At 38.9% G+C, this 72,089-nt stretch overlaps 1 protein-coding gene across 3 annotated transcripts; it reads right to left on the minus strand.

Moving 5' to 3' along the window:
* Nucleotides 1-23,927: 23,927 nt before the first annotated feature.
* Nucleotides 23,928-38,635, minus strand: LOC141643032 (arginyl-tRNA--protein transferase 2-like). Of its 3 annotated transcripts, XM_074452052.1 has the most exons (6): nucleotides 38,224-38,635; nucleotides 34,780-34,818; nucleotides 31,735-31,885; nucleotides 25,777-26,910; nucleotides 24,292-24,562; nucleotides 23,928-24,165 (listed from the first exon to the last, which is right to left on the minus strand). In XM_074452052.1, the coding sequence occupies exons 1-6, from the start codon at nucleotides 38,348-38,350 to the stop codon at nucleotides 24,049-24,051; spliced, it is 1,839 nt and encodes a 612-aa protein (XP_074308153.1). In that variant the 5' UTR covers nucleotides 38,351-38,635; the 3' UTR covers nucleotides 23,928-24,048. The 3 variants fall into 3 exon arrangements, with proteins under 3 accessions (XP_074308153.1, XP_074308154.1, XP_074308155.1); XM_074452053.1 differs by lacking the exon at nucleotides 38,224-38,635 and having other exon boundaries at nucleotides 34,706-34,786; XM_074452054.1 differs by lacking the exons at nucleotides 31,735-31,885; nucleotides 34,780-34,818; nucleotides 38,224-38,635 and adding an exon at nucleotides 27,041-27,119.
* Between the last annotated feature and the right edge of the window lie 33,454 nt (nucleotides 38,636-72,089).

Consider the following 72,089-nt stretch of genomic DNA (forward strand, 5'->3'; position numbering starts at 1 on the left):
TGGTCCATCGCACAAAAACGCATCGTAAACTCAACTAATGTTCCCGACTTACTCTCAAATCTCTTAAAAAAACTATTTTCGCTCTCTGATCTTTGGGTTGTCCTCATAACACCTCCCATATCTAGGTCCCTACAATGAGCCATAACCCACTGCCTCCTTTTAGCGTACATTTCTTGGAACCAGTCAATGTTATTAACATTGTGTTCCCCGCCAATTTCTTCCCATTTTGTATCGAACTCGCGGCTTCAATGTCTTCATCCCATATTATGGCATTCAATTTCTTTAGAAACACTGAATAATCATCTCTCGCCATTCCATACTTGCTTGGAACCTTGTTCATGATATGCCACATACAATAGCGGTGGCGCGCTGTCTTGAACACCAATGGCACCGCTTTAAGAATACCAAAGATCCCGATCGGTGATAATGTACTTAGGCTCTTTGCCACCCATCGCACCCAGAAACGGGTGAACACCCATTTAAACGAGTCTCGCATCTTCATGAGCAACAAGCGCTCCACAGTAAAGTGACCGACCGTTTATGATTATCAACCCCCGTGAAAGGTGTGAATGACATGTCATACTTATTGGTGGAATACGTCGGATCGAATGACACTGCATCCCCAAAAACTGAGTAGTTCCTTCTAACGATCCCGTCCGCCCATATAGCTTTACTAAGGCTACCGTCAGAATCAACATCATAGTCAAAGAAGAACCCTGGTCTAGTAATGTGACCAACTCCTTAAAGTGGTCCACGAACATCTGACCGTCCCGTTCATGAATGTAGCATTTCACATCCCTGTGAAAGTTCTTAAAAGAATTCAAACTAGCACCGATGTTTTCAAACCCATTAACATGTTCCTTCGAATTTTGTACGTCTTCGTAGCTCCTATCTTCAATTTGTTGATTAATGACAATCTTTTAGATGTACAGATTTTATTCATCAAAAACATAATTAAAACAGATACAAATATATCGGTTCAAAAAAGAAAAGTGTTGTTTTAACAATAGAAAATGTAATAGCAGACTCAAAAAGTGTAATTTTAGATCACAAAAGTGTAATTCTAACAAAATAAAGTGTAATTTTAATCAAGAAAAGTGTAATTCCAATTAACTCACCCTTGAATTATAAAGGATTATCATTTTGTGATAGTCTGTTATGTTGCATGCCAACTTTTGGAACTCTCTATCTCTCGGGCGATACGAGTTCATGGTTGTGCCCACTGTGGAATCTGTCAATTCGTAATTCCCCCTTCATCAAGAACAGCCTAATCCTCGCTTTGCAACCAACACGCCTGACTTTGTGTCTCCTACCTGAGTCCTGGCCGCCACTACACTCCAATTGTCCCTTCTGTTTGAACCCCTCCCGGTTGCAAACCAACAATTTAGATTTGATCTCCCCTCCACGCCATCTCTTAGTTGTGTACTTACGCACATCAAAACCACAAGCAACAAAGATAAATTCTATAAAATGTCACTTTGCTTCCTCTATTTCCGTGAAATTCCCGACCAACATACTGGGGTGAACTTAGCTTCAACATCTTTGCAAAATTCTACTTCGTTCGTCTTTTGTTTTCCATTGTGCTCAATATTATCTGACAATAGCGTAATAATTATCAATTGTTTTCATAACAACTTAAAGTAACCCATATATTTGTTCAAATTATATATTTCTTAAAATTAGACTTTTCTTTCTTACAATTATACTTGTTTCTATTAGAATTACAGTTTCAATCTGTTAGAATTATACTTTTTATTATGACAATTATAGTTTATAAAGTTGCGACTTTTACATTAAATCAACCCTTTGGTTGTTAAAATTACACTTTTCTTTCTTACAATTATACTTGTTTCTATTAGAATTACGCTTTCAAAACTTACGAAATTGTCTTTTGCAATCACACTTTTGCCTCATTAAAATTACGGTCCAATCTGTTAGAATTATACTTTTTATTATTACAATTATAGTTTATAAAGTTGCAGCTTTTCTGTTACAATAAACCATTTGGTTGTTATAATTACACTTTTGTACGTTACAATTATACTTGTAATTATTATAATTACAGTTTCAACACTGACATATTATGTCTATTACAATAACACTTTTACCTGTTAAAATTATACTTTTATCACATATAATTACAGTTTTATAAGTTATACAAATATTACACTTTTGAAAATCAATTCTACCATAATAATTACAATAATACTTTTGTGGCTTACATTCACACCTTTTGCAGTTAAGATTACAATTTCATCGAATTCACTGTTATAAATTTCAAGCCTGACACTATGATGTTGAACTTATTATTCACAGAGTTTAACTTCCATCATGGAGAAGTTTAACAGATTTTGCATAATAAAAAACAATCTTAAAAAATAACCTAAAATACACTTCCTCGTCACATTTAAAGAACTGTTAATATCTAACCTAATGTTTTCATAACAATATTATATATAAACTAACCTGAAGAAAAAAAAAAAAAAAAACAATCCAATCATTACCATGGCCAAATGGAACTATTTGCAAATCCGTCATTTTTTACGTTGGACGTTGGTATTGTTGTTTGTTTCTCAGCTTCGACGATAATAATGGAAGATGCTAAAGGATAATAATGGAAGACGATCAAGAAAGCTGATAAAGGAAGATGGGAGATGAAGAAAGTAGGATTTGCGCTCAATTTTCGCCAGTCTGATGAGTATTTTTTTTTTCAAATTGTGTTTTGGTGGAGTATGTCTAAGAAATGTGTTGAGGAAGGTTGTTGAGTGATTATGCATGTGTTTGTGTGTGCACATGGGTAATAGCAAGTTGTCTTGTCCGACACCCCTTCTCTCTCCTCTCACCTATTTCCTTTTTTTTTTTTTTTCACGCCTATAATGGGCTTAAAGTAGGCAAATCTCAACTCTCCATTCTTCTAATCCAAGGGCCCTAATAAAGACTTAGGGACTCAAAAGATATTAAGGACTTAGAAGAACTTATCACTATATATATATATATATATATAGGCAGGATCCGGTGAGTCCACTTCCTTAGATGAGTCTTGAGTCCAAATATGGACCATAGGATCTGTTAGAATGGAGTGCTCAGATTAAGACACGTGTACAACATAACATAAACAGCAAACCGAACCGCTCTCTTCTCCTTATTTCAGTTTATCAGTTCTCTCCTCACGCCCCCTCTTCCTGCCTCTCTCTCTAAATTAATCCCCAAATCCAAAAACCCTAAAAAAATCTAAAAATTGGAATGAAAAATTGACAATTTCGTTGGTTTTAATCAAATCAACAACTTTCGTTTAGTAATTTATTCAACTTATTCATTCCAATTTCTCCTAATTTCTATCAAGGTTCAACGCGAAATTGACAAATCGCAAGAGAAAGGCGAAGAAATTTCAACAAACGATGGAATATTCTGTATTTCTACCTATAAAAGGTATAAGTTACATTTTAATACTTCAATTTAGTTTTATTCACATAGTTATATTAAATTATGTTTTTATTGAGGCTTAATTTCGGATTAATTTTGAAAATAATATTGTGCTTTTCAGTGTATCTGTTATACGAAAATGTTACTTACAAATGATATATAAAATGCTTTATTATAGTTAGAGTGAAGGAAATTTGCATCAAGCTGGTGAAATTTGATGTTTTAAAAGTTTTTGAGTTTGATTCTGTTAGTTATATCGCGTTCAAGTGAGAGTAATCGGATATAATTTATGTTCATTTGTCCTATATGTTGCTCGGATTCAGGAAGTTTTTATTGTTTCAGTTTACGATCAATATTGCTCTACTGTTCGTATTGCATTATTATTATAAACTTAACATCTTCTAAATATAATCATCTATCTGTTGAAATCATATACGCACTTTCTCAGCATGATAATCTGCCTATATCATTAGTGTTGGTCATATAACACATATCTATGTTCATTGTAACACATAATTAGTATTCTTGTAACACATACTAACTATGACTATAACTCATTTTTTTGTCATTATACCAAAGTTCGTTGTTAACTTGTTGTTTTAACACATCTGTGGATTTATTGTGTTTATATTATATTCCTTAGAATTCATACGAGTATTGTCATTTTAACGAATATGAGCTTCTTGTTGTAACACAGCATTGTTGGTATTGTAACACAACTTGCTGGTATTGCACTACTCTCGGCTCGAATATGTACTGTATAAGCTTTCATTTCCCAAATATATGAGCATGTGGATGTAGAAATTGTGTGTGATTATAACACAAAATTCCAATTATTATAACACATATTTTCAAATATGGTAACACATACGTACTAGTTATTATTGTAACACATGTTCTTGGTATTGTAACACAACTTGCAGGTTATTGTAACATAAATTTGTCAGACTAATTTCTTGGAGCAAAGATATTGATGTTATAAACTGAAAATGCATCACAGGCTGTCATGGTAAGCTTAACCAGTCACTTCAAGTCGCTCTTAACAGAAAGCTTGCCAATCTTTGACAAGAAAGTTTTACTCTTGCTGCTGGATGTGGTATCCACTCAGAAGGAACTAAATTTGCTGGTAGAAGAATGAACAACACGTGAAATTGAGAGTTTCACTCGGACCCTTACTAGTAGGCGTTCGCGTCATTTCTGAGTTTTTAGCATCGGGATTCAAAACTAAGGTTAATTTCTACTGTCAATAACAAATCATATGAATTCAGGTACAAAACTACATCTATCTCGTTGATTATCTCGATTTTTACATCATAGATTATTAATTGGCTTATTGCTTCTCTTAGTGTTGAATTCTTGAAAATTCATCCGTTCTTATGAAATCGAGCTATTTTTTTTATTTAGGGTTTGTGTGTGTATAATTTGATTATGTTCAACAATGAGGAAACACGCATCATTTTTGTGTGTACCTGTAACAATTAGTTATTGTCTTTGTTTAATTTGTGTCATTATAACATATCATTGCTGTTATTGTAACACATATTTACCGATGTTATAACATATACTAGATTACTAGTTGTTATTCAAACCCATATTTATCGATGTTGTAACACATACAAGCTATTATTGTTGAAAGTTTCTAAATCCCCTATTAAACTTATTTAATAGATTTTATAAATTACTCATTATTTTATCTCTTGGATCTAGTTGCATGCAAAATGAAATTATACAAAATAAGAAGATTAAGAAGAAAAACAATTCTCCTTACATTGTTGCATGGTTCGAAATAGGGCACCACAAGAGACTCCTTCTCTTGTAGATCTTGAGCAATTAGTAAAAGGATGATCCTCCAAAACCCAAACTCCATATTAGGAACTCTCCTCTTAGTTGCACCAAGACAATAACCCTTAATACTAATATACTAATTAATTAGATTAATATATTAGTTGTCCTTAAAGATTCTAATAATATTTGTATTACTACACTAGTAATAATGTTATGTGATATTAGAATTTAGATGAACAATTAATCAAAGTTTCTAAAACTATTTTAGAGAGATGAGGTGATAATGTGAGAATGTGAATAATTGATTAAGAGAAAAATGAGAACATTTTTCTCTACCTAAAAGAGGGGATCCAGTGAGTCCAGGATTTTAAATGAGTCCGTCCTACCATTATAGACCGTAGGATCTAATGTAAGCGGGCGTCCAGATTGTGCCACGTAGCTCACAAAAATTGAGAAAATCAATTTGCTTGCTTTACAGGGGTTTCCCACTTCCGTCTCACAATCTCATTCCAAAAAAAAAAAACATTACTTTCTCTCTCTTTCTCTTTATCTCCCTTCAATTTTTGTGATGTTTGTTTCAAACGCTCATATTGAACCCAAGTTTTTGGGTTCGATTCAAACACTAAATTATTAATCAACTAGATTTCATGCCCGTGCGTTGCACGGGAACTAATTAGTGTTTTGTTTTAAGAGAGGTTATAAAAAGGAGTAGTTATTTTCAATAGGCACCATAGAATGATTACCCTGAGATCCGCCATTAGATTAAAAACTATTTAGGTGTAAAGTTTTATTTAATTTAGACGGACATCAAGTCATTAATAACCGATATTTATGTCAAAGTTACAAAATTGTTTCTCCTCTAATTGCTTCGGACTTTTTATCGTGTTCAATAATAGAAGTTACATGGAAAACATGAAAACATGTTAAAAGATACGGAAGAGTTGTCTTTCAATGAGTAGTCACTTGTTCCCTGATCGTCTTAAATTTTGAATTTCAATTAAAAAAAATATCAAAATATTAAGTTATTGATCGCATTTTTTGTGACGTTAATTTGGCTTATTTCAACTCAAAATAAATAAAAAATAAAAAAATCCTCAAATCACTTAATATTCTCCTATCTTTAGGGTTTCCGATTATTCCCAACAATGGCAGTTCGATATACCGCCAATCTTTCCGCAATCGTAGCACACAGACACAAGCGCCTCACCAATTCTTACCGTTTTCATGGACTACTCTTTTAATTATACTTGGTTTTGAATTACGGTTGAAAAGACTATCATTATCGGTTGCTTAAAATCGTGGTCATTCTTAAGGTAACATATATGTCGCTTGTAAGGCTCTTGGGACGTTCCTTTGATGTTAGTTTTGCTTAATTTGTGAGATTTCTTTTCAATTGTGAGGTTTAATTTATACAATAGCATATTATACTTGGCATAAATAGATCATCTAGTGTCAGTTTTATGTTAACTTTATATAGTCCATCAAACCCTCAACCTTATTCGAGAAGGTGTCATAATAATATATATTATTGATTTATTGTGGTACATCGATCTCACATGATCGGTAAATTCATTATTTCATATAAATATCGTTTTTAAATGGTATCTTATCTTAGTTATTTGCAAAGGTCCATTTATTTGGTAGAAAAAAAAAATAAGATTAAGTTCCTATATTTTAGGGGGTGTTTGGTTTACGCGTGGGTATGGGTTTGAAATCGGGTTGGAACTTGATACCTCATACCTTGTATTTGGTTCAATTTTGGGGGGTATGAGCTTAGAAATCAATCAAAGGTAAAAAATCTTTAAAATACTATTTTTAATAATAATTTTTATACTATTAAATAATGTAGATAAAATTTAATCAAATAAATATATAAAAAGATTTTTTTATAATTTTTTTTATCGCTTTTTAATATTTCTAATTTGATACCATGGGTATGAGACTCATACCCACCTCCCTCCCTCCCTGAGTATGAGAAACCCATACCTCATGGGTTTGAGATATGGGTATGAAACCTCCATTTTTGTCAAACAAACACATGGTATGGATTTGGTTTATTCCAAATCCATACCTCATACCTATATTGAGTGAACCAAACACTCCCTTATAGTTTTTGCAGTTACTACTCCCATAAGTTAGAGTCCAACTTTTACGTATTATTATGCAGTTTCTCTTTTATATAAGTTTGATCAAGTCCTACCATACAATAAAATTATAAAACACTTTGTTATTATAAACAATAATAGAATCCTGAGAAAAAAATAAGCTACGTTTTTTACGAATCCACTCCAATAATAATAATAATAATAATAATAATATAATATTGCCTTATGCCTTACAAATAACTCATAGTATTACAATCTCTAAGTAACATTAGATTATACTTCCTCCAACCTATTTTTTATTGTCCAATCAGTTAAATTCTATGATGGGAGAGATGCTCAGTTCTACGCGCACAAATATGATTGTTGTTTGCGACTTTGCGTTGCTCACTTGCTCGTAAATTACTCGTTGAGAGGAAGATTAAGGGCACTTGTCTTTAGCAAAATCATACGCCAATTAGTCACCACTTTCCTTCTGATAAACTTAAATGAACCAAGTGATTTTAAGATATAATGGATTTAAACTCGTAACAATAATATGTATTTGAGTTGTTGCAATATATTCATTCATTGCTTATGTGCTCGTTTTGCCTTGTTTTCCTCTGTAATCCTTAGTTGAATTATGTTTCATGTTCCTGTAATTGGCCACTTATACAGTTATACTCCTAAACAATAAAAAAAAACCATGTTAGTTAACTAATATTCCGATGATTCACTTGTATGTACGACATACCACCATAATAATGCATGGAAATGTATTATTTATTCTTCTGGAAATAAGAAAATGATGAGAAATAAACATTGCAAACTATTTTTATTGAAAAAAGAAGAACCTATGTCAATATTGCGATAAATCCTTCAAACAACTTAAACACCGTAAGTTATTGGTTGCTAACTCATCATACAACATGCGGAAGTGTACTCGTCATACGTGAATTACGCAAGTCGCTGCCACAGTAAGTAGAGTAATGTTTTCTCATGTTTAGGAATTACGAAGTAGTATTTAGTAGAAATATTAATTTTTCATGATCTTTAAATCTCAAAATTATACTCCGTACTTGGCAACTATGATAAGTCGTACTCGGTTTTAACTCTTAAATAATAATACCAATTCGATAATATAATGTTTCATAATTACTAGTCGTGATTAAAGATTGAATTGTAACATCGTAGATTATAGGCTAAATATATAATATTTGATGAAAAATATCGCCGATATGCCGATTATGACAATTGAATGCTGCGTAATCAAAGTTGGAAGAGTATGCTGTACCTGGAAATACAATTAAATTAAATATAGGAGCATAAGACTTTGTGATGCTTTAGCCATTATTCTAACGAAATCAAGAAGCAAACACCAAGCTGCTAATAATAATAATAATAATAATAATAATAATTACCTGAAGTGAGAAGGATAAAAAAAACAATGTTATTGATGGTGAGAAATCATGATGGTGTAGCATTTTATACCCAATTAAATGTTTTAGCCATTATTATAACGAAATCAAGAAGCAAACACCAAGCTAATAATAATAATAAAAAAAAAAAATAATAATAATAATAATAATAATTACCTGAAGTGAGAAGGATAAAAAAAAACAATGTTATTGATGGTGAGAAATCATGATGGTGTAGCATTTTATACCCAATTAAATGTTCATAGTAATAAGAATTCTAATGAAGGTAAAACTAATCTTTTTGTTATTGTAGGTAAACCAATTGATGAGTAGGATTCTAAGAGTTATATGTCAAATTAATCAACGTACAACATCAATTGATAAAATAAGTCTTTTTGTTAATATCTATTATCTTTTATATATATATATATATTTATTTATGTAAATCATTTTAGATTTTGTTTTATTTATTTTTGGTCAAGTGTTTTGAAATTGTTTTTGTTATTGTAGGTAAACCAATTGATGAGTAGGATTCTAAGAGTTATATGTCAAATTAATCAACGTACAACATCAATTGGTAAAATAAGTATTTTTGTTAATATCTATTATCTTATATATATATATATATATATATATATATATATATATATATATATATATATATATATAGAGGCAGGATCCGGTGAGTCCACCTAAATATTTGAGTCCATGAGTCCAACAAATGTATCACGGACTATACAAAACAATATCACGCATAAAATTGACAAACAAAACCCACCAAAACCTTCTAAAACAAACCAAAACATCCAGTTAAACAAAACACTTACTTTCTCTCTCTCTAAACCTACCCAAATACCTCGAAAAATCTAAAAAAATTACGACATATTCATCCGATTTCTACTAGATTTAATCAATTTCGTTATTAATTCGATCTCTACAAGCAAATAGTTTCACTATATTTCTCTCAAATCTCACACAGGTACATTCATATTTCATTATTAATGCCAAATACAAATGTGTTTTAATTTCTGTCATTTTAGTATAGCTTATTTTGATGTTGATTTTGTTCGAAATTAGCATATGTATATTGAATTAGAAGCATAGAGTAGGATTTTATCAAAAATATCGAACTAATTGTTGAGTGATATGTGGTACTTTCATGTTCTTGCTTTAAATTTTTAAATATGTTAGTTATAGATGATTTCAAACGTTTTTGGTGATTATTTCTGCATATCGATCGAATTATGTATTATTAATTGTATGTTGTAGGTGTTTATTGAATGTTTTTTTATTTAATTACGAAAATTAGGTTTTAATATTATTTAACTTAAAAAATTAGGGGTTTCATATTTTGAAGTTGAATTTGTTTGACAATGTAGTTGATAAATTAGACTTAGTCAGTGTTCATTGAATGATTAAAGTAGGTATACGTGTTTGTTATTATAATCTCCTTAAGTTATAGACGATACTTTTTAGAAGATAGGTCCTAGTATAATCATGTCTTTTTTATCTTCCACTTTCTAATAATGATTCATCATTTCTAGGCTGTGTTAGTTTGTTCATCGTTAGATATACTTGTACTCTTCCATGAACTATGATATCATCTTTCTTATTTTGATATCTGAACTACTTTGCTTGTAGTTCTATCCAGGAATCCGATAAGTAAGATGGGTAATGTATTTGCTAAGCTGAAATCAATTATAAAGGTGAGCATTTTATAGAAAGATGATTACTGAATATGGAAGTACAACTGCTAATACGTCTGCTTCTTATGTTATTGGGCGCTTTAGATTTCCCTCTCCAACTGCCAGCTAGAAGCGGTTGATGCATTAATCAAGGCGTGCATTGAACTAGAACAACTACGTCTATCTCACAACGATATTAAGGTTTGTGTTTTACTTTTTTTTCCTTACTTCACCCGTAATTGCATTTTCATCCTTATCACCATGAATCGGTAACATTATCTAACAGACGCTAGCAGAAGAATTAAGTCATAATTAGAAATTTCAAAATTTGGACCATCGAAAACAACATGCTTTCTAGGTGGTCTCATATAGAGGTATGCTTTGATGGGATGCATGTAGTCGCATTTTCTTCTTTTGTATATTGGTGTAAACGTTTTTCTTTAGTGCCGACTTTTTTTGTTCTGGGCATGCACTTACTTCATTAAGGAATCTGAAAAACCTGAATGTACTTGGCAACCCCATAGCATAGAAGTCAAAACTACTTAAAAAGGTAAAATCATTTGAAGAGGCAAGAAAAAAACAAACAAATAGTGGCTACTTGCTACTCTATGTATCCGTACTTGTTTTGAAGGGAGCTTCCTATTAAACTTTTTGATGGAATTCCTTCAATAGCCATATACGTACATGGCTACATGTTGTAGAGAATGGTTGATGTAACCGGTTAAGCATAATTCATTTTTTTTGTAAGAACCGATGTAATTTTGTGTGGTTATGAAGAAAATTTTCGACTTTTCGCACAATAAAAGTTGCTCATTTGAATATGAATAGTAACTGAAATTGAATTGATGTAATATTAGTAGGCTATGTAGTCTAACGTAGGTGGCAAAAACTAGTATTCTTGCTGGTATCTTGTGATATTTTTTAAGAGCAGTAATAATATTGTGTCTTGTATGTAGTGATATTGTTACTTAAACATCTTGTATAAACATAATCTTTTTAACTCTGATATTGTTTTAAGTGAAGTGTGATATTCTTTGTTAAGGGTTCGAATATTTCATTATCAAGAGGTTGAAAAGGGAAGACTATATTATTGTGATATTGTTACTGGCAAATGGTGATACTGTTAATGATACACTGTAATACTGTTAATCCAATCTTGTGATATTGTTAACCACATCATGCAATATTGTTTCTTATAACGTGTGATATTCTTTTCAATATCCTGTGATACTTCTGAAGTTGTATATTTTTATTTAATACTCCTGAAAAACTTAATAAAAATGGCGAATCATAATATAAATATGACATTGTTACTAAGTTACTCTGATATGTTTTTCTAATAAGTCGTACTACTTTTCAAAGTTATAAGAGACATCGTTCTTCATTGATAAAGTTATGACTATTGTTTTATCTGATATCTAGGAGTAACAGAGTGCCAATCAAAATGGAAAAAGAATACAAAAATTTGATGCTGTAGGATTTCTTTACTCATTGGGATTGTTGATGCTGTAGTAATTGTATGTTGTCAATTGCCAGGTTTTTGCTGCAGTTGGCATTGGTTACTTTGAGCAACTCTTCCTAATATTATAAGATGATGATGATGATGGTGGTGGTGGTGGTGGATAAGAGCTCAAGACACAAAAAAAGACGATACAAGAGAATGCTAGGTGTAGATGTAGAGATTGAGTTACATGTAGGGGTAGAGGAAGGAACTCAAATGACTACTCAGAATAGTAATTGAAAATGAATTGATGTAATGTTTGTTGAATAATTAGTCTAATGTAGGTGACATAAACTAGTATTGTTGCTGATATTTTGTGAGCAGTAATGATATTGTGTCTTATATGTAGTGATATTGTTACTTAAACATCTTCTATGAACATAATCATTTTAAACGCGATAATGTTTTTTTATAAAGTGTGATATTGTTTTAAGTGAAGTGTGATATTCTTTGTTAAGAGTTTTGATACTTCATTATCAATAGACCGAAAAAGGCAGACTATATTATTGTGATATTGTTACTGGCAAATGGTGATATTGTTAATGACACAGTGTGAAATCGTTAATCCAATCGTGTGATATTGTTGACCACATCATGCGATATTGTTTCTTATAACAGGTGATATTGTTTTCAATATCCTGTGATACTTATAAAGTTTTATATTTTTATTTAATACTCCTATAAAACATAATAAAAATGGCAAATCATGTTACAAATATGATATTGTTACTAAAGTTACTTTGATATTTTTTTCCAATAAGTTTGTACTACTTTATCAAAATTATAAGAGTAACATCATTCTAACAAAAAAAAAAGTTTCATTGATAAAGTTACGACTTTTGTTTTGCAAAAGAGCCCTAGAAAAGACAATAAAATCTAACAGAGTGCCAATCAAAAATGAAAAAAGAATACAAAATTGTAACCAATTTGAAAGAAATCTATGAATAATGAGTTTGTCTTTATAATGGGAAATGCTAACGAAAAAGATGATTTGTTCATTGAAGTTGTACTATATGGCTACAAAAAAATAATTGATTTGCTCATTGATGTTGGCACTATTCCGCATGCACACCCAAAAGTCTTAATCAATCTCAGCAAGCGAAGAAATCTGCAAAAAAAACGTCGTTTAATCACCATCTTTCAGACAAAATGAAATATAAAAATGGAAAACATAACTGAGTAGATGACTCGTTTGATCGAGAAAGTAAAAGAGTTCACATCAAAGAAGGGGGACATTTGGACCATAATCATTAACTCTATCAAGACACTGATTGACAGTAACGTTGTTGTCTTATTGATACAAACATTTACCATCGTCGAGACAAACATTGACCATCGTCGACATGATAGGCACATGTATTATATATATTTCTATTTCACGATTAATAGTCCCGTCTAAACTACTACTAGTAAAATATAGAGAGAATCATACTCAGTAGCCATAAATCCGTTGTTAATCCATCAATGAAAATGACATGTTGGTTAAAGATCGATTTTAAACGCAGCCTGCAAGAAACATAGAAAAAGAACATCCAGAAGGAATATCAACAAATCTTATATCACTAAATAGCAAGACTCTTAATGTGAACAAGTAATTTAATAGAACAAAGCAGACGCGTAAATTAAATCACACAAATAATAGGTAAAAAAGACCATAAAAACGTGTTTTTCTATAAAACAACACAAAACGAAGAAAAATAGAGCAAGTAGATTGTGAATCATTACTTGATGATACTAATTCATCAATTGTGACTTTTCTTTCATCGTTGTCCTCTTCTAAGAACACCTAAATCAACTCAAACACAGAATTAATTAAATTTTTCCATAAAAATCATTTCGAATTCTCAAATTCGACTATAATATACATTCAACAACTACTTACTGATTACCTGATGAAGCGAATTCATCAATTGCGATTGTTCGTTCGTCGTTGTCTTCCGCCTTCGTTGTAAGAACATCTAAATTAAATCAAACACATAATTAATTAAATTTTCCGATAAAATCATTTCGAATCCACAAATTCGACTATAATAAGATTAACTACCAAAACAATAACCTAGAAAATTCGATTCTTACTCATAAATGAAATCAAAAGTTTACAAAAGTTTAAAAAATCAAACTGAAAATTGATTCAAATCGAAATAAAAAAGCGACCTAATATTTTTTACAAAGGACAAACAAACTTACAGAATGGTGTAGATTAATGTTGGAAGAAAGAATCACGACGAAATAGAAGAACAGCCGACCGAGGACGTCAAAGAGAGAAAGGGGAGAAATGAGGCACTATCAGAGAGAACAAGGCGGAAGAAGAAGCGCGGAAGAGAGAGAGAGAGAGTAGAGGGAGAAAGTGAATAAAAATGAATGTATGACTGACTATAAGAGTATATATATCAAAGTATAAAATTACGAAAATACCCCCACTATGCCGCAGAGATCTCAACCATTGATCTTTTAGATTTGACGGTTGAGATTAGGACTCATGGACCCAAATAGTTAGGGTGGACTCATGTGATCCTAATTCTATATATATATATATATATATATATATATATATATATATATATATATATATATATATATATATATATAGCAAAGTTCAAATAAGTCCTTCATATGCTTTGAGTCCATGAGTCCTTTCCACAACCTTTGGATCATGGATGGTGGAAGGTTGAGATTGAAAGCAAAAAACACACTTAACACTAATTAATTCACTTCTCTCTCTAGTTTTAATAATACATTCACTAATTCATTCTAATACACAATTAACACCATATTTTGTCTTATGCTTCAAAGTTTATGAAAATTTTGTTAACATTTTTCCTGTTTCGGTTTTTTTCGTTTTTTTTTTTCGAGACAAGTTTTCGAAATTTTAGGATTTTACGAGTGTAATTCTAACAGCAAAAGGTGTAATTTTAAGGATTTTGACGAATAATATTTTTTTTAACTTCGGTCTTTTTCGAGTGATTTTGACGAATAATATTTTGAATTTTTGTAATTTTATCACAAGTTATTGTAATTTTAGCATTTTACGAGTGTTATTTTAACGACAAAAAGTGTTATTTTAGTCAAGGAAAGTGTAATTTTAATCCAGGAAAGTATAATTTCAGTCCACTAAGAATGTAATTTTAGTCCATTGAGAGTGTAACATTAGTCCAGGTAAGTGTAATTTCAGTCCAATGAGATTGTGATTTTAGTCCAAGAGAATGTAATTTTAGTCCGGGAAAGTGTAATTTTAGTCCAAGAAAGTATAATTTCAGTCCACTGAGAATGTAATTTTAGTCCATTGAGAATATAACCAAGTCCATTGAGAGTGTAACATTAGTCCAATAGAAGTAAGTGTAATTACAACAGAAAAAGTGTAATTTTAGCAGAAAAAAGAGTAATTCTATCAGAAAAAAGAATAATTTTAGTCGAAAAAAGACTAATTCTAGCAGAAAGCGTAATTTCAGCAGAAAAAAGAGTAATTCTAGCAGGAAAAAGAGTAATTCTAGCAGAAAGTGTAATTTCAGCCAAAAAAAGAGTAATTCTAGCAGGAAAAAGAGTAATTCTAGCAGAAAAATGACTAATTCTAGCAGGAAAAAAGAGTAATTTTAGCAAAAAAAAGTGTAATTGTAGCAAAAAAAAAGTGTAATTTTAGCAGAAAAAAGAGTAATTCTAGCAGAAAAAAAAGTAATTGTAATTCTAGTAGAAAAAAGTGTAATTCTAAGATGAAAAGGAGTGTAATTCTAACAGAAAAAAGAGTAATTCTAACAGAAAAAAGAGTAATTCTAGGAGAAAAAAAATACACATCTAAGATGAAAATCAACAAATAACCTTAGATCTATTTATTAGATCTAAGACTAAAATAAAACGATCTAATATAACAACAATTGAAGAAAAATGAGGAGACGACATTTTAAATATATCTAAGATTAAAATTAACAAATTATATGAGATTTACTTAGTAAATGCAAGACTAAAATAAAAAAATTCACAAAATAAAAACAAGATCTAAAATATTTACTCAAGTAAACAAAATAAATATACCTAATGTCATAATTTTTCGTGTAGACTTGTAGATCTAGGTTTCCAAAATTATATTATTCATAAATTAACCAAAATTTTTAAAAATAAAAAAAAATTGAAAATGCAACATCTGAAAATATGGTGAAAAAAAATATGGTGAAAAAAAAAAGAATGTCGGATGAAAATGTCACACAAACCGACACACAACCACCATCTCAAAATCCTTCAATAACAAAAAGATCTCGGAAAAAAAAAAAAAAAAAAAAACAGATCCCGATAACCCGCCCCACACTCCCACCAACACACCCAACAACCAACACACTCCACACACTACCAACACCACTACCCCATAAACACCGACTACCACACCTACACACGACCATCAAACCAACCCCAGATCTGGAAAAAGGGAAAGATGGAGAAGAGGAAGGGTAGGGTGGCGGCGTTGGTGGAGGCGGCAGAAACAGAAGGGAGGAGGAAGGCGATTGTGTCGGTGGTGTGGCGTGGGCTGTGGCGTGAGGCGGTGGTGGCCCGGTTGTGGTGGAGGTTGTATGTGATGGGAGGTGGAGAAGGTGGTGGCCCGGTGGTGGTGACGTTAGGAAGTGGGGATGTGGCTGTGGTGGAGTTCGTCGTGGGGAGAGCCGGTGGGGTGGTGGGTGGTGATTTCGGGAGTGGTGGTGGTAAGGGTGAGGGGGGAATTTTTGAATTTTGATATTTTGGGTTTTATTTTGATTTATTTGGTTTATTAGAGAGAGATGAGAGAAATGGGTAAATTTTGAGAGTGAAAGGATTTTAGAGAGAGTGTGTGAAGGAAATTGTGTGGATGAGAGATAATTAGGTGGGAGGAAAATGTATATATATTGAATTAGTAATTAATTAGAATTAATTAGTATGGGTAGTGAGAGAGTGGTTTAATTAGCTTTAATCTCCTTTTTTCTTGTGTAAATCTCAGCCTTCCTTTTTCCTCATCCAAGGGCTCTAAGGAGAACTTATGGACTCACATGTAAGAGGTGGACTTACATGATCCTAATACGGTGAGTTGCGTGAGTTTGGTTCTTACGGTGAGTTGTGAGTTTGGAAAATCTCAACCATTGGATAGGAGGAAATAGATGGCTGAGATTGAATAAAAGAATCAACCACTGCCTTGCATAAAGAACACGCTTGTTCGTCTTACACTCTTACTTCCCAAACTCTTCATTCTCTGTTTACTTCCCAAAGAAAAAAAAATCCCAAATTAGTGTGAAAAAGCCATTAATCAAACACGATAACGTCATCCATGGCGTCCAATACTAAACCTATTAAACTTTTACTTCTTTATCTCCAACGTAACGATGAATGATTCAAGCACGAACCTCTATCTTGTCGCTTAATACTGTTACAATGTAACGTTTGATTCCTTCAATCCTTCATTACCTGGATTGATTCCAGGTTTTTCGTGTTTGAGTTTAATTGCTTGATTATTTATTTTATTTTGTTGATTAATTAGGTCGATTATATGCGATGGATTAATTAGGTCGATTATTTTGTTGATTAATTAGGTCGATTGTACACGAGATCGCTCGGTTCAAACCAGACATGATTGTTACGAAAATATCAATAGCCACGAAGACCGCCCAAATAAGCACTAAATTTTCAGGAATATCTCCGTGGAGATTGTTACCGTGTAAATCTAAGTATTGCAAGTCTGGACAGTTACCTAGACCTTCCGGAATTACTCCTGACAACTTATTTTCAGATGCATAGAACAACTGTAAGTTCTTCTGTTGTCTGATTTCCACAGGAATGGAGCCTTGTATCCGATTATAAGACAAGCCTAACTCAAGAAACTTCGCGGATCCTCCAAAAAGCTCTTTGCCCAATGTTCCATTGAGTTCGTTATTCGACAGATACAAGTACAACAAATAATCAACCAAGCCACGTGCTCTTTGCCCAAGGTATGGTGAAGCAAAAGTTGATTTAGGCAGAATTTTGCTAGGGCCCTTTCCATTCATCTCACTGATTGCAACCCACATAAAATCGTACAGGATCCACCAATTATCATCACCTATTACATCTTCTTTGGTAGTAGATTGATTGTCAACTGATAGAGGCCTGTGGAAGAGTTCGTTATTCGACAGATACAAGTACAACAAATTTTGAGAATACCCCAGATTTTAAGGTATGCTTCCTTCCAATCTGTTGGTGTCCAAATACAGTCCACTTTGTAACACCCCGTAAATTTGAAGACCTTTATTATATTTTAAAAGTAATATTTTAATCTATTTTAATTTAATATTAATTTATTTGAAATAAAATTTATTTGATAAAATATAATCTTATTTTATTTTGAAGAAATGTAATTATTTTTGATAGTTTAGAAATGTTTAAAAGTGATTTAAACTATATTTAAACCTTTTCCCTTGATAAAATAGATTTCGGATAAAAGTCGTAAAATTGGGATTTTCCCATTTCTTACGGTCGTTGGGTAAACGAGTTTGGATATTGGGCATATGAGTACTTAATCTTTTAGTAAAATCGTGTTTAAGAACTTTACTTTTCTCGAAATCGCGTTAAACGAATATTTCTAATTTCCGTTTAAACGAACCAAAACGTAAACAAATGATCCATCTCCCCATGTCTTTGGCTGGCCACCTACCCTCCATTTGTCCCCTCTTCCAATTTTCATTTCCTCCATAACTCAATCTATCTTCTCCTTCTCTCAAACACCAAAACCCACTAAAAATCCTCCTCCTTATCCCTAAATTCACCATAAATCCTTCATTTCTCCACCAATTTGCATAAAAATTATATATTTGGAATCCTCTTTTCATCCTTCATCTACTAGTAAGCTTTATTTTCATTTCCCCCAATTTTTGTTTAAGACATTTTTTTTAGGGTTTCGAATTTAAGCTAAATAATTGTGTTTTTGTTGTTCTTATAGGTGAAGAATTTGAAGATGAGTTAGGTGACTCATATGTTGTTGAAGATGAAGAGTAATTTTGGGTTTTAGAAGCTTTCTCAAGTTATTACTTGTCTCTTTGCTAGCTTAAGGTAACTATTCCGAGTTACTCGACGAATTAATGTCACATTAGTAGTTGTATTTGTTGTTTGTTGTTGTTTGTTGTTGTTTGAGACGATCTTGTTGATAAATGAATGAATGGAGTAATATGAGTATGCTTATGTTTAATTTATGTTACCCATTTGTATATTATTGTTTGGAACAAATTTGGATGAGGAATTATGTGTTGTGACAAGTCCGTGTTTTGGCTGGAACGCGTCAGTACCAGACCGAGACGGTTTCCAATGTTTCCAAAAATATGACAGATTGAACGGCGTCGAAAAATTAGGTGGTTTAGTCACTTGAATCACTCAATTCGGAGTCCGTATGAGTAAATGGCGTCGTTTTATCGATAAAATTTATAGAAAAGTTTACCCTTGTGTGAGACGGTTATTTATGCTATTTTATTATGCGAGAATTTTGTGGAATTAGTTATTTTATAAGTTGGAATATATTTTCTTATGTTGATAGTCTTTCACATGATAGAAATTGGAATAGTGCATGAAAATGATATTGTAATGAATTTTGTGATTTGGGCCAAAGTAGGCCAAGACTCGAGTGGGCAGTTGACCGAACGAGTTTGGTCAAACTAGGTTTAAACCGGTCAGCCTCGATTTGACCGATGACCCGTCGCGGGACTCGGGTCGAGGGTTTGTCTTTGAGGTGATATTGGTTGTCATTGGATGTTTTATGTTGATTCCTTGATATTTGTAATTATCATTCCACATGTTGGTTGTTGGATGCTTTGGATGCCTTATGCTTGAGTCTTGTTGCCTCTTTGCCATTTTAGCTTGTTCTCATGGATTATGGTACTAGTGGTTAGCTGGAATTTGGATTATTATTGATATTGGAGATATTGTTGGATTGTCAGCTAAATATGCTCTTGCGAAGCCTTTCATATGCTAGGGTGTGTATGATCATTTGTGTGTGCAAGTTTGGACTCTTTGCCCCTTTTTTTTTTGGTTAATTGGGTGTCCTACTTGTCTTGTGTGGCGTGGGCTAAAGTATTCAAGCTGGGACTAGGTCCTAGGTGAGTATTTCGGCCTTCGTCATAGATAGGCCATTATAGTCTTTGACAAGTGTATGTTTGCAGCTTAATAGCCTTTGTGTCTTAGCTTGGTGGGTTTATATCCAAGTCAGAGGCGTATCTACGGGGGGTGCAGTGGGTGCGGCTGCATCCCCCATTATTTTAGAAACATATAAATATTAGTTTCTTATCATGTCATTCTAACTGCTGTGTCTCAATGGTTGGCGTCTTTCCTTACAACCTAAACGTCAGGGGATCGACTCCTCTTCACACCCTTTAATTTTTACAATAAATTAATATCCATTTTTTTAATCATGTAATGCATTAAGTACGGTCAATACGCATTAACTATATTTTTTATCTTTGGCTACTAGTCTACGAGTCATAAAAGTGTGGAGTTAATGCAACAAAATGTTATTTAATGTATTAGAGATGCAAATGAAGATTTTTAGCGTTCTTTAAATACTCCTTTATCTATAAGACTACAATAGAGATGATATTTTAATATATACTATTGTTTTTAATCAAAATAGGGTCCGGTCATTTAATTTCAAGTCAATCCGCTGCTCCTAAGTGGTTAATGAGAAAACTCATCGATATAAGTATAAGTACAACTCTACCCCTAATATGATTTGGCTTTAAATTTTTCGGGTCAGTTGTAAAAAAAAAATGACTCTTCTAAACCGAGTATATAAATTTTATTCTAGTTAATAGTGAAAAATGACTCTCTAAACCAAGTGATTCAGCTTCAAATTTTATATGCGTATACACTCTCTCGTTATCGAAACCTAAAAACCGCTACTAACTCGATATTTTATGTTTGTTAGATTTTTGCATCCCCTGTCTACAATTTCTAGAGACGCCACTGATCCAAGTTAGGGCATGACCTCCTGACGTACTCGTAGAAGTATGTGGTCAACTTAAGTACTAGCCAACCCTTTGGTGGACTCCTTAGGGGTACTCATGTGTGTGATCATGGGTCTTGGATGCGGTATTTTCCGCATGTCGCTAGGTCTGCGCAGGTTTAGGACTAGGGTGTTTACCTTACCTCGTGGTATAGACTCGAGTTACAGAGTGACTATTGACCGTCCTAAGAACTTATGCCTGTCTCTAGATATATTGTCCTTTCTTGTTTGATGATTCTATGAATCATAGAAGGTGAGATGCAAGCCGGCTATGGTTGATAGAGTTTGGATTCCTGGATGTTATGTGATTCACATGATAGTGTAGTATGAGTCGGTCTAGTATTCACATGCTAGGACTATGTGTTGTTTTATTGTTGTTCACATGATAAGCACAATTGTCTAGCATCTATATACTAAGGCTATGTGTTATTCATATTCTTATGTTTACATGTTATATTAATTATGACATTTCGTGGCTGGGAGAACTCGGAGTTACTCCCCACTGACTGTGGCTTTCGTATTTGTATAAAATGCGATTGACAGGTAGGTAATGCATATATGGGGTATATGGACGAGCTAGCGAGCAAAGTAACCTTGGGACCTAGATTGGCTTTATTTTATTATGACCCTTAAACACTTTTTATGTTATATACTTTTTAGGGACATATGTCTCCCTTTATCATATTTGGGTTGTATAACTTTGTTTCGCGACTTTAGCGATGTTTTATTATGAGATTTATTTTAGACCTTGCATGTTTGACACCTTCCCATTTGGATACTTTTATAACAGGTTCAGGTTTTAAAAATTACAGGTTTTTACCCAAATGAACCTATTACAAACATATCCATGCAGTTTTATTCTAGAATTACGTGTTTATTTTTCCGCAATGAATGAGGGTGTCACACACTTAATCGCGATATATTTCCAAAAGACTCGGGAATGTTACCTATTAGTCTGTTGAATCCAAGATTAACCCATTCCAGCTTTTGTAACTTCGAGATATCTTGAGGTATACATCCCGCAACTAAGGTGGTGCTGATTTCCAAGTCCTTAAGGTTGATGAGATTGGTAATACCAGCGGGCATTACTCCTTTTATCGGACTGATTTGTGTACTGATGCAGGACCGACCCTCAACCAAGGTTACTGCTGCCCCTGGTGGTGGATCCTCTTTGGATTATCTCTTTGGTACTGGAAGTAAATAAACTCCTCCTCTTTCGAGTATAAGCATCCTACTTTCTGCCCTCGAAGAATGTTGCTATTTGCTTCTGGTATTGATGTAAGAGTTACATGTGGAATATTCAAATGCAAGCTGTAGATTTTACTAATTTTCCGAGGATTTTCCTTGAGAAACTCGTCAGTATGTTTGTTTTAAGCTGAGCGAAAAAAAAAGGTTCACCTGTTTCGGTTGCCTTTTAACGATGCTTTGTGCACCAACAATCAGCATTTACCTATGTTGTATACTCATATTGCAAATGGATTGTTGCCATGGAGAGATTATTTCGACGTCTTAACAAATTTATAGATCATATGTTCTTTATATAGATCATATGTTCTTTATTTTGTTGATTAATTAGGTCGATTTGTGGTCGGTAATTTCCATACCAAACGTCATCATATGGTCACCAAACTTCATGTCTTCATATGGTCACGAGATTTGGTCTTTTCATCGTCACCAAACGTCATCAAAAGTCAAAAGAGGTTCTCTTCCGAAGTTAACACTAAAATAAAGGAATAATAAAAAAAACAGTCTCGTAGAAAAAGATTACAATAATAGTAGAGTAACACCCCAATAACACTACAATAATACCAGAATAACAACACAATAACATGTGATAAAAAAAGATTAAAAAAATCAAAATGACACCGGAATAACATCACAATAACACCAGAATAACAGCACAATAACATGCGGTAAAAAGAGTAAAAAAATCAAAGTAGTAAAAAAAATCAAAGTGACACCGGAATATCAGCAGAATAACAGTAGAATAACAACACAATAACACGTGGTAAAAAAAAAAGTAAAAAAAATCAAAGTCGTAAAAAAAAATCAAAGTGGCACCGGAATAACATTACAATAACACTGCAATAACAAAGACAATAACATGCTGTAAAAAAAAGAGTAAAAAAATCAAAGTAGTAAAAATCAAAGTGACCTAATAACATCACAATAACAAAGATAATAACAAGAAGAATAACAAAGACAATAACACTTGGTAAAAAAAAAAAAAAAAAAAAATCAAAGTCGTAAAAAAATCAAAGTAATGTTAAGAATAACATCACAATAACAAAATGAATAATAACAAAGACAATAACACGTGCTAAAAAAAAAAAAAAAATCAAAGTCGTAAAAAAATCAAAGTAGTAATGTTAATAACATCACAATAACAAATGAATAACAATAACAAAGACAATAACACGTGGTAAAAAAAAGGAAAAAAATCAAAGTCGTAAAAAAAATCAAAGTAACAGCAGAATAACATCACAATAACAGCGTAATAACAATAACAACACAATAACATGTGGTAAAAAAAAAAAAAGAGAAAAAAAATCAAAGTCGTTAAAAAATCAAGTTAAAAAAAGCACAATAACAACATAATAACACGAGGTAAAAAAAAATAAGAGTGAAAAAAAATTCAAGCAAAAAAATTTTTGGTACAAAAAGAAAAAAAGGTAACATAATGAGAAAATTAGAGAAAAACATAAGAGAAAAAAAAATCAAAGTTGTAAAAAAAAGCATAATAACACGAGGTAAAAAAAAAGAGAGAAAAATTAAGTAAAAAAAAAAAGAGTAGCACTAGAAAAAAGAGAAAATAAATTAAATAACAATGCTTTTATATGACAACTAAGATTAATCTTGGCCACTCATCTCTAATTTAATCTAATGATTGAGATTCCCCAACTCACAACTCACCATAAGAACCAAAATCACCAAATCCAATCTTTCTCTCTCTCTCTCTCTCTCTATATATATATATATATATATATATATATATATATAGAATTATATAGAATTATATATATATATATATATATATATATAGTATTGATAATCGATCAATGCCAAGAATCATGAATCAAAACCCAACACCAAAAGATCATGATACATTGAAGATCAGTAAACAACTAAACGATCCCTGACGTAACAAACATGCTAGAAATTGATGTAAGATTTGTCCTGATCAAATGAGAGAGTAAATCATTCTTTCCGAAAGTTGCCTGCCAACCATCTCCTTGTATGTCAGTAACTGGTTTCCCAACCTGGCTTGAACGGCTGGCCGGAGTCTTCGTTGCAGTTTCTTCAGAACATAAGAAAACAGGGGAAAATTAATCCGAAAGGAGCAGACAACTAAGCATTCGGGATGAAACCAAAAAAAAATAAGAGTCGACAATACAACAATAGTAGAGTAACATTATTGTCATACCTTGTATCTTATACGCGTACCATTTTTATCCAGCAAAATATCACCAAGATCAGCCTTCTCGACTGGACGCAGTTCAGCATTAGATGATCCAGATTCGGGATCAATCATTGTATCATCTTGACCCAAGCAGGTATTGGTGAAGTCTTCGTCACCAAATTCATTTTGTTTCTGGGTTAATGATAATGGCCTGCTTTGTATATTGGCATAATCTGACAATACAGCGTACCGTGTTTGATCCAGCACTGATTTAACAAAAATGTAGGGAACCCACCTACATATGAGAGATACAAATAAACCAATGCAATCCTTTAAATTATACCCATCATAACTACCATCGATCGACTACCTTATGTCAACCAAATAACCAATGGAACCCTTCATTATATATCTACTACTAACATTATTATGTAAATGTATGCAATTCATCATCAAAAAATTCATCTCATTGTCATATTTCCTAAATGGTATCAAATCCCATATTTGCTCGTCCTATTCTACCACATTCCTTCGGCTACCATCATCTCAAAACCCAAAGAATTGCATCATCCTAACCCTCACAGCCATCCCCATTACTCAATATACGTGCATTTGTTACCATATATCGGCTTTGATTCATTTTGTTTTCTAAACACCCACCAACCCCACTATTTCGTTACCAATACCAGTATGTATAGAAGCCAGCTTTTCTTTTCCTAGACTTCACATTATTATATACCTGTTTACACCCAACAACTAAACGACATCTTTTACTTGCACAATTACAATGGGCATGAAACGGTAGCAGCATGCGTCGCTGAAATACTCCTACCGTCAAAGGCGTCAATTCACGTATATTACTACTATATACTAATAAAATGTCGTTATCATTTTATCATATTTGGGTAGCCATTATACCCGAAGAAACTCCTAATAATAATACGGAACATACATCAAGTTATCAACCAACTAGAACAACCCTAAGGGCTAACGGAAATTGCTAGGTAAGAGGCGAAGAGGGGTCGGATGTATGCAATCTAGCCTCTATATTAACAACGCATAAAGACCGTTTTCGAATGACCGAAAATGAAAAGTGCGTCAGAAACTGCACAGAATGAGTGCTAATTCGCAATAAAAAGACCTTGACAAATTTTTAATGTGCGATTTGGAGTGAATAGCAGAATAGGTGTTTCATGATTTCTTATTCTGAGGATCAAATAGACATTTTCATTGCCTAAAAACTTGACCACTTTTTAAATGTGCGATTTGGAGGAAGCATCATTCATGCATATAAATCTGAAACAAGAAAATATAATTATACGTAGCAGTACAGATAAAATATTGCAGGAAAGGCAGCATTCACCCTGTGGACCAAAGTAATGAGATTTGGGTAAGTAAATGTCACAACCCCTAAGTTTAGGTGAATTAGTGACTATGACAGACTCCAATATTCATTGATAAATATTACTACCAGACGAGCAAATCGTCAATATCAGGAAGCAAACTTACTCGTAACGAAGAGGGCACAGAAGTTCTGATGGATGATAAGCTGCTTTATAGCTCATTTTGGGGCAGGAATGAATGTAATAGCCAAGATAATAGTATTGAAGACTGCTGGAATCACGTTGGTTCTCTATTACCCAATTAATTTCTTGCAGGGCTGCGTATTTACCAAGAGAAAGAAAAGCAAGATCAGGGTCCCAGAATAAGTATTTGCTTGACAAACACTTGGGAAGGATATCAATCACCCCAACGGCAATCAACCGGCCATCAATTCGATATTGTTGATGGAAAGAGCCAAATCCACACGAAGGAACAGTACAATTATCATTTGTTGGTGGAATATATACCAAGGGTGTATCAACCAAGAATCTCTTGTATGAGCTCTCCCTGACATCATCGGGATTATCATTGTGCACCTTTGTCTGGTATTTTTTATAGAGAGCAAATTCTTCCGGATCAAAGCTGGATCTTTTTAAATGAATTTCCAGTTTTCTTTTATTCCTCCGAGGATTTTCAGGGATTACAGTCCTTACTTTACTGTCGTGCTGGGTGGAAAATTCACTAGAGGGAGAAACTCGGTAATTCAGCTTATCAGAAAGGGTCTCCTTCACTGAAGAGTAGTAATTTATGTGTCCATTGCAGGCTTTTACTGAAAAATTTAACGAATTCACTAAATGCTGCAAAGCGCTGGCTAATTTTTCTGCAATAGTCTTCGGAGATAGATCCGACAGAGTCCCATTTCCGAAAGAACTAAATCCTGTCAAGTGGGCATCACAGTCATCTGCCCTTGCCTTTCTCAATATAGCAGCAATCTGAAATGATATGTTGCTAGTAAACATAAGATCTTCTGATCCCTCAACGATTTGCCTCTTTTTGGCGGGAGAAACGAATTTTACTGAACCTGGTGGATACTGCAAGTCACATGGCAGATCCCCACTTTTGACAAGTGACTGAATCACAAGATTCAATTCTTCGGACAAACAAATCAATAGCTCATCATCTCTACTCTTATGCTCTTTAGTTCCCGAAAATCCCACTTTCGATGAGCTTGAAAATTCATCCCCGTGAGCAAATCCTTGGGAATCTTCAGACTTATCAGGAAATTCTTGTTTCTTCCCATCCCATATTCCGTCTACATACCTACATATAAAGGAAAAAAGTCAGAGCTCCAAGAAATCTAACCTGAGTTCGAGTGTGTTTTTTTTATCAGAGAGATGGTAGTGAGTTAGTTTGCGAATTGTAATGGATCAATGAAAGTGAAGAAAGCTACCAAAGCATGAGTATCCAATATTAAGAGCCTCAGGCTGGATACTATTAACCATATCAATCCCAAATAAGCAAGTATTCTCAGCCAAGTCAACAATCATTCATCATATCAATTATCACCTACAATCAAGGATAATTGATTGAGTTTATATTGTAAAATAGGAATAATATAATTTGCATATAAGTGTAATTATCTTACCTCACCTACCATGTATCACTATATATATGTACAATGCAGTCATAATGATATACAAGCTTTCATACACACACTACTCTTCTTCTTATATGGTATCGAGAGACTCACATCGATCCACACCACACCTGCGACCCAAACGCCCTTCCTTCAAACGCACCACACACCTGCTTCCGCCACACCTACTCACCATGACAAACACCACCAACACCGTCAACACTGACACACTAATTCCCAACCCGCATGAAAACTCCAAACCGCTAGTTTCTCTAAACTTGAATCACTGTGTTAAATTGAACTCCATGAACTACACGGCCTGGCACTTTCAATTAACGCATATATTGTTCGGTTTTAGCCTTCTCGGATTCCTTGACGGATCCGAGACACCACCACCACAAACCATTGTCAATGATGACAAGAGTGAAAAACCTAACCCTGCATACCTTTCTTGGCTCAAACAAGACGGGTTGATCCTCGGAGCCCTCATGGGCACGATATCATCCGCGTTGCAGTCATTAATTGTTAGAGCGAAATCGGCTAAAGAAGCGTGGGACATTCTTGCCCACACTTACGCCAACCCTTCACGAGCACACATCCTCCAACTAAAAGAACGACTTGATTCCATCGTCAAATCGACGGATCAAACCATTACTGACTACATGAACCAAATAAAAGCATGTGTCGATCAACTTGCTCTCTTGGGCAAAATTTTAGATCCTGAGGATGTCATTTCTAAAGCCCTTAAAGGCTTAGATTACGACCTCTATAAACCAGTAATTGACACCGTTCGCGCTCGCGATAATCCCATAACCTTCGAGGCATTACACGAGAAACTCCTCCAACACGAGCTTCTCGTGAAACACCAACCAACCTCCACCACTTTCGCTCCTTCTGCCAACCCCGCGTACCGTGGCCACAACCACAACCACAACCGTGGTCACCAACGATACAACAACCAGCCTGCTGCCAACCACACAAATGCACCACACACCACTCCAAACCAGTCCACGTATAACCCAAACCCACGTCCATTCAAGGGACGATGCCAATGGTGTCGTCAAACCGGACATGTGATTGCAAATTGCCCGCTATTCAGGAAACTTTTTCCAAATATTATGTTCCCTGAACCACAATCCAACCGCCAAACCCAAAGTGCACCACAAGCCAATCTCGCCACCCATGGTAACCCACAGCCGAACCCCAATTTTCTTCTCGACAGTGGGGCATCTCACCACTTAACCCATGACTTGGACACTTTGGCTTTTCATTCTCCTTATGACGGCTTTGACGACTTGATCATCGGAGACGGCTCAACCCTTTCCATTGCCAACACAGGTTATTTTCGAATGCAAAATCTTCAATTTAATAATGTCTTACATGTTCCCAAAATTTCCCGGAATATTTTATCGATCTCACAACTTTGTCGTGATAACAATGCATATGTGCTTTTCTCACATGACTCGTTTTTTGTAAAGGCAATGCAAACGGGGAAAATCCTCCTCCAGGGCCGTGCTAACCAAGGAGTTTATGAATGGTGTCCTCCACAACCAGTCGCCCTAGCTGCTGTCAAAGGGACACTACCAATATCATGGCATCATAAGTTAGGCCATCCGTCTTATGATGTAATCAAAATTATTAATAAAACTTTATCATCTTCAATTATGGACTATGAACACTGCCACTCGTGTAGTATTTCGAAGAGTAAAAAACTCCCTTTTTCTGTTTCATCACTGACATCCAACGCTCCTCTTGATCTTCTTTTTTCGGACCTATGGACAAGCCCGGTCCTATCTCGTGATCACTATAAATACTATGTAATATTCGTTGATCACTTTACGAAGTATACATGGCTATACCCATTAAAACGCAAATCCGAGACCACAACTGTTTTTATGCAATTTCAAGCTCTAGTGGAAAAATATTTTCAAAAACCAATAAAGCGTTTTTTCTCTGACAATGGCGGTGAATACACCAAATTAAATCAACACCTTCTTAATAATGGCATAACCCACAACACATCGCCTCCTCATACACCGGAACACAATGGCTATGCCGAAAGACGACATCGTCACATCGTTGAAACCGGACTTGCTTTACTAAACCATGCCGGCCTTCCAACAAGTTATTGGCCCTTTGCTTTTAGTACAGCTGTTTATCTCATAAACCGAATGCCTACCAAAACATTACATGGTAGCTCACCGTATTTTAGATTACATAATACTCAACCCGATTACACCAAGCTACATAGCTTTGGATGCCTTTGTTATCCATGGTTGAGACCCTACACAAAGCATAAATTAGAAGACCGCTCCATCGCTTGTATCTTTGTTGGTTACTCGAACACTCAAAGTGCTTACCATTGCCTCGATCCCAAAACACATAGGATTTATACATCCCGTCATGTCAAATTTGTTGATGACGAATTTCCCCTTCGCCACACCTCTACGTCGCAACCAACACCCCCCTCTCATTCGACCACTGACGATTGGTGCACACTTCGCATACCCATACTGCCACCTCCTACAAACACCTCGCCATCACCACCCCCTATTATTGAACCACCTCCACGCACCCAAAAACCCATCACCAATGTCTACTCTAGAAGACCCCCTACCGCTACTACACTATCCTCCTCGACTACTCCCACTTCGAACCCTCCTGATCCACATCCTGACCAGCCATCCACCTCCACTATACCGCCTGACCAACCATCCGCTACCCCCACACCGACACCAGTCTCTGAACCCTCCTCAACCACGCCTACTCTACGTCCCAAACGCACCACTACAGCCATCCCACCTCCATCTCGAAATGTCACAACTCGACTAGACAATAATATTCGAAAGCCCAACCCTCGCTATGCTAAACCAAGCACCACCCCTATGGCTACATCTCTCACTCGTGAAGACGATCAACCAATTCATGATCAATCTAATTATCGTGCTATAGTTGGAAGTCTACAATATCTATCATTAACCAGGCCCGACATTTCCTTCGCTATAAACCGCCTTGCTCAATTTCTTCATCATCCCACCACCACCCATTGGACCGCACTGAAACGTCTCCTTCGCTACTTGCAAGGAACTCAAACCCTCGGCATCCAGCTGTTTCGTGACTCACCCTCATGCCTTCATGCTTATTGCGACGCTGATCATGCTGGAGATAAAGACAGCTACCTCTCAACGACAGGCTACATCATCTACCTAGGTCGAAATCCCATCTCCTGGTCTTCCAAAAAGCAACATGGTCTCGCTCTCTCCACCACTGAAGCTGAATTTCGTGCCGTAGCATCCGTCACAACTGAAACACTATGGCTTCGCAATCTTCTGACCGAGCTTCACATCACGGTTAGCAAACCCCCAGCTATCTTCTGCGACAACATTTCCGCCACTCTATATGCCAAGAACCCCGTGTTTCACTCTCGAATGAAGCACATGGCCCTCTCATTTCACTTCGTCAAAGAACAACTACAACATGGTCAAGTTCGCATCCAACATGTTGCAAGTAAGGATCAACTAGCTGACATCCTCACCAAACCACTCCACAAGACACAATATCAAGAACTACGAAGCAAGATTGGTCTAACCTATCGGACGTCCATCTTGCGGGGGCGTATTAACCATATCAATCCCAAATAAGCAAGTATTCTCAGCCAAGTCAACAATCATTCATCATATCAATTATCACCTACAATCAAGGATAATTGATTGAGTTTATATTGTAAAATAGGAATAATATAATTTGCATATAAGTGTAATTATCTTACCTCACCTACCATGTATCACTATATATATGTACAATGCAGTCATAATGATATACAAGCTTTCATACACACACTACTCTTCTTCTTATAGATACTATCTAAGATTTTAATTACACAAGAAGTTTTTTTATTGCGATTCATATTATGACAGCCTCATCTTCTACTTCTATCACCTTTAGCCTAGGTAACCCATTAGCTTCCTCAAGCTTCTTATTTTGCTCTTGCAGGTGTGAATTTTCACACTTAACCATGTCCATCTGACATTGATTACATCATTTTGCCATTGAGATGCAATATTACCTGATTCGAGTTGTTAATAAGGCTTCAAATCAGATTCAAACAACAATGGAGGATGGAGTAGTGATTTTAATGGAGGAGAGAGAATTTTGACGGAGAATAATATGAAGCTACCTGATTCGAGTAGGAGAGGGAAGTGTTATTTGAATGGGGAAGAGTAAATAGAACTTATGACAATTCAGGAACAACGGCTGTGATTGAATTTGGTTGCCTCGGGTTGACATTTGTTAATGTTTTCTAATCCAAATCAGGTATACTGGTAGTAGTTTTTAAAAAGAAAAATTAGAAAGGGTGTAGTTCTTAAAATTGTGGTTAACTTAGGTAGTAGTTATCAAACCCAAAAAAGAAAAACCTCGCCAATAAAGAAACATTTTTGTTAGTCATTCTGAAACACCATCGAAGGAGCCAAATTTAGAATGGAAAAAGTCAACTAATTATGCTGAACCTTTGCATTCGCTTGAATACTCTCTGCTGTTCTTTAGAAGGAGTAAATTTGTCAACCATAAGTCGTATAGTATATGCAGGGCAGCATGTTGATTCCATTTCGGGTTTGTACAGAAAACAGCCGGCTCGTCTCCAGCCACGATCCAGAAGTTCTGTGAAACAAACATCAAACATTTGCAAAACCCAATGCAATTATCAGTTTACCAAAGAATCACCACAAGGCGAATATGGAACAATATACAATATATAATCATATGGAATAAGTCTCTAACTAATTTCACAAAATTTGCCTGCAGTCCTAAACTGGTTCTAACATAAAAGGAGACTTAAACTGAAGAATTTGCCTATTGGAAGTTTATTCTTTTAGGGAAGGTGTAAGAGAAAAAGATAAATGTCTTATAGAAACAGGAAACTTCATATAAGAGCCAATGTGCAGCAACAACAAAACTTACTCTGAAAATGGACTGGCTAACATAAACTGTCACATAGAACCGCTAATAAGTTGTGGTCAAACAATGAGAAGTGTATGGGAAAGGTAAGAGAGAGAATCTTACGAAAGAGAAATAAGATATAGAGCAATCAAAGCCATAAAAACACTTTGAGCCTTTTGAGGAACGGTCCTAATTGATAGGTTTTAGAGAAATATGAGAAGGTTTCTATGAAGTTGAGAAATGCATGAATTTTCATTAATACAATGGTGCTGTTTATAAAGATACAAGATACAAGATGCAAATCTGGAGAGTTAGAGGAAGATAGGGTTTGTATGAATTCTATCCCGTTAGCATCAAAACTGCCCTTAGAGCATCTCCAATGGTTACCCAAATGGACTTGCTTGTAAATAAAAAAGATTTCAAGCTACTTGCTTAACCATTGGAGATTTGGAGCACTCCACATGAACTAGCTTAAATTGAGCTAGTAGCTCAAATGGTCCTACAAGAAAAAATATGTCAACTAAACGACACACGTGGAAAGTAAATGTATTAATTAAAGGGGTGATATGGAAGGTAGTTGACATATGGGTCCATCTAAGCCACAACACTAGTAGCTTACCATTGTGGTTGTTTCTAGCTTAAAAATGATATAGCTTGAAAATCCTACGTGCAAAGGTAAGCTAGTAGCAACTAGCTTACCATTGGAGATGCTCTGGCTCCCTTTGCACCAGAACATATAGCTTATAAAGCCGGTGTCATGAACAGAAAAAACATAACAGTTCAGGGAAACTGATTAGTGAAGTCTAGCTCTATAATAAACAAACATAAGATGAGCATGTACTCCTCCTCAATGGCACACAGACTGTTAGCAAGAGAGAACATTTGGTGCCTGAAAAATGAGAATTATATGGTTTCTATCCTACCCTGCCATTATATCGAACTACTCGATATATTTCAGGCCAAGCAACTATTCAATGCCATCCAATCCTACACCGTATTTAAACCCTGTCGGTCCCCAAGAAAACTGAAATAAGAGTTTTGTACCTTAGTGTAAGGCAAAATGGAATAATTTGACTAATCATGAACTTTACAGATTGGTGTTGGTGCAGTCAGTGTTATCCAACTTACATACTTACTGGGCTCGTATTTTTATTCTACCTTCATCTATACTGAAGCAGATTGTAAGCATCTGCAGGAATTTCTTGTGGACAGGGGTGGACGATGATCATGGTACTGCTCTTGTTTCATGGGAACAAATTTGCAAAGACAAAGTGAATGGAGGTTTAGGTATTAAAGACATAGTGAGCTGGAACAAAGCTGCCTTCGGGAAATATATAAGAAGGACCATCTATGGGTAAGATGGGTCCATTCTGTTTTCATAAAGAATAGGTCTTGGAAAGATTATCAACCTAACCAAAATGGCAGCTGGGCTTGGAGAAAATTATGCAGACTAAAAGATACAATAGTTCAGGGATATGATAATGATTGGTGGCTTCATCCTCAGAATCCTTACACCATTAAAAGTGGGTATGACTGGTTCAGCCCAGTCACTGTGAAGGTAAATTAGTACTCGTTTGTATGGGAGAAGGAAGCTATCTCTCGACATAGTTTCATAGGTGGCTATTGATGCATGAAAGATTGTTGACAAGAGATAGATTAATGAAGATGGGTATTATTTCCAATGGTGAATGTGTACTTTGTGAGATGTCACAGGAGTCACATGATCATCTCTTTTTCAGATGTCCTTATAGCAGATTATGTTTGGGTATCCTCTCTGCCAGAATTGGGAGCCAGATTCTAGTCCATAATGTGAGTACTTGGTGGTGCCAGTTTCCTTTCTCCACTGCCAAGCTAAAACACCATGTTGCTGCTTGTGTTCTTGCTCTTGCCTATGCCATCTGGAGAAGCAGGAACAATTGCAGGCTGCATTATTTTGTGCAAAGACCAGCTCTGATTGTCACGGAGATTTTGCAGGAAAGGGAACTGATGGGCTTCTCATAAGAATCTGATTGCAGTTTTGTATGCCTAGTTTTTTTTTCATGCAATCACTAGTTGAAATGTGTAGGCTTTGAAAGCAAGTCGTGTGTATGAACGATACAACAACAACAACAACAACATCAGAGCCTTAATCCCAAAATGATTTGGGGTCGGCTGACATGAATCATCCTTTCGAACCGTCAATGGGTGAACGCACGCCTCAAAATGCGAATAAAAAGGGAAGATGAAAAAACAAAAGGAAGAACGAAAATGTAATGGAAAGTCAAGGTAAACTTAGGAGTTTTAAAATCGAATTCCGTCTTTCTTTTATAAAAACTTAAAATTTAAATCGAGAGAAAAGATTAAAACGATTTTTAAAAACCGAAATAGAGTTAAGGATCCGGAATGAACCAGGTAAAATCTATAAGAAAGGTAAGATCTATAAGAAAGTGGTTTGTAAAAAAGTGTAATAAAGGAGAGAAGAATAAATTAGTCACATACCCTCCATAACGCGAGAAAATAAATTCATGTAAAAAAAAAAAGAAGTATGTGGTGAGTGGTTACTCATATTCTTGTATAGGCAGTAATCTCCATGACAAAGGATTGAGATAGAATCTGATAGGAGGCCAGAAACCAACCTTGATAATCAGCAATAGTAAGGCTGTGTGACCGTAAACCTGAAAAAAAAAAATTACAGATTTTATATGATTAGAGCCAATTCAAAGCAGGGGGCCGAAATGAGCAATTAAAGAGACGCAAATTTGGAATTTTGTTAAGATAATAAAGAATAAGCAATTTGTAAGTTAACCATCACGTCTATGACAAATGTTAAACGTTAAAACACTCGAATTGATTCACTAATATCACTATAAAGCAATTAAGCCAATCCTCCAAAGCAAATAATAATGCGCCCAATATTGAGCTTGTACACATTGCCTAAACATTTCTAGGATAAGAATACATGATCCACAAACATGATGCAGTTACAGTAATTCACTCAAAAGGTTAATGAAACTACTATGGCAACATACTCAGCGTCAGACTGTCAATACTGTCATTGTTGGGTATACACCTTGCCAACGCACACCAAAAGCCACAACAACTATTTAATTGCTTGAGCTTCAAATGATAACAAGATTCATAACGATTTAGTTCAAATCCCTTCAGTCATAGTACACAACACAGTGTTCGTTGGATACACACAACCTTGACAATTATACAAAGTCGAATTCACAGTAATTGGACAATTACCATACTTTTCCGTACTTCTTGCTGATATTGAAGGGATTGTTTTTTCTTTTAACTTTTGCATTTAATACCTTTTTTTCCTTCAGGTGTTAATCCTCAATAATACAAATTAAAATACTAACCCTTTGTTACAAAAAAAAAATAGAGAGGAAACGGGGAAAGAGGGAAGGGAACAGGCGGGGGAATGGACGGAAGTGTTTTCCCTTCAAAAATCAAAACTTTAATTTATTGGAGGAAGGGGGAAATGGAGGATCCATTTTCCCTTCCCTCCGCCTCCCTTTTGCTATCCAAACAATGGAAATTATCTCTCACCCCTCACTTTTCCTCAAATTTTGATATAAGGGATCGGGAATTAATCAATAATCTTAAAAAATAAATTGGGAATCCCAAATTGAACAAGAGAATCGAATTGGTATCTTTTTATTGAATAATTGTAGCGGAAAGAGTACAAATTATGATAGAGAGAAGATACGATGAAATGATTATGTAAAATAAGTCAAGATACCTAACGAAAATGCAATATACAGTGTATTTATCGTCAAAATATGTTCAAACAACTTTTCCCACCAAACTGGTTGAAGTAACAGAATAACTAACTAATGCTGAGCTGGCACAGGTTGTTGAGAATCGGTTACACTGCTGTATTCTTTGATTCATAACAATCTACTCCCCTTAAAAGACAGCTGAATCCAAATTGAACCCAGGAAACCTTTTCTTCATATCATCATAAGATTCCCATGTAGCATCATCAATTCATCACTAGAAGAATTAGACCAATGTATTAGGACATGGACCACCTCACAACTCCTGTATTTCCTTTCTTGACCAGTTTCCTATCAAGGACTGATATGGGTTCATCTCTGATTGGCTGTAACTCAGCCAACTCAAGAAGCGGTCGAATTGTTGGAACTGGACCTTCATGTTTCCTCAACAGTGATATATTAAAAACGTGATGCACCTTAGCTTGCTACAATACCAATGACAGGAAAAGGGTCAAAATACCGTGGAGATAGTTTTGCACGGACAACAGATTGTTGTCTATACGGTTGTATTTGACATACCCCACATTGCCTAATATAATTTCTGACATCTCTTTGAATGTGCTTCCACTAAAAGAGGCTCTTGAGCCTTTTTAATGAGGCTTGGACTCCAGAATGTCGTCCTAAAGGAGAATCATGCAGCAATGCAATAATTTCCTTCCTCAAATTGACATCAACCCCTATAACCAATTTGCCTTCCTTCTTAATTCATTATTTGACTCAATATTTGCTTTGGACTGTACTATCCTTAGTTGTTGAATTAGTACTTGCAATTCATGATATGTCTCCCAACTTTTGTGAATAAGTACAGTAAATCAGTGTGCAAATGGGATACCAGCATGGTCATTATTTGGTGCCCACTAACACTTGATAAAGCATCAGCAGCTTTATTCTGCTTCCCTTTCCTATAGCTGAAATTAAAGGATTGCTATTTACTTTTGAGTCAATTTCATATAGATTTATTAAACGCAGTTGTAGCATGGTGGCTCACTATATGCCTTTGTACTACTCAACCTAGAGTTTGGGTTGATGTTTGTCCAGACGCTATAAGTGATCGTGTAACGAACGACTTTGTTTCGGCTTTTCAGAAATTCAATAAATCAACCTTTCACCTCCAAAAAAAAAGTTTGGGTAAAGATTTGTTTTGGAATGGAGTGGTAATCTTTTGTTCCAATAGGTACTCAAGGCTTAAATGATCTGTATTAATCACAAAGTGCCTACCAATTATGTAGGGCTTCCATTTCTCCACAGCTAAGATCACAGCCATCAATTGTTTCTCACAAGTCGAGTATGACTTTGCTTTTGTTGAAAAAGCCTTGATTATATAAGCAGTTGGATGCCCTTCTTGTGCTAGCAGAACTTCCATCACCAAATCAGATGCATCAGTTTCCACAGAAAACCCCTTGTCAAAGTCAGGCAAAGTTAATGGAGGGGTATTTATCATTGCATGTATGAGGTCCTTAAATGACTTTGAGGCTTCTGCGCTCCATGTAAAGGCGTTCTTTTTTAGCAGGTTAGTAAGGGGCTAGCTCATCATTCCATATCAACGAATAAACTTCCTATAATAGCCATTCAGCCCAAAAAATCCCCTCAACTCCAGCATTTCTCCAATAGTTTTTTCTATGGCATCTTTTTTGAATAACTGGATATCTGGATATCTATATGGTCTGACATTAACAGGTAGCATCCCTTCTTTTAAGTGGATCATGTGGTCGTGATCCTTATGTGGAGGCAATGTTGTCATGTGGGTGTTTTGAAAATGTCATCATTTTCGAGCAATAATTTCTTATTCTCAGAAAGAATAAAATCTTCCTATCCCCCCTTATTTTAACGGCAGGATAGGCCTTAATTGCAAAGCATTGTTTACCATCTATCCATTGGAATGCAGTACAGGCTTTAGAACCTCTTACTATATGCATCTTACCAACAAGCCTCATAGTTTGAAAAGTGGTACTTACAGTCATTAATCGAATTATACAGTCATTGCATTACTAATTCGCCTCGAAAAATTTCTAGATCTGCTCATCAGTTAGCACTCTTAAGTCTTAACTATTCCGTATTAATCTTGGTTCAGAATTGAAGCCGGGAAACAGGAAATTAAGCAAGAAACGAGTAATTAACAGCTTTATTAAAGTGAATTTTTTTTAATGAAGTAACCTCAACGGCAAAATCAATCAACATAACACAAAACAATAAAGTGAAATATCTAACCACGAAATTGTCTTCAGTACCCGAAGAAGAATGCCCGAATTAACCAAACAAAAAACAGAAAAAAAAAAAAAGTAACAAATATACCGTGAGAAATAGAGGAGGGAAGACCGGATTTACAATATCCACAGGTACTTTGTAGTTTGCCAACGTCGACAACCACGCTCTCGCCGCCGCCACTGCTGCTGGTGTTACTGGCCTCGTTTCTCATCATTTTACCATTCAAACAAAACAAAACCTTGACAGAATTAAGGAAATCCAGAGCTCAAACACTGAAAATGTAAAGGCGTAAAGCCAAAATTTTGTACAAAAAATCGTCTGTTTTGAAATTTAGAAAGTGGGATGATCAAAGGTTTGACATGACCCAGGATGATAGTCAGTGCCATTTTCCAAATATGAGAAGTCAACGGCTTTTCAAATACCGCCCTTTTTCTTTTCTGCAATTGCCGTTGGTCTGGGTATATCGAAAACAAAAATCACGACACGAGTTAGCTAGGTATAATTATTCCAAATGTATAATGTGTATATTTTGTATCTCTTTTTCGAAATTGTAACTTATTATCTCCTTATTATTAGCCTCACATTAGGAAACTAATCCCTCATCCTTAGGTAACTAATACCTTGTTAGCAATGTATAATAATGTATTATTCTCCTTGTAATAATCTCCTATCTACTAAAAGAATAGGCATTCTGAAAAATTTTCCCGCCAAAGTGCACCGACACAAATATGGAAATAAATGTTTGGCTAAATCTTTTATTTGTGCTATCAACAGAGAAAGATTTGAATATTTGACGCATACTTATTATGTACAAAACTAAATTATAAACGGTTATTACTAACTTTGCGACAAAAAAAGAATTCATTATAGTAATTTGATAAAATCGATAAAATGAAATCATTGACTTTGAGGTATAAAAAATATTTTCATTAAAATATATTAAGGTGAAATATGAAAATTAATGAACAGTCAATTTAAATTTTAAAAGTAACACATTAAATTATTTACTCAGCAATTCTCCATTGTGACGGTCACAATATGCGACGGGCAAATGTGACCATTTTTTGATAAAATGTAACCATTGAAGTACTGTTAATAAAATGTCACCTAAAAAAAATGGTCACATTTTATCAAAAAGTGGTCACATTTGGCCCGTCGCAAATGTGAACAGTGTTTGTGACAGAATAGTGTAGATACCCAGTATCTGCTGAGACTCCAACAAACACCCGATGATTATCGGACTACAACATGTTTTGGAATCGCGGCGTTTGATCGACAGTTTGTGTACAACTTTACGTCGGAAAACTTAAAACGAATTCGAAAATAAAACATTTTAAAACATTTCAAAAATACCTGGAGTGTTTGATGCACGACGACGGGGTCGCAATGACACTAACTAGAGTCAAAACCGACACCGGACCAAAAAACCGACTCAAAAATTCAAATCCCGACTCCAACAACGAGTCAAACCGAGTCAACCACCAAAAACAAAACATTTCAAACCTTCTACCTTAAGTTTTCCCGGATTCATGTTGGTCAAGTACCAAACATGTGACTACAAAACCTAGGATAGAACAAATCATGATTGCGTTTGTTGTGAAAGTGACAACACAACTCGAAGAACCGCGACGTGGCTCGCGCCTCTTTGAGCAGCCCAAGTGGACACGTCGCTCAAAACTCACACAACCACTCATTCTCCTATAAATACCCCTCAAATGCCACCCATTTGAGACTTACGCGAGTGTCCGCCCCCTCTTTTCTCCCTTAAAATTCTCGACTCGACTTCTTAAGTCACAACCCGACGCGTATTTACGACCTACCGATCGTAAACACGAGCCTTACACATTGTTTGGTACCGTCATCGTGCATTAAATCACTTGACCGACCACTTCGACCACTACACTGTCACTAACATTAAAACACTCTTTTTACTTACCAAAACGGTTTTAAACCGAGTTTTTTCCGATCAAACGAGTTGTTACACTTACATCGGTCACTCGCCATAACCAAACATGTAAGTATGAGGGTGTAAAAATCCTCTTTTATTATGTCTTCATTTGTTTCATGACTATAACATGCTAAAACTTGCATAACATGAACCAAAACATGGAATAAACGAGCCAAAACTGATTTTTCGTCTGAGGCAGAAGCCCCTTAGGTTGCCAACTTGCCCGCGCCTAAATGGGGTGTTCAGACCAGAGATCAACCGTGTTTGTTCTCGACATTTCCTTTTAATCCATCTTCATATTTGTAATCGGTTTTCACCATTCCAAGTATTTTCGAACCCTTTTTATTTTATTTCACTTGTTTTAACAATAAAGCATTTTTCACCCTTGGTTCCTCATACCATGACGGTTAAATCCGTGTTTCGGTGATAATATTTGGTTAATGACATTTAAAAGGTATTTTAAAGCCTTTTATTTCATTTCTTTACGTTTCCAAACAAACATATTAGTCACCAACACAAAGTCATACTTGGTTCTACATACCATGCCGGATTTTAACCCGGGTACGATGATGAGTATCAACTAATAACATTCAAATGGACTTAAAACAATTAGTCCATAATTATTTTCAAAACTATTCATGTCAAGTTTGTCAAATCGAACCCGACACCGAATATTATCCAAATAATGATGATTATTCGAGTCTAGTTCTTCAAATCAACAAATGCGGTCTAAACGACCCCTTCAAATCAAACCGGGTTCAAATACCCATTTTCAACACGTTTTATAACGTTTTCTAAAAGGTCAGAACACGGCACATAAACCGTGGGCTAACCCGCGCCTAAACAGACTCTCCATTTCTCACTTTCAAAACCAGAGGGAGGCCCCTTACACCGCCGGCTGGCTCGCGCCTCATGTAGCCGTCTGGTACAGGGCCTGTTCCCTTCCAGCATTAGTCTAGGACGATCCCGACTCCGGTTAACCCGGATATAGGACGGATCAGATGACTATTTCGATTATTCAAAATCATATTTGCAAAATGCCTTACTAAGACAAATGGATCATGTTATGCACCCTAAATCTAATACGGTAAATGGATGTTTAATTTCCGTCTTGCATGCAAATCAATCATTAATCCAACTCGACATCTTATACTTGATACTTGGATTAAATCAACCGACTTAGAAAGCTCTCACATGTTAGGTTTAAATTATTGGATGCGCATTCATGCATTTAAACCGTTTTATCAATTTTTGCATTCACCAACCAAGATCGATCAGTAGAGGCCGCTAACACGGGCGGGATTGGGTGTCTGATTAAAGGGCTTCCCAATACGTACCTTCACCTCTTACTCAGAAACTTTGGATAGTGGACGACCTTATCCAGGGCGTACGAGAGTCATTCTAGAGATAGGATGCTAAAGAGGGACGATTTCCTTATCTTTAGTACCTATGTCAAACGCTGCTTTGTGCTTCGATTTGACCGAGGTATAAAGTGGATTTCGAACGGGTTCCAGGCATCCCACAAATGCTTGGTGGCGACTCCGAACATCTCTAATCGTGTCGAGACCCTTACCGAGACGAAACCGACCGATCTAAAATGATCCGGTCGAAAGCATTTTTACGCCGCCGAGCGTGGCTTTCAAAAGACCGCTGTATGTCCACAGATCGGCTGGGCTTGCAGGTGGGCCATGTCCACAGTTTGGCGACTCCGCTGGAGAAAACTAGGACACTTACGTCTTTGTGATCCCTAGATGGTGAGACTCGAACGAGGTCTTGGTTGGAATGCATTAATTGATATTACGGTCACGGTCGGGTTCCTTGTCCGGGCCCACAACCTAACCCTTTTCGACCAATTGGCTCGTCTCGTCGGCGTGAGTTTTCTCATCCCCGCGTTCGAATCCCGATTGAGTCAAGCATACCATTGACGTTACACATTTCTGTTTCGTCAAAGAGCTTTCATCACTTTCGAGCACGAGGCTAGGGAACCCTCCTTACACATTTTGTTTGGATTGGTATCCCTCTCGCAAATCGGGGTTTGATTGCTTGGTGTGTAACCCACCCTTTTAAGCCAAAACCCGTGTCAGCATAATGCATAATATAATGAACTGCGAGTGCTTATGTGCTACTTGATCATAAGTCCTTCCGTGTCATTTTCAAACTTTCAAAATCACCTTTCTGCGCCGTTATAATGGCCGTTTCAAACCTCGGTCTTTCGCCGACCGTTGCATTTCAAATGACACGCCTTTCTAGGCCGTCGTAATGACGATTTTCAAACCCGGTTTTGTATAACCATTTCAACACGCCTTTCTAAGCCGTCGTAATGACGATTTTCAAACCCGGTTTTGTATAACCATTTCAACACGCCTTTCTAGGCCGTCGTAATGACGATTTTCTAACCCGGTTTTGTATAACCATTTCAAACACGCCTTTCTAGGCCGTCGTAATGACGATTTTCAAACCCGGTTTTGTATAACCATTTCAACACGCCTTTCTAGGCCGTCGTAATGACGATTTTCAAACCCGGTTTTCTACAAACATTTCAAATCATATTTTTGCGCCGTTATAATCGCCGCGTCTAGACACGGATTTTAACCCGTTTCGCGCCGACAATGGCTCTTTCAAAACCCGAGAAAAGCACACACCCTTTTCTCGAGACACTTTCGAGATCCCGAGGACCATACACCGTCCCCGAGGCCTCTTCAAACTTTTCAAACCCGATTTTCAAAACATACAATTTTGAATTTCAAAACCGTCTTGGAAAACAATACACTGTTTTCCGAGCCGACTCGAACTCAAACCGTCTTTTGCAAATAAACTCAAGACGACCCCTTTCAACTGATCGACTTGCGGAGATCTCTATCTTAGGAAGTCGTCCATTAAAGCGACAAATGAATCTTTTGAAAATTTCTATTTTCGAAAACTTCAGTCCACCATTCCAATTCCGCCTCGTGTCTATCGAGTCAAAGCAAACGTACTTATGGGTCTTTACTTATGAGTCGTCTCACCACGAGACCCGTCCAACGGCGTCACGCCGTCATGTTGGACTCGTGTCAAAGGTTCGGTCAAACACCGTCACGTCATAAATCGAGTCAGCACCGAGGGACCACACACGGTCACCCTCGTCTTGTTGAGTCTGATCTTTGTCCCGTCCTTTGTGTTGTCTGCGTTCAGTCTTGGAACCGTGTCGGATTGAGTTGTAATGTGAGCCGTTTTTCTGTCTCAGAGCCATGGCCCCGTCTTCAGCTTCGTCCAACAACAACAATGACAACAATAGAGATGTCACAACCGATCAGCTAGCCAGCCTGCTTACCGCTCTTAAGGTCACCCTGAATCGCGTCGAGACCCGTATCGACGCCCCGGAGAACAAATAAACTGGGGAACACAATACCCCACCTCGGCGATGAAATCGAGAAGAGGTCAAGCTCTTGTAAGAACAGCTCCTAGCCCGGGGTAACAATATCCATCTTGAGAACAACCGAAGGTTCGAACCTGTTGGGGACCAGTTACCTGACAACTTCACCCTAACCGATGTGCCCAAGTTCAAGGGAGTGGAGGACCCACTCAACCATATCCGTGCTTTCAAGGACTACATGGCCATTAAAGGGGTCAAACAAGAACTTTTTACCCGGATCTTCCCATCCTCTTTGGAGCCGATTCCTCGCCAATGGTACTACTCCCTTGATCTGAAAAACCTTAATACTTGGGATGAGATCGCAGTTGAGTTTGCCAAACAGTATACCGACAATGTCGAGATCCAGGCCAATACCCGTACTCTCGAAGTGCTAACCCAGAACGACAAGGAGGGATTCACTGAGTTCCTAACCCGTTAGAGGAGGGTGAGTACTCAATTGGTCAGTAAGTCAAGTGAATCAACTTTGGTGGAAAAGTTTGTCAACAATCTCCGCCCAGCTTATGCCAACCTACTGAGGTGTCAGAATATCAAGACCTTCCAAGATCTGCAGATTCTGGGGACGCGCATTGAGGACGACCTCCGAAAGGGTGTCTTAGCCAAGACCACTGGCAGAGGTTATCAGGGATCCACCTCAACCGGATCTCGCCCTTACGGCCAGACAAACAAGATTGATGAGGTTAACCTCGTTGAACCATCTACTAAGAGAACTGAGCGCCCCCAGAGAGTGTTTACCAACATAGGGTCGACTTATGCAAGCGCCCTGAAAAGGCTCATGGACCAGGGAAAGTTACAACCGATCGGACCCACCCCGGATCCAACCGATGCCAAGAAGTCCCGGTTCTGGAACCCCAATGCCTACTGTCAATATCTTCGAGGGAAAGGGCATGATACCGAAACTTGCTTCAAACTCAAGCACCTCATTCAAGACATGATTGAGAAAGGAGATTTGCCTTTACCCCCACAAACTAAACCGAACAACAAAACGAATCCCCTGGGAATTCACGCCATCTCTGACGATGAGCCGACCCTACACTGCTCTCACCTCATCCTGCCAATTGACGACGAGGTGAATGCTTTGGAAAAAAATCCTTCAGACGGAGTGTTTGTGTTTAGTGCTGCCACTATGCTCACTATGTTTCAACAAGTTGAGGAGGCCATAGCCAGCCTCTCGGAGAGAATCACCCGACTCGACGACGCCTACCATCGACTCATCTTCAATCCTCCAACACCGCGCCCCAGGGAGAATTCCCCAAGCATTCAAAACTACCCACCCCAGGATGGATTGCTCCCGCGGCCATTCTGGCATAGACCTCACGAAAATCACCCTCAAAATAACTACCCTCAAAATAACTACCCCCACAAAAATCACCCACACAAAAACCACCCTCACAAAAGTATCCCTAACAAGAACTACCCACCGAGGAATACCCCTCCAAGTTATCCTCAAGACTCCGAAATTAACGGCATATGGAGAGATGATGTTGAGGATGTCTATATCATCCCAGGGAAGGAGAAGCGGGCGAAAGAAATCGGGCATCTCACCCGGTCCGGACGTCCCTATCAGAATCCGAACAATCCAACGGTCGTTCCAACAACGAATGACCAAATCGTCCCAGAGGTGGACACTTAACCAAAGGCTCCTGAGAACTCGATCCTGAAACAGATTCAGAAAGAAAAAGCCGAGATCTCGATCTGGCAACTGATCCAAACGTCTTTTGAGCATCGGCAGGCCTTGCTGCAGGCCTTGGGAAAATTAACCGTGCCCTCCACCTCTTCCCCAGAAGAAATAGTGGCGCACATGACGAGGGACGCCCCTGATCTGAACAACCCAGTCGTCTTCTCCGACGAGGATATCCCTCCGTTCGGAGCCAATCATAACCTGGCCCTGTATATCACCGTACAATGCCTCCAGAAAAATATACCCATGGTCCTCGTGGATGACGGTTCCACGGTGAATGTCATTCCTCTCAAGACTGCCCACAGGCTAGTTATCAAGGAATCTGATTTGGTCCCGACAAATCAAGAAGTACGCGCCTACGACGGCACTCGTCGCAAGGTCGCTGGGCTAGTCACTTTGACCGTCGCAACCGGACCACTGGAAAGACAAACCAGTTTTCAAGTGGTCGACATCGACGCTTCTTTCAACATGCTCCTAGGACGTCTCTGGATTCACGCCGTCAAGGCGGTCACCTCAACTCTCCACCAGAAGATCAGGGTCACCTTCAACGGGAAAACGATCACAATTCCCGTTTCCCCAATCAAAGCAGTTATGAGAAAGGGGACAGCCTCCCAAGCTATTGAGGAGGATGATAATGAAATGTGGGGTTTCCAAGCCGTAAACGCCATAACTGATGAATTGACGCCCTCTGATTGTGACCCGTTCACCAACCTCACGGTCAACCGTATTATGATGCGTCAGGGTTATTTCCCGGGTTTGCCGCTCAATCCACTGAAGGACCCATTGCCTCCCTTGAAACAGGCTAAGGTCCCCAACATTCCCTTTGGGCTGGGATACGAACCTACCGACGAAGATATCCAGGAGATGAACCTCCTAGTCCGAAAACGCAAGAAGCACGGGGTTATCCTCCGTCCCTACCATCTGACTCTCAACGGATACTTTGTCCCCGAGGGAGAGTCCGAGCTCTACCATGGCTTTCCGGAGCCAATCTATGACTCTGTGGTGAAGGCTAGGTACCCGGGAGTGGAAGTCTTCCAGGATTGCTACTTTATCCCCGACAACATCGAAGCTACATCAACTGAGTCCAAGCCGTCACCATGCCTTGACGGACAAGCTGTCACACTCCTCTTTGGGGAAGATAACGTCAAACACCTCGACTATGAGGACATCATCAACATCGCCCTAAAGGACAATCAATTTGATATAACCGCCTTGATCTCCGATACTGACTCGGAGAAAGCCACCCAGGGCTGGAGGAAGACCGTCAAATAGACCGATCGCCAAGGCCGCATTCTCAAGATAACAACTGGAGAAGGCCCTATATTCAAGAAGGGAAGTAAAGAAGGATCTGAGTCTGAGTCGGAGTCAGAGTCTGTCGTAGATCCTAACGCTCATGATGTCCCAGTCAAGGTCCCCTTCCCACTGTTTTATCACAAAGTCGTGGCTGATTCAGAGGCTGAGTCTACTAGGGTCACCCCCACTCCCATGAAAGGTGACAACCTGGAGCCTGTTCCAGGGGCCACTTCCTCTGTTGTGTCGCCTCTGACTGACCACGAGATGTCTGTCCTTTCCGAGCTTTTTGCTCGTGTCAACTTAATGAACGCTAAGTTTGCTTATGACTCGTCTCAATTTAACTGCAATGCAATTCTGAATGACTATGAGGAATTTGACTTGAGTGACTACCCACCTCACCTAGCCAAAGAACTTGACAAACGGGTAACCAGAACCCCCATCACTGAGGAGACCGAACCTATTAACGTAGGAACCGACAATACACCTCAAGAACTTAGGATAGGGACAACCCTAGACCCCTCGGAAAGACAACAGTTCATTGACCTCCTCCACGAATACAAGGACGTATTCGCCTGGTCTTACAGAGACATGCCTGGGATTGATAGAGAAATTGCAGAGCACCGGATACCCATTAAACCCGGGGCTAAACCTGTGAAGCAGAAGCTACGCCGGATGCGTCCTGAGTGGGCCCTGAAAATCAAGGAAGAAGTGGATAAACAGTTCAAGGCTGGTTTTATCAAAGTGTCTGAATACTCGGATTGGGTGGCCAACATTGTGCCCGTACCAAAGAAAGACGGAAGAATTCGGGTTTGCGTCGACTTCAGGGATCTGAACAAGGCGAGTCCAAAGGACGACTTCCCTTTGCCACATGTTGACATTCTCGGTGGACAATCTTTGCCGAGCATGCTCTCCTATCATTCATGGACGGGTATGCTGGGTACAACCAGATTAAAATGGCTGAGGAAGACATGCACAAGACTGCGTTCACTACACAGTGGGGTACAAATTGCTACATGGTCATGCCTTTCGGCCTCATCAACGCCGGAGCAACCTATCAAAGAACCGCTACCACTCTCCTACATGATATGATGCACAAGGAGGTAGAGGTATATGTCGATGACATGATCGTCAAATCAAAAGAACGGGACGGCCACATCAGTGCCCTCCGGAAATTCTTCGCTCGTCTGCGGAAATATAACATGAGACTAAATCCTCAGAAGTGTGCATTCGGGGTCACCTCCGGAAAACTCTTGGGACATGTCGTCAGCAAAAGAGGCATTGAGATTTATCCAACCAAAATCAAAGCCCTTCAACAAATGCCTCAGCCTAGGAACGAGAAGGAGATTCGGGGATTTCTCGGTCAGGTCCAATACATCAGCCGGTTCATTGCCAAGCTCACTATGATTTGTGAACCAATATTCAAGAAACTTCGCGCCTCCGATCACACCGATTGGGACGACGACTGTCAGAAGGCCTTCGACAGGATAAAGGAAATCTTATCCAAACCTCATGTCCTCATGCCACCTCAACCGGGGATTCCTCTATCCCTATACCTGACTGTTACCAACACAGCCATGGGAGCAATGTTAGCACAAACAGTTGGCAACGAAGAACGAGCCATCTACTACATCAGCAAAAAGTTCATTGAGTACGAGACGAGGTACACCCAACTGGAGAAGACATGCCTTGCCCTAGTATGGTCAACAAAGAAGCTGCGACATTACATGCTCAGCTACACGGTCCACATCTACTCCAAGATGGACCCGGTTAAATACATCTTCGAAAAACCCATACTAAACGGAAGGCTGTCTAGGTGGACACTCATGCTGTCCGAGTTCGATCTCAAGTTTGTACCCCTCAAGGTTATCAAGGGAAGAGCAGTTGCCGATTTCCTAGCAGAGAATCCCGTCAACAAGGATCCAACGACCGACATATGGTCACTTCCTGACGAAGACATCCTTTGTGCTGATTCTGACGCACGGGACCTATACTTCGACAGTGCATCTAATCTGAGAGGCTTCGGGGTAGGAATCCTTCTAATATCACCAGATGGAGAACATGTTCCGATCTCGGTCAAGCTAGACTTCGCCGTCACCAACAATGCCGCTGAATATGAAGCATGCCTCATCGGCCTACAAGCAGCCATCACACTTGGCATCAAGAGATTGAGGGTCCACGGCGATTCCTCGCTCATCATCAATCAGGTGTCCGTATCATGGAAAATCCGATCTGACAGCTTAGCTCCCTACCGAGAAAAGATCAATCAAGAGGCCGAGTTCTTCGACCAAATCGACTACTTCCACTTGCCGCGAGAGGAAAATCAATTTGCTGATGCCCTGGCAAAACTGGTCGCGCTCGTCAACATACCTGACGACATGACATCAGTGCCCCTATGTGTCGAGAGAAGGAGCGAGCCAGCCCACATTTGTGCCATTATCAACGACGAGGAAAGCCATGATGAACCTTGGTACCAAGCCATCCTCAATTACAAAACCAAAAACGAATTCCCTCCCAACTCTGATCAAAGAGGACAAAGAGCCATCCGTTTACTTGCATCATAATTCGTGATAAACGAAGACCAATTATAAAAAAGAACACCCCAAGGAATTCACCTCCTTTGTATTGACCATCACAAAGCCAAGAAAGTCATGGGAGAGGTTCACGACGGAGAATGTGGCCCTCACATGAGTGCAATGATGCTTACACGGAAAATCATGCGGCTAGGTTACTACTGGACCACCATGGAAGCCGATTGCCGTAACTAGGTCAAACATTGCCACAATTGCCAAATCTTCGCCAACATACAACACATACCACCATCCCTTTTATACACCATGACATCACCCTGGCCTTTCTCAACATGGGGCATCGACATCATCGGGAAATTCAACCCGGTAGGCACCAAGGGGCATTGCTTCGTCCTCGTCGCCATCGACTACTTCACCAAATGGGTAGAAGCACAGTCATATGCAGTCTTGACCACCAAACAAGTGGCCAAGTTCATTCAAAACAACATCATCTGTCGATATGGGGTACCCCATGAAATCATCAGCGATCAAGGCTCTCACTTCCGGGGCGGAAACTCGGGCCTTGCTGGACAAATACAAGATCAAACGACATCGATCGTCCCCCTACCGTCCCCAAACCAACGGAGCGGTGGAGGCAGCGAACAAAACTCTTGTCACCATTATCAAGAAAATGCAAGACAACTACCGCGATTGGCCGAGCAAACTTCCGTTCGCACTCTGGGGATACCGAACCTCCATTCGAACATTGACAGGCGCCACACCCTTCTACCTAGCATACGGTATGGAAGCGGTTCAACCGGTAGAGTTAGAGGTCCCTTCTCTACGCATCCTACTGGAGAGTCAAGTCCCTGAGACGGAATGGACCCGTCAAAGGTACGAACAACTCACTCTTCTAGACGAACGGCGACTCAACGCCTTGCACAACGTCCAACTATACCAACGACGTATACAATGGGAATTCAACAAGAAGGTCAAACCCAGAAACATCCAGGAGGGCGACTTGGTCCTCAAGTCAGTTCGAACACCGTTACCCGTCGATCCGAGGGGAAAATTCAAACCCAACTGGGCCGGGCCATACCTGGTCAAGAAAATACTTTCGGGGGGCGCAGTGAGACTTAGTGACCTAGATGGGGAGTACTTTACAAACCCGACCAACCTAGACCAACTCAAGAAATACTACCCTTGAGCCATAACAACCAACGACCTAGCCTAGTCTTACAACTAGCAACGACCTCAACCCTTTTCAAGTCAAGTTCCTCAACGTGTTCTGATTTGAAACTGCATGTTTTATCGAGTCTAAGCTGCGGCACCTTGCCCGTTTCGAATGTCCTTTGATCTGTCAAAGGCAACGTCCATTTGCACTAAAACAAAACAACCCCCTGAACTACGAGCATGGTTTGATTTCGCCTCTTCAGGTAAATACGTAGGCAGTCCCTCTTATGCCTGAGGGATACAACCACAAAACCCAATTCAAATTCACAAAACATTTCGAACTACGATCTTGGTTTGATTTCACCTCTCCCGGTGAATACATAGGCAGTCCTTTCTTACACAAGAAGGATACAACCATTCCCACAATCAAAAACAACCATCCCCATACAAAAATCCCACGTACAAAAATATCCCAAAAAAAAGAAAAGGAAAACCATTCCCTTTTTCCACAAAAAATACAAAATGAGCCTTTCTCCCTTTCCACAAAATACCACTTTTCCAAGTGCAAATGTTCAGGACGATTCAAATTGAATTGCCTTCACCAAATAGATGGAAGAAACAAGTGTTCACAATTTTCGACACGAGCAATCCTCTTATTTAATTAATAATGGGAGGGATTACATTTCAACAACAAATAAAGCTCGACGAGTCTACAACTTGTCAAAGCTAAGGTGTTAACTAAAACACCTCACATAATAAAACTAGCACAAAACACACAACAACTAGCTAGTACAACATAATAAAAACCTACAACAATAATACAATATAATAATAAAGTGGGTAATGGAGGTCTTCACTCTTCCATTCTACCCTTGCCTTTTTCCTCGGGGTACATCTTCCCCTTGTTCTTCTTGTTGGCCCGCCTGTGGGAAATAATCTGTATACTTCCCTTATTATGCAAGGATTATAACGATTTTAACAGTGATGATCAATAGTCATAAAATAAAAATACATAAACAAAATAAAGGATTCAGAATTGACCTTCGGTCCTAGCAAAATTGGCCTAAGAACAATATCAAAATAGATATTCGCCTATTGGTTGCACCCAAGACGATATAAGATATGCCCTATTGATTGTGCTAGAATCGATCTAAAATTTTCTGTAAAATTTAGTTGTTTTTGTGTTTTTCTGATGAGAGAGGAGGCTAGGTCAAGAAAAAGAATTAGGGTAGAATAATTCTCTCCCTTTCTTTCTTATACTGACCGAAAATTAGGAAGAATAAATCTTTCCTAATTTCGGCCCATCTGACCGAAATAAGGAGTATAATCTCCTTATTTTTGGTCTTTCCAAAAATGTATAAAATGTGTTAAATTGTCATCTAGTGAGGATCGAACCCCTGACCTCTTGGTTTGTGTACCCTCACTATTACCACTATGACACATTCATCTTGTTGATATTAAACATAACTGATTATATTTAATTACGAATTAACAGATTAATTCGTCCAAGCTAACATTACATACATTTAATTAAATATAACTTATTATATTTAATTTACGAATTGACAGTTAATTCGTCTCAACTAATATTATTTAATTTTCATTAAATAATTATCTCATCAACACATTGACTAACTATTTAGTCATATTGGGCATCAATGTGATTATATTTCTATAACCACATTTCTCAAACACATCCTATAGGTGTGACCTTTAGGGATCAGTTGATCACCGCCATCTGTATGATAATAACGTCAAACTTTCTAGCAAGCCAACCGTTATTAGGTAAACGTTAATCAACTGATTAAATATACGAAGTATACCCTTATGAACCTGTAAGAGATTTACAAATGTTATCACACTAATTTGTGGAGGACACAAACTCCAACAAACTCCCACTTGTCCTCACAAGTGTATGTGCGATAACCGATTCTCATATCCTAAAATTTCTCCCACTCAATGTAAAACAATTTGCAAATCCGTATTCACAAAGGTCGTATTTTACAAGCGATCAATATCAAGAGTGGTTTCCCCGACTAGAGAGTAACTTAACTGATAAACGAATCAACATTCGAGCATGGCCATGCATTTAAGTTACAACTCCTCGAGTGGCCCTGAGAAATAACTATACCTGATAAGGGTTGGATATTTTCCTCAACTCGAATCCTGCAGATGTAAGCACAGTATGAAATGACCCAGAAAAAATATACTTAGCCTCCAGTTACGGCAGACCGTGAGAAAGAAACCAAAGTAACCCAAAAACTGCCTTAATCTCAAGAGACAGTCGATAGTCAAAAGAATCGACTCTAGGAACACAATGGATGTCCTATCCACGACCTGGCACCGAATGTTTTTAAACATTTAGGACTCCATTACGTTGTCACAAAAAGTTGTCCTACGAGGTATCGTCATAATCTCGCATATGTGATCGATCAGTCAACCGTTTGACTTATGGCTTGTTGAACCCACCATCAATCGACTGCACTTTATAATAGCCGGAGTTATCAGATCACATTGGCGATTACGGACCAAAACAAATATAATGTAAATCAGTTCACTTTGTGGCGTTCAATGTTGTCAGTACAATCCACATGAAAAACAAAATATTATATATAAAACGATGAAGTTATAAATAGTATATGAAAAAGATAATGTATCAAATCCATAATCAAGTACTACAACTCAGGAACATGTTTAATTCCCATGGAATTAACATGCCCTACATGATTATCATAATTCAACGGTTTGGTGAGAGGATCTGCGATGTTATCATCCGTCGCAATCTTGTCAATCACTATCTCTTCTTGCTCCACGTAATCACGGATCAGGTGAGCTTTCCGAAGTACACGTCTCGATTTGTTGCTAGACTTTGGCTCCTTAGTCTGGAAGATGGCACATCTATTGTCACAATAGATGGTGATCGGGTCATTCGAACTAGGAACTACCGAAAGCCCTTGTAAGAATTGACGCATCCATATCGCTTTCTTTGATGCCTCCGAAGCGGCATAGTACTCGGATTCAGTAGTAGAATCTGCTACAACACTATGTTTGGAACTCTTCCAGCTGACCGCAACACCATTAAGAGTGAAGACGAACCCGGACTGAGATTTTGAATCATCTCGATCCGTTTGGAAGCTAGCATCTGCGTAACCGGTTGCGCATAGCTTAGTATCGCCTTCATAAGTCAATACCCAATCCTTAGTCCTCCGTAGGTACTTGAGGATATTTTTGACTGCTATCCAGTGTGTTTCACCTGGAGTCTTTTGGTACCGACTCGTCATACTCAATGCATATGCCATGTCTGGACGTGTGCATATCATGGCATACATGATCGATCCTATTGCAGATGCATAAGGAACACGACTCATGCACTCAATCCCTTCAAGCGTCGTGGGTGACTGAGACTTGCTCAACTGCATCCCAGTCGTCATAGGAAGGTTCCCCTTCTTGGAGTTGGTCATGCTGAACCTCTCAAGAACCTTATCCAAATAAGACTCTTGACTAAGTGATAACGTCCGTCGTGATCTATCTCGGTAGATTCGGATTCCCAAAATGCGCTGTGCCTCACCCAGATCTTTCATCTGGAAATGGTTCTTCAACCATTCTTTAACCGAAGATAGGAGAGGAATGTCATTCCCAATCAAGAGTATGTCATCGACATACAATATCAAGAATACAATCTTGCTCCCACTCGACTTGATATATAAGCATGGTTCTTCGACCGATCGAGTGAAACTATACTCTTTTATCACTTGGTCGAAACGATGATTCCAACTCCGAGAAGCTTGCTTAAGTCCATAAATGGAACGCTTAAGCTTGCATACTTTCTTAGGATGCTCAGGATCTATGAAACCTTCGGGTTGCACCATGTACAACTCTTCCTCCAAATAACCGTTTAAGAAGGCGGTTTTCATATCCATTTGCCAAATCTCATAATCATGAAATGCGGCAATCGCTAAGATTATCCGAATGGAACGTAGCATGACTACAGGTGCAAAAATCTCATCATAATGCAATCCGTGCACTTGAGTGAAACCTTTTGCCACAAGTCGTGCCTTATAGGTATCTGGTTGCGCGTCTACAGAACGCTTTATTTGGTAAAGGCATTTGCACTGTAGAGGTATTACCTTATTAGGTAAATCAACTAGATCCCATACGTTATTCTCATACATGGAGTCCATCTCGCATTGCATGGCTTCAAGCCATAGCTTTGAGTCGGAACAAGCCATATCACCTTTATAGGTTGCGGGTTCATTACTTTCTAGAAGTAAAACGTCATTCTCCTCGACCATACCAATGTATCTGTCCGGAGGATGAGAGTCTCTACCCGACCTCCTAGGTTCCTCAGGAATATTAACCGTATCATCAGTTGGAGGAACCACTTCCTCCATCCGTTCCTCGGTCGTTGGTTCTGGAATCTCCGACAGCTCGAAGGTTCTATTACTCGTCTTGTTCTCGAGAAATTCTTTCTCTAAGAACGTCGTACTAGCCGCAACAAAAACTCGATGTTTGGTAGGCGAATAGAAGTAATGACCAAATGTTCCTTTTGGATAACCTATAAAGTATGTCTTGACCGATCGCGGGCCGAGCTTATCCTCGTGTCTCCACTTGACATAAGCCTCGCAGCCCCAAACCCGAATAAAGGACAAGTTAGGGACCGTTCCCTTCCACATTTCATATGGAGTCTTGTCGACAGCTTTAGACGGACTTCGGTTAAGTATAAGAGCGACCGACAAAAGAGCATAACCCCATAATGATTCAGGCACTACCGCGTGACTCATCATGGATCGAACCATATCAAGTAAGGTTCAATTTCTCCGTTCGGACACAGTATTCAATTGAGGTGTTCTGGGTGGAGTTAACTGCAAAACGATTCCACAGTCTTTCAGGTGTTGATCAAACTAATTTGAAAGATATTCGCCACCCCGATCTGAACAGAGTGCTTTAACCTTTCTACCCAGTTGGTTCTGTACCCTATTCTGGTATTCCTTGAATTTCTCAAAGGACTCACTTTTATGCTTCATTAAGTAGACATATCCGTATCTACTCAAATCGTCCGTGAAAGTGATAAAATATCTATAGCCATCTCTAGCGGTAATTGACATAGGTCCACATACGTCCGTATGTATGAGTCCTAATAGGTCACTAGCGCGCATTCCAACCCCTTTGAAGGAAATTCGAGTAATCTTGCCAATGAGACATGATTCACACGTGCCATATGTAGAAAAATCGAATGCGGGAATAGTCCCATTATCGACGAGTTTCTTCACGCGTTTCGCATTTATGTGTCCTATTCGACAATGCCATAGATAGGTTTGATCTTTGTCACCAACCTTTAATTTCTTATTATTCATGTGTAATACTTCCGTGGTTTGATCTAAGATGTAAATTCCATTCATGGAAACTTCTTTGCCATAAATCATTTCATTAAAAGAAAAAATACAGCTATTATCCTTTATTGAAAATGCAAAACCGTCTTTAGCAAGTACGGAAACAGAAATAATGTTCTTAGATAAACTGGGTACATAGTAACAGTTATTTAAAGATAACTCAAAACCACTAGGGAGTTGGATTACATATGTTCCCTTCGAGGCAGCAGCAACTCGTGGTCCATTCCCGACTCGCAGGTCCACATCACCTTTTTCGAGAGGTATGATGTTCTTTAGGCCCTGCAAATGATTACACAGATGAGAACCACAACCAGTATCTAGTACCCAAGTTCCTAAACTTGCATGGTTAATCTCAATCATATGAATATAAGATGACATACAACCAGGAACGACGCGGCCTGCCTTGATGTCCTCACGGTAGACGGGACAATTCCTCCTCCAATGTCCAGTCTTGTGACAATGGTGGCACTCTATGTCACCGCCCTTACTCTTTGCCTTGCCTTGTGAGCCACTAGTCTCACCAGGCCCACTCTTACTGTTTCCTGGTTTCTTAAACTTTGGCTTACCTACAGCTAGGTCGCCATGAGCCTTGCCCTTACCCTTACCTTTGTTGTAAATCGTGAGAACATCCTGCTTCACGCTCCCACTCAATTTCATATCCTTCTCGGTCTGTACGAGAAGGGAGTGTAGCTCATGAGGACTCTTTTTCAAGTCATTCATATAGTAGTTCGCCCTGAAAAGGGCAAAACCATCGTGAAGAGAATGAAGCATTCGGTCAATGACAATGCTCTCACTGATTTTACAATTCAGTGCCTCCAGCTTCTCGACATTCTCAATCATGTGAAGAATGTGTGGGCTAACCGGTTGGCCCTTCTGGAGTTTCGCATCAAAGAAGCGACAGGCATGCTCATATGTAACGATTCTCGGTGCCTTTGAGAACTCGTTAGTGAGCGTGGTGAAAATCTTGTTTGCACCTTGGGCAATGAAGGGTCTCTGCAAATTGGTTTCCATTGCAAAGATGAGTACGTTCTTTATCGCACCCGCTTCCATAACAAAATCACTATAAGCGAGTGACTCGTTGGCTCCTGCATTTGGGCCTGGGTTGACCGGTATTTGCTCAGTTAAATACCTGAGCTTACCGTCAGCAATGGCAGCATTCCGTAGTGCCGCCTCCCAGTCCGTAAAGTTGGACCCATCATTCTTCAGTCGCGTGGACTGATTCATTTGGCCCATGAATATTTTTAGCCAGGACGAACGATCTAGTGTGACACTAGGCATTGAGATTACGTTATTTCCAGCCATTTGTTGTAACAGTATTATCGAAAATAATCGTGTTCTACACTGCGAAAGAAGAATAAAAATAATAAGCATGTGCATCATTTTGATTTTAAGTCTAATGAACTAATGTCATAACGCGAAGACTCAAAACATTTATACAATTGACCTCCCTCAAGAATTATATAAATGATCCCAAGACTCAATTCTCTGTAAATTGATAAACTAACCTTTTAGTTAATTCTACCGTTAGAATTCTTGGTCGATAAATTTCTGTAAATTCTATCTTTAGTCCATCATAATCACGAGAAACTCTTCGGACTATGATGTTGAGGTAAACTAAGTCAACACAACTACTTACCCAACGTAGAAGGGGTCATATTAGGCCTACCGATGAAGAAGGGATTCATAGATGTTTGCCCTTATAAAGACTAATCTCAATTTCCGTTTTAGAGGAAGATCCCATCAACTTTATTTTAATTCATTTTAAGTGAACTAATATCTAGCATGCGAGAATGAATAAACTAAGGTGATGGCTTAAAGACTGTGACATCTGCATGTCCATGAAAACTAACTGTAGATACCCGTATCCGTCGATATTGGAATTTATAGAGAACCCGACAAACACCCGATGATGATAGGACACATGTATTCTTTAATTGTCATTGTCATTATTTGGAGCTCGTTTTACGATGTAGAATGGGCGTCGTCGATGAAGTATTTTATTATTTTAAATGATATTTAAATTAATGTTTTTTAAAGTGAATTCATTTTTATTAATTTAAATGATATTTAAATTAAAGCTTTTTAGAATTTATTTTCTCAAATTTATTTTATTGAAAATAAAATAAATAATTGATTTGAAAAATCATTTTATGAGTATATTTGATTTGAAAAATCATTTATTTTAATGTGTTAATTGTTTTGAAAAATCGATTTAAAAATCGAAAAGAACTCGTTTTAAACACGTGTTTTAGAGCTCGATTATAGCTCGGTTTTTAAGCCCGTTTTCTTTACGAGTTGGCACGAATCTCGAGTACACTAACCAACCTAAGCATCTACCCATCCAACCCCAGTTCGAACCCCATATCCACGGCCCAAATCCCGTCCCAAATCACCCCCAAACAGCCCGCATACACAAAGCAGCCCCCCTGTTTTGCAGCTCAAACCCGAGTCCAAAACCCGCTCCAAATACCACCAAAACCCGTGCCCATTAACCCTAACCCATACCCTAGTATCCTACCCATATTACCTTACCTTAACCACCAAGAAAACCCGTCACAAAGCCTCTCAAACCCTCACCAAAGCTGCTGGACAGCAGCTATGCGCGAACAGGCCCGTCTGCCTCTCTCCCCCCTTTTACCCTATTTTAACTCCTTATAAATACCACCCCTTCACCATACATTCATTCCTCTAAGTTCTCCATACATACTACCTTCACTTACAAGCTTTAAACTCCAGAAACAAACCCTAATTGCCTCTCAAAAACCCTCCACAAAACCGACTTACAAACTGAAACAGTTTGTGTGTCCTCTTCGAAAAACAATTCGTTCCTCCATCAAACCTCCATCAAAATTCGAGTTTCTTGTTCCAAATTAACCATACAACATCCATCTACACATTAGACAAAGATTTACGAGCCAAATTGCCCTTGAGAGTACACGAATTCCCTCGAAAAACAGAGTGTTATATACTCTGTTTTCGCGGCTTTTCTTGTCTGTCCAGTTCTGTTTGTGCTCATTTTTCGTGCCCAATAACCCAAAACGAGCAGGGATTGTTTTAAGGTCTCTGTTCTCCTCTATTTCTAGTTTTCAAAACATCTTTTAAATTGAATTTTCATCGTGAAACGAGAGAGAAATCGCTGTTTGAAAGTTGCTGTCCAGATTCGATAAAAACGTGTTGTTTGCTTTGTTTCTTCGTCGACGACGGCCTCTCGAGATAAAATCTACCATCGATTACGACCCAAGACGGTGTCAACGATACATGTAGGTTGAGGGTGCATCAAATCCTCCTCTTTCTTCCCTTTATTTCATTTTTTTATGTTTGTTTTTTATTGTTTCGTTTTATTTCGTTTATCGTTTTTATTTATCGTTTAAATTAACTATGAAACTAGTTTAGTTCGAGTATGAGTTAAAGTACCACCATGAACACCCACGTTGACTTGAGATGGGAAAGAAACCGCTACATCAGTCGGTCGTACACCCCCGTCTCATTTACATATCCTCGTGTTCAAGGTAGGGCATAAATAAAACGGATTTTTGACTTCGCTCTTCGCTTTTGACCCCTCTCTTCTCTCGTGTGATTCGACCTACCCCTGGACCATTTACATGTTAATACGACCTCTGATTGTTAACATATGACTTATTTAGACGACATTCGATCATTTAAATAACCTAATTAGACATGTTAGGGTGCTTTGACATAGCTTTTAAAATCAATCGACAATTACAGAACTTAATGAACGCATCTCTCTCTTTCACCTAATTTCTCGCTAGTATAAGAGTGCGTGACTAGCACCTTCTTATTAACACTCGACGAGTTAATTTAATTAGCGAACTTGACCTAATTTGACCCCTTAGGCCGTGTAGAACACCCGGTTTTAGGCGAAGCCTTCTGACCTCTTTTTTTGTCATCGATTTCTAATGTATTTTCCGCATCGCTTTGCAAATCCATCTAACCTAATGAATCTAACCTAGGAACTAGGATAGCCGTGTATGAGGTCGTGTTTGGCCGTGTCTTTTGTATCCCCTTTCTCGTTTTTTTATCTTAGTCTCATTGTTTGTATCTTGTAATCAATTTGTGTTTATCGAGTCGCGTTTTGTAACTTGTTTGTAATTAGTTCTCCTTTATCGAGTCAAACGATTTCTAAAAACCTTAGTTTTGTTTAGTTAGATGGTTGTGCCCCAATGCAAGTGAGAGCGTAGTAAATCGCATGTTGTTTAAAGCAACATGGCCCGATTTATGCTAATGCATGCTTTGGTGTGTGGCCCAATGTCTAATTCGATAAGATTAAGTGGAAGCACGCATCATGAGGAGTGACCCAAGGCCGTGAGTCATGTAGGCCGTGAGTCACCCCTTTGTGCACGTTTTCCTAGGCCGAATGGCCATGTGTCGTGTATGGTGTCGCATATAGCAATTGTATTTAGATCGAGTTGTATCTTTAATTTATTGTTGTGTCGGCATGAAATGCCTGGTTTGTAATAGGTAGATCCCACGGCTCCCCCATTCCCCCTTAAGCCTTGTTTGCTTTGTTTTATGTTGTTAGATTAATCAACCCACATGCTAAATTACAACTTTGACAAAGTTAGTTTAGTTGCATCTAAAACGACATAGAAATTGTTGTCACATGTTAGGGTTTAAAACGATGTTTGCATATCATATATCGTAGTAGCTATGACCTTGTTTGAACTCCGACACTTGACTTAGTAGAGGCCGTTATCGACGGGCGGGGTTAGGTGTCCTTGTGGGCTTCCTAACACGTACCCTCACCCCTTACTCAAGATCTATGGTTTGTGGATCCGTCTAAATACCATTGGATTACGAGAGTCATTCAAATCGAGTGATATAGGGTACAAGTCTTTATCTTTAATCACTCGTAGTCGATTGGCTTTATGCTTTTCGATGAAAGGTGTAAAGTTGACTTGAACGGTTCCAAGTTCCCAAAAAACTTGGTGGCGACTCTAATTTGTTTTAATTCGATTCGAAAGAACCTCGAGTCAATTATGCCTAGTGTGGATCCCGCGGACGCAGTTCCCGAGGGCCTTGTCCACGATTTGGCGACTCACTGGGGAAAAGAGGACTAGTTACACTTTGTTTCTAGGGTCTTTTCCTCCGAGGTGAAACTTGAAAAGAAAGTGTTGGAAAGTAAAACATTACTCATAGTGCTACGATTCATGCATAAACCCTTAAGGATTTTCCCGGTCCGTCCCAGCGTTTCTTTGTGATGCGTGGGGGGCGACGTCCCACTATGCTAGGAAGCTGCACATTGCTCGCTTCCACTTCACCTCGCGTGGTTCTTGATGGTGGGGACGCTCTTCTAGGTACTTTACCTTAAGGCCCTTGCTCTATAAGACCGCAAAAGGATGGAGGGAATAGACCTTCTTGTAGAAGACTTGCCGAGACTTAGAGATGTCTAGGAGCATACATCCTTATAACATGAGAATGACAATGTGCAAGTTGTTTTCCCGAGTCTTTTCAAAATTTTCCATGTCCATTTCAAAACCGAACTTTTGAACAACTTACTTTCAAAATTAGCATGGTTTTAAAAACGCGGAATGCTGCCCAAATAGGACTAGAAATTTCGGCCAAAACAAGCTTTTATAGCCGGCATGCTGCCCATTTCAAATCTCATTTTTTCAAATCGATCATTCGTTTTTCAAAATCAATCCAAAATGCCTCTCAAACCTCAACCAAGCATGAAATGCGTCGAGTCGTGTCCGGGTCATGGCCGTGTTAGGCCGGGTGTGTTTTGTTCTAAGAGTCTAGAACATGACCCTGTTGGGTCACCCAAGCTCACCTCTTGGGCTTTGAGTCATGTTGGTCGACCATTTGGTCTAGGATAGTCCACAGAAACGTCCAAGCTAGGCCATTGTGGACGTTTCATACGAACCTATGGGCTATGTTAGTCCAATCACGGGTTTAGTCACACCGAGTCCGGTTTAGAACCGAATTATGATGATTCGGGTCGTGTCGTTTTGTCGAGTCCAAATGAATCAAGGTCTAAATCCAACCGTGAGTCGAACCTTTGGTTAGTCAGTCTCAAGTCGAGTCTTTGTTTGAGTCAAGTTGGGGTCGTGTCCTTAAGTGTGCAGGGGCTCTTACTTTAAATTTTGACTCAGTACGGGGTTTTCTTGTAGAAAGGCCGCCAAAAACCCGACGTCAAGCAATGGAAGATGCTGTTAACAAGCTCACTGAGGCCGTGAACCTCATGATGACCCGAATGGATGCAATCGAATCTAAGCTGGGTGAAGATTCCCCTCCACCTCTCGATCGATCCGGAGAAACGGTTCAAGTTCATCGAAGACCGTTTAAAACTCTCCCAGGGGAAGAACATTCACTATGAGAATGCTAGGGCCTATGCCCCGGTGCAGGATAAGTTGCCCACAAACATGGTACTCACTGACATCCCAAAGTTTAAAGGCACAGAAGATCCAGTCCACCATGTTAAGGCCTATAAGGGGTACTTAGCACTAAAGGGAGTACCTGCAGACATGCTCTCTGAAATCTTTGCCCAATATCTGGATGAACACCCGAAGGCGTGGTTCTATAATCTTGACCTTAAGAACTTCCCCACTTTCGAAGATATTACGGTGGAGTTCTGTAAGCACTATGCTGACAATGTTGAGATTCAAACCAACATAAGGACTTTGGAAGTAATGACACAGAAGGAAAAAGAGGGCTTTACTGAATTCCTCGCAAGATGGCGCGCTGAAAGCGTGAAACTAGCTAAGAAGCCTGATGAAGTCGAAATGGTAGATAAGTTCGTGAAGAATTTACGACCTGTTTACCGTAATGCTCTGAAATACCAGAATTTTAGTTCTTTCAAAGAATTGATAAGAATCGGGATAAAGGTAGAGGATGATGTCCGAATGGCTGAAGCTGAGAAGCCAAAAGGATACCAGGGGGCCTCGTCATCTAAAGCAAAAGCACCAGCAGCGGCCACTTTGTTGAAACTGTCAATCTCTTAGATGGACAGTAAAAAAGGCCTCCACACCAAGCTCCGAGGGTATTCACCGATATCGGGTGCACTTACGCCTACGCTCTCCAAAGGCTCATGGCCCAAGGAAAGTTGAAGCCCATTGGTCCAACTCCGGATCCACCTGCTGAACAACAAGGCAAATGGTACAAACCGAATGCCTACTGTGCCTTTCATCAAGGGAAGGGACACGATACTGAAAGGTGCTTTAGACTAAAGCACGAAATTCAAGATATGATTGAGAACGGAATGCTCCCAATTCCGGCCATAAAGCCCAACAACGTCACCAATCCATTTGGCGACCACACTAACTTTGTCTCTACCGAAGATAGTGTCGATTACTCTCACTTGATCCGCCCATGTCATCTAAAAGGGGTTTTCGTCGGAAGAATATTCGTGGATTGCTCCGAATTCCTACCAAGCTCGAGAAACGAGATTACATTCGGGGATTTTGTGGTCGATTGTACTCCTTACATACTCCGAAGCAGCAATGAAGTTAATGGCGTTTGGGCTGATGACGAGGACGATGTTTACCTCGTCAAAGGTGCGACAATTCCTCACACCCAAGAAGAAATCTTAAAGGTGAGGCAACATGCTTTAGAGTCAAACCATCTGACTAGATCCGGGTGCCCGTATCGTGTGGAGAAAGCTAAGGACATCCCGAGCAAGGCACCTCTCAAAGAGCCGGCAGTGGTCGAAGTTCTTGGTGAAGGGTCGACCTCCGAGGCTTCTCTCATCAAGCAACTCCAAAAGACTAAGGCCGACGTGTCTATTTGGCAACTTATCTTGAGCTCTTTCGAACATCGTCAGGCTTTGTTGCAAGCCTTGATGAACATGACCGTGTCGTCAAATACTACTCCTGCAGACATGGTCACTCACATCGCCCAGAATCGGCCACAGATTACCAACGCCGTGACATTTTCCGACGAAGATCTACCACCGTTCGGGCCTCGACATAACCTGGCCCTTTATGTTGCTACCGTGTGTCTCAACAAGCATATCCCTATGACCTTGGTCGATGAAGGATCGGCTGTCAACGTACTCCCTTTGAAAACAGCGCATATCCTGGGCCTGGAGAAGAATGACTTCATTCCCACTACACAGACAGTTCGGGCATTCGATGGCACCGTGCGTCAGTAGTAAGTGGACTTGTCGATCTAGTAGTACAGACGGGGCAAGTAGAAAAGAAAGTGAGTTGCCAAGTAATTGACATTTGCTCATCCTTCAAATTATTGTTGGGAAGGCCTTGGATCCATGCTACGAGGGCTGTAACATCAACGCTGCATCAAAAAATCAAGGTCCCACTCAATGGCAAAACTGTCACCATTGAAGCCACGCCAATTACTGTGGCAGGAGGAGACATTACTTCTGAAGTAAGGGTCGAAACTGCCAATGACGCATGTGGTTTCGAGATTGTCAACATGATCGAGCTGAACTCCGAAGTAGAGAATATGGATCTATATACGGGAAGTCATGCTGCGAGGTGATTCTCAAGACCGGAAGTACTTCGGTTTCTCTTTATATCCTAGAAAGGAGGAGGCTTTCAAGTTGAAACCACCCGTAGCCAAAGGAGTAACTTTCGGGCTTGGATATGAGCCCACTGAGAAAGATCTACGGGAAAAGAGGGGAAGAACGATCGAAGATCGAGATATCAAAATGAGACCGTATCACCTAACTCTAAACGGTCACTTCGTGAGGGCTGGGGGAGAACTTCCCTGCATGGACTTCCCCGAACCTATCTGTGACCCAAAGAAGAACCTTATGGTCCCAGGAATCGAAGTATTCCAAGATTGCTACTACATCCCTGAAGACATTCTGACCGTGATGCCAGTAGAAACCAAACCGGATCCAATAAATGACGAGAAAGCCATGGGTCTCCTTTTCGGTGAAGAGAAGAAATCACCACTACCAAACGAAGATTTAGTAAGCATGATCCTGAGGAGCGAGCGGTTCGATCCATCTACCCTCATCACCGATGTAGATCCTCTTAGGACCAACACGGGATGGCGGAAAACCGTCAAGTGGACTGATAACAAGGGACTCCTTTTCAAGTTGACAACGGGAGAAGGAGAGATGTTCAAGCCAGATGATGTTACCGATTCTGAGTCTGAGTCTGAGTCGGAGTCTGAGTCTGAGATAGGTCCTAAGATTTAGTCTAAGGAGTCAGGTGTTGAAAATACCCCTCCCCTAGCTTTCCCTTCCTATGCACCTTTTCCTAATGGTGGTATTCCGGGGCCTGTCCCGAATACCCCTATCTCGCCACTGAGCTCTGACCAGTTGGCTCAAATGTTAGTGCATTTCGCGCAATTTCAAATCAATAATAATATGAACCAGTTTGCTTACGACTTGTCTCACTTGCATTGCAATTCAAACTTTGAAAATGATTGTTTTAATAATGACATTGAGACTGAGGTCGAGGATGAACAGTTGGTCGAAGAAGAAGAAGTGGAACCACCTCTACAGTTGATAAAAGGGTTGGAAGAGTACGAACAGAAAACCTCGGTCATCGAAGATACCGAAACTATCAATGTAGGTACAACCTTAGAACCACAGGAGCTTAAAGTAGGAACTACTTTAAGTCCCACCGAAAGACAGGGGTTCATTGATTTGTTGCATGAGTTTAAAGATGTTTTCGCATGGTCCTACAAAGACATACCAGGCATTGATAGGGAAATTGCGGAGCACAGGATCCCAATCAAGCCGGGATATAAGCCAGTCAAGCAGAAACTACGCAAAATGCACACAGATTGGTTTTTGAAAATCAAAGAAGAAATCGACAAGCAACTCAAAGCTGGGTTTATCAAGGTGTCAGAATACTCGGACTGGGTGGCTAACGTCGTACCAGTGCCAAAGAAAGATGGTAAAGTTCGGGTTTGTGTCGACTTCCGAGATTTAAACAAGGCAAGTCCGAAGGACGATTTACCATTACCTCACATCGACATCCTGGTTGACAACACGGGAAATCACGCGTTACTATCCTTCATGGATGGATACGCCGGTTATAATCAAATCAAGATGGCGAAAGAAGACATGCATAAGACTGCGTTCAGAACGCAATGGGGAACCTATTGCTACACAGTAATGCCTTTTGGGTTGATAAACGCAGGGGCTACATACCAGAGGACCGCGACAACATTGTTACATGATATGATGCACAAGGAAGTCGAGGTTTATGTCGACGACATGATTGTCAAGTCAAAAGAGCGTGATGGCCACCTTGGTACGCTACGCAAATTCTTCGAGCGATTGCGCAAGTATAACATGAGGTCGAATCCACAAAAATGCGCATTCGGAGTCACATTCGGCAAACTGTTGGGTCACATCGTTAGCCACCGTGGCATCGAGGTGGACCCATCAAAAATAAAGGCCATAATGGAAATGCCTCACCCGAAAACCGAGAAGGAAATTCGAGGTTTCCTTGGAAGAATCCAAAGACATAAGCCGGTTCGTGGCAAGGCTAACTATGATATGCGAGCCAATTTTTAAGAAGTTGAAAGCCGGGGAACACGTCGTATGGGATGATCACTGTCAAGCCGCATTCGATAAGATCAAAGAAATACTATCTTCCCCTCCCGTTCTCAGCCCACCAACGGCTGGGTTACCACTTTTGTTGTATCTTACAGTTACGGATACTGCAATGGGGGCAATCTTTGGCAGAGATAGTCGATAAAGAGGAAAGAGCAATTTACTACATTAGTAAAAAGTTCTTGGAGTATGAAATCAAGTATACTCAGCTCGAAAAGACATGTTTGGCTTTAGTATGGGCGACAAAGAAGTTACGATACTACATGCTCAGTCATAGTGTCTGCATCCACTCAAAGATGGACCCTATCAAATACTTGTTTGAAAAACCAGTTCTAAACGGCAGGGTGTCAAGATGGACTTTAATGCTTTCCGAGTTTGATCTAAAATATGTACCATTAAAAGTGATAAAGGGGAGGGCGGTTGCCGACTTCCTGGCGGATAACCCGATAGAAGAAACCGAGGTTGTAGATACGTGGTCGTTTCCTGACAAAGATATCGTTCACATAGACAACGATACGTGGGACCTCTATTTCGATGGAGCATCGAATTGCAAGGGTTACGGGATAGGAGTGCTACTCATTTCACCAGAAGGTGAACATGTTCCCATTTCGATCAAGTTGGACTTTAATGTCACTAATAACGCGGCCGAATACGAAGCATGCCTACTCGGTTTGCACAGTGCTCTCGAGTTAGGCATCAAAAAGCTTGTAGTACACGGGGACTCGTCACTAGTGATCAACCAAGTGGCCGGGACGTGGAAAACCCGCAGCGGCTGCCCCGTACTCAAGCAAAAATCGAGGAACTAGAAAAGTTGTTCGCCGACGTCAAATACGTGCACCTCCCCAGGGATGAAAACCAGTTTGCTGATGCCCTATCAAAGCTAGCTGCTCTAATTAACATACCTGATCATATGGACACTATGCCAATATGTGTCGAACGAAGATCGTCACCTGCTTACGTCAATGTAATCGAGACACAGAGGAAACCGAGGTCAACCTTGGTATCATGCTATTCTGAAATTTAAAGAATCGGAGAGTATCCACCGACATGGATAACCGCGAATGCGCGCTATTCGAATGCTAGCCGCTCGATTCGTTAGAACCAATGATGGACAATTGTACAAGAAGACCGCGCAAAATATCCTTCTGCGATGCATAGACTCACCAACTGCAAAAAGAGTCATGGAAGAAGTCCATGACGGGGAATGTGGCCCACACATGAATGCCCATATGCTGGTTCGTAAAATCATGAGATTAGGGTATTATTGGACCACGATGGAGACAGATTGTCACCAATATGTCAAACGTTGCCATAATTGCCAAATCTTTGCGAACATACAACACGTGCCGCCATCACTGTTATATACTTTGACATCACCATGGCCTTTCTCAACATGGGGAATCGACATTATTGGAAAGGTCAACCCATCTGGAACAGGTGGGCATTGTTTCATGCTAGTCGCCATCGATTACTTCACGAAGTGGGTAGAAGTGAAATCATACAAAGTGCTACAGGCGAAGCAGGTAGCAAAGTTCATTCAGAATGAAATCATTTGCAGATATGGTGTGCCACATGAGTTCATTAGCGACCATGGCACTCACTTCCAGGCTGAAACTGCCGTGATACATGAAAAGTATAAAATCAAACACCACAAGTCGTCACCGTATCGACCTCAAACAAATGGTGCAGTGGAAGCCGCCAACAAGACAATCACTGTGATTCTCAGGAAAATGACTGACAATTATCGCGAATGGCCAGAGAAGATACCGTTCGCACTATGGGGATACAGGACGTCTATTCGCACAGCCACTGGAGCAACTCCGTTCTATTTGACATATGGGATGGAAGCAGTCCAACCTATCGAATTAGAGGTACCTTCTTTAAGGATTCTGTTAGAAAGTCAGGTTCCGGAGGCTGACTGGCTGCAGGCCAGGTATGATTCTTTGGTCATGCTCGACGAGCGATGGTTAAATGCGCTACACCATGTTCAACTCTATCAGAAAAGGATACAAAGAGCATTTAATAAGAAGGTGAAACCTCGAGGAATAAAGGAGGGGGATTTGGTCCTAAAGTCTGTTCGCGCTTTATTACCAATCGACCCGAGGGGAAAGTTCAAGCCGAACTGGGCCGGTCCTTACCTGGTAAAGAAAATGCTATCGGGAGGCGCAGTCAGACTAACAGATCTAGATGGAAACGACTTTGCCAATCCAACGAATTTGGATCAACTGAAGAAATACTATCCTTAGAACTCACTCTCAATATCGCGAAATAAAATTTTGAATTGTAGTGCTCGTGAGCGAGTCTAGGCCGCGGCATTCTTTGCTTCGCTGCTTTTTGTGCATTATAAATTGATGATTGTAGCGCGTTTGTTTTGTGGAACTACGAGCTCGGTTTGATTCTGTTGACAACAGATACGTAGGCAGCTCTTTATAAGAGTACAACCGACCCTTCCTTTAATAAAATGAAATTTTATGCAGAAACTGGGAATTTTAATAAATAGTAAGTCTTACTTAAAATCGGGCGATGCCCATTACAACCTTCAAAAAAAAAAAAAAAAAAGAGAAAAAAAAACAAAGAAGCAACAAATGATAAATAGTAGTAGCAAATAATAGATTGGAGTCGAAGGCTCCTACATCTTCCTTTTCCCTTTGCCTTTTGGGTCACTTGGCCGAGGCTCCTGTGGAGGAGGGGTAGTTGCGTTCTGTCTAGCGCGCTTCTTAGGAGGGATCATCATTTCCTCCCGAGGGCCCACCTATCTTTTTTGCACTCAAGCGAGGGCCAAGTCTTCCTTCCAAGGCTGAGCCCGAATGTGCTTTTGAACCCAACCGTTTCCACACACCTGACACCTGTGAGTCAGTCTTAGGAGTTTTTGGAGTTTTCTCAGTTTTAGCTTCAGTCCGATGCGACGGAAGATCATTAGCGAAGAAGTCGCGACTGTCTCTGCCTTTGTCATAATATCTGATGTCGACAAGCTCGTCCTTCCGACACAAATCCTTACCTGAACCAGTTTTCTCTTTAAGCCACTTAGTGTATGACGGGGATACCCAAGTAGTCTGAGGGCGCGCGGACACGTACCAAAGACGCCTTTGGTGCCACCTTTCGAGCCAATCATCACATATAGAGGAATTTAGCTCTCTTGCTCGTCCCAGAACAGCCTCACACTTGGGAATTATTTGTCTACGGCCCATTTGACGCAGGACGCGGTCAGGGTAAATGTGAATAGACCTCTCTAAACCCAGTAGTTGCAAACGTCTGGTCTTATCATCTTCCGGAAGGATAGTAAAAGATTTGAGGCGAAGCCAAGGCATAAACCGGCAAAGGGGGCAACCTCCCCCTTCTGTCAGCTTGTTTCGCCAATAGGCAAGGTCATTTTGATGCTCGTCTTCATACCGCTTGGCACGCATAGTCAGCATACGGGCGAGATACGAGCTGGGCTCACGCGGCGGGGCAATGAGCCAAAATCTCTCACAAAGCCACACCTGCGAAAAAAGAAAAAAGCGAAAAAAAAAAAAAAACGTGAAAAAAAAGAGACGAAAAAGAAAAAAGAACGAAAAAAGAGAAGAGAAAGAAAAAAGACGAATAAGAAAGAAAGAAAAAAAGAAGAACAAAAAAAAGAAAAAAAGACAACAGAAGCAAAATCGTGGCAGAATGCAACAAAATCGGGGCAGAAACACAGAATTGTGGCAGAAATCGTTACAAAATATAAATAAATCGTGGCAATAACACAAGAATTGTGGTAAAAGAAAAATCAATCAAGGACGCGAAACCAAGAGGATAGATTTCGTTACCTGCAATAGACGGGAGCATCCCGACCAATCGGCACCAAGGTTCATTTTCTTAGCATCTAAACCCCTGATGGTTTCAGCAAGAATAATCCAGGAAGGGTTATGTCCCGTCTCCATCTGAGACACAATAGACAAAAGCTTCGCTTGTCCTACACAAGTTGTCTTGTTCATCCTACCTTCGAAGACATAAAGATGTAACATGATCAATCCAAACGCCCTGCGGCAGTACGCTGGCAGTGAAGTACTGTTTCGCAAGATGCAAAATTTCCGATGAATAGCAAGAAGGTTGACTTCGTCACCAGTAACTATCTCCTCCGACTCCGTCCTGGAAAGGCCAAAACAGTCTAGATACGTTCCACGCCACCCCGAATGAAATTTTGGTATAGCCGGTATGGCCTCGGATCCCATCCTCCCGGGCGTAAAACTCTTCGGGTAAAGGCGATCTCCCCCTCGGAAAAGCAAAGACATGGTTACAAGGATCCTAATAGCTAAGGCAGTGTTCCAACAACGCAGGTTGAAGGCGGATCTGGCGTAAGGGAAGTAATTGCGCCAGTTGAGCGGTCTTTAATTCTTGTCTCTCTGCGCCAGTGAAGTCTGTCTCCCACGCTCGCATAGCACTCGCTAGATTATTCATAATGATTTATGTTATTTGCACCAGTTTGGAGGAAAGCAGAATAAATTTGGCAATACAACTCTTCCTTATATATAGAAAGTATAACGGAAGGAAACACCTAGGGTGACACCCCTAGGGTGCCATTTTTTTTGAGCCGTGTGGGCCTTGGGCCGCGCGCCTCTTAGGCCCGCCCCAGTTCACACCAGTCTTTGGCACGATGCATCGTGTTTTCGCTCATCCATCGCATTTTGGGGAGCGCCAGAACGGCCAATTTACATTTCTACCCTCAACAAGTCCATATTTGAACTAAAACCCATGCACACTTACGGTTTTAGTTTCTTTTTTTGTTTTACGGTAGCGGGCTACGCCCACGTTGTTTACAGGTCATACGGAGTGTCTGAGTCATATTTCATGCTCACCCATCAAGGTTCGATTTCAAAAAAAAAAAAAATTTCAAAATTCCAAAAACGTTTTGCGAATTGTGGATAGATTAAGTGGTGAAATTCAATTTTTGAAGGGCCGATGGCCCAACGTTCCAAGTGATGTCAATTTCAAACTTCGGGTCGAGGGCCCAATTATTCAAAATTTTCAAATTCAATTTTCGGGTCGATGACCCAATCTTTTAAATGATCCAATTTCAAGGTCGATGATCCAAATATGCTTATGTGATAATTATTGCTCGTACATTTTTTTGTGCTTCAAATATAGCAGGATATGCTTCAACTGGGGGGCTCTAAAGTCTTCGACTTTAGAGCCATCACAAACTGGGGGCTCTGAAGCCGTTGGCTTCAGAGACCATTATCAAGATGTAAAGGATGACATCCACCAAGAATTCAATTCAATTACAAGAGTATGAAATGGAGGAATTCCTTAGCTGAAAGCAAATAATGAAAGCGGCGGCAACCTCCTCGGAAAGTCCTGTCCCATTTGGGCACCTGCTAGCAGATGATAAGCTTTGGGCAGGTGTCAACAGATGATGAATTTTGGACAAACGCCAGCAGATGATAAAGTTAGGGCAAGTGTCAGCAGTGGCCGAACTACGACGCGGGTTTGATTCCGTCAGAAACGGATACGTAGGCGCCTAAGGATAAGGCTCAATCCACCATATATGCAATTTATGGGTCGATGACCAACGATGATAATTCGACGCAACATGAAGCAAGAGTTAATCCCCAATGAAGTTTCAGGTATGATCTCTTCTTATGGTCAAGAGCTTACATACGCAAGTCTAATGGACTATAAACGACCCGCAGAATCCTCGGTCGAGAGGGACCTGGGGTATACTTTGACTTTCGCCCTGTCCAAGCCTCAGTCAAAGTGGGGGCTCTGTAGATACCCGTATCCGTCGATATTGGAATTTATAGAGAACCTGACAAACACCCGATGATGATAGGACACATGTATTCTTTAGTTGTCATTGTCATTATTTGGAGCTCGTTTTACGATGTAGAATGGGCGTCGTCGATGAAGTATTTTATTATTTTAAATGATATTTAAATTAATGTTTTTTAAAGCGAATTCATTTTTATTAATTTAAATGATATTTAAATTAAAGCTTTTTAGAATTTATTTTCTCAAATTTATTTTATTGAAAATAAAATAAATAATTGATTTGAAAAATCATTTTATGAGTATATTTGATTTGAAAAATCATTTATT

Source organism: Silene latifolia, chromosome 2 (genome assembly GCF_048544455.1).
Source record: "Silene latifolia isolate original U9 population chromosome 2, ASM4854445v1, whole genome shotgun sequence".
Lineage (NCBI taxonomy): Eukaryota > Viridiplantae > Streptophyta > Magnoliopsida > Caryophyllales > Caryophyllaceae > Silene > Silene latifolia.

Excerpts from the sequence above, each read along its gene's own strand:
- LOC141643032 (XM_074452052.1), bottom strand. The coding sequence starts at position 38,350 with ATGATGAGAAACGAGGCCAGTAACACCAGCAGCAGTGGCGGCGGCGAG. Across the intron at positions 31,886-34,779 it reads TACTATTGCTGATTATCAAG|AACTTCTGGATCGTGGCTGG; the intron begins GTTGGTTTCTGG and ends TTTGTTTCACAG. Across the intron at positions 24,563-25,776 it reads CTGTGCCCTCTTCGTTACGA|GTGGGTTCCCTACATTTTTG; the intron begins GTAAGTTTGCTT and ends TCTCATATGTAG.